We start from the raw sequence: 60,948 nt of genomic DNA, 5'->3' as shown, positions 1-60,948 counted from the left end.
GGCAATATCGGTGGTCCAGTCGGTAAGACATCTGCTTGGCAAAGGTCGTGGGTCCGAATCCCACCAGAGTAATATGCCTGTGATTTTGTTTCCACATAACTCGGGAGAGCACTGAGTATACAGTGCTGACACATATCGGTGTAAGGGTTAAGCCAAATAATGTTGTTCTTGTTTTATAAATCCTGTGTTTATTTGTGATATTTTTACAGATTTATTCTAATGAGATGAAACCATGCAAGTTCCCTGTTATACTTCATGTGTTGTTAAAACCAACGGTGTAACCAGCTAGCTGCGTATAGACCCCCTTTCCGTACACTACTACTAGTCACGTATAGGAGGTGTAGGTGACATGCGTAGATGATTAAGACTAAACCAACACGTCACTGCTCATGCGGGGGTTTAAAAACCGATGTGCGAACGCGATCGGCCGTCAGTGCTGTAACTCGGCATGGTGAGGGTGGACCGTGTGAACACAAGACAGTATATACGCGCTGTAAATAGTGAGTTTGCGTGACAACTAGTCTGTGGCCTTCATATAGTCGCTTGGGATAAAACCACTTCTCCAGAAATACTACACTACTAGCAGCTTACCGTAGAGAACAAAGGCGGGGAAAATCGCGCCAATACAAAAGTCTTGCAACATTTTCTGCAGTTACAGGTATGTTTTTTTTCTAATGATCTAATGTGACTTATATGCTCCTTTGTAAACACAACACTCACGAGGGCATATTTTATGTCAAATAACTTATACGTCAAGCTTGACATGTGTATGTATATCATTATATCATCTAAAAGTTGTCGTATGTTCTAAAAACAATTTCGGTTGCACGTGTTTTACCCATTCGCATTCGCATTCGTTAAAATTTGTGTATTTTTTTTAAACGCGAATATTGTCTCTTGTAAAGTACATGTACATATGATTGCCTTTTTGTTTGTTTGTGAAAATGTTTATGGGGGTATAGGTTAACCGCTCCATCCCCCTTGAAGGTGTGGGAGCAAACAAGACATTACCACACCTCTACCTATATCTATTTACAGGACTACATTTAAGAGGCACTTATAACCCGAAAATATAGCCACAAAGAAAATAAAATCGATTGTGTGTCTTTAAATAGCACAGCCAGGGTCGTTTATTTACACTCTTGCGGCCTTGTGTAGTAGTTTAACTTTTGCGAACTTCAAATGAGAAATCATGCAATCGAGTTGGGAAAATAGTTTCTGTGCTGCTTTTTTGATACACCTGTTTTTTGTGCAAGAGCTATCAGATCACAAGTGAACATCATTGGTGTTTTAATGACAATTTTTATCCACGTGGTTTACACAAACAAAAACATCTTGCAACAAAGAGGTTTGTAGATACCATTGAATTAAAAAAAAAAACTTTTGGAGGTCCCGTTTGGGGCAAAAAAGTGGGTAATGTTGTTTTGTTTTGACTGTTTTGTTTAGACTGTTTTAATTGTATTAGGCAAATAAAAACAAGAAATGAGTGTTGATGTGCCCGGGGCAGTGTTCAAAACAAATGTCTTAATCTAGTAAGACCGATGTTTTTTTTAATGATTTCACTGTAAACTAAATAAGTATGAATATTCAAATGGAGATGAACAACAATATAACCTTTTTTTTTGCGGACTGTACAGTTATCGGATGGGATATTTCCAGCCACAAGTTTCAGGAAATTTAAGAGGGTATAATGACCCGATTTGCAAAAAGTATAGACATGGGACCGGATAAAGAACGTCTGTGCGGATTTTAAAACAAACATGATATGTTTGTTGTTCTTTGCATGTTGTTTGCGAACGGGTTAAAACATTAAGCATTTATTGCTTCGTTGTTAAAGTCAGTTACTGTATACCGTTTAAAAGGTTTTTGGTAACTCTTTAAGTTTTGTTTTGATGATGGGATAAATATCAATAAACACGAACACGTGACTGAGCTGGTGGGTCGGCGTGGGTTCAAAGAGGGACAGGGTGCTATAATCTATAATCTATAATCTATAACGTGTACATGAGATAAACACCCCACAACGCAGGTATTTCCAACAATCAAGTTTTATTGTGAGGGGTGTGAATTCATGGCCTTGGATGTTGAGGGAAAAGAATGAAAATAATGTACTATGGAGTGCAACCCAATAAATATCAAAGGCACTAGACACTTTCGGTAAGTATCAAAAATAGTTGTTAGCATTAAAACTCACTTGTTAACGAGCAATGTAGAGCTGTTGAAGAAACATAGTTTTTGAGAAAGAGGAAATTTCTCACTCAAATATTAAAAGCCTTCAGCTGGAGCCCTTTATTATGAATATGAAAGCACACAAAGCTGTGCAAGAAGGATGTTTTTCTTTCATATGTTCTTTTGCAACTTCGATGGTCAATTATTGAGCCAAACTTATCTCAGTTTGTTTAATATTGCATGTTGGGAATACTGGTCTTTGACAATTACCAAACGTGTCCAGGGGTGGATTTCACAAAGAGTTAAGACTAGTCTTATCTCGAGTTAGGTCGAGTAACTCGTCCTAACTTAGGACTAGTCATACGTTTGTTATATCTCCTAAGACTAGTCCTATAAGTTAGGACTAGTCCCAACTCCACGGAAATCGACCCAGTGCCTTTAAAGCCATTGGACCCTTTCGGTACAGAACACAAAAAAAGTTCACAGATTTACAAATAATTTACAGGGTTTACAGAAGGTAATGGTGAAAGACTTCTCTTGAAATATTAGTCCATGAAATGCTTTATTTTTTGAGAAAACGGCAAAACAATATAAATTCTCGTTGGCGAGAATTACGAAATTATTTTAAACACATGTCATGACACGGCGAAACGCGCGGAAACAAGAGTGGGTTTTCCCGTTATTTTCTCCCGACTCCGATGACCGATTGAGCCTAAATTTTCACAGGTTTGTTGTTTTATATATAAGTTGTGATACACTAAGTGTGGGACTTGGACAATACTGTTTACCGAAAGTTTATAATGGCTTTAATGCACCAATAACAACATACAGTGGCAAATGTATTCAAACATAGTTTTGTAACACTTATGCCTATAGAAGTCTCACAGCTTTTCCCACTGTTTCCCGGTTGTCAGTTCTCGTCGGCATTTCAAAGATACTTGGTTTGATTAGTGCTTACTCAGTGGAGCTGTTATCAGTGCCTTTTGGCCCAGACCCGGGCTGCGAATTTTGCACGATTTTTTTTCTCCTGCCGCTGCGATTGGCTCTTTCCGTCAGATTACGTCATCATGAAATTGGCCTGCTCTTTCACCAAATCATTGCAATGTCGTTTGGAAAAGAAGAAAAAAAAAAAGATTCGCACCCGGGCTGTCTGTCTGGTCCTTGGTCTATGGTTTGACCAACGACACAACCTAGGGAAGATAAAATTATTAATTTTGATATGGGGAGTCCCGGGCCCGTCGAGTTATTCCTCCTTCGAGCCAAAACACCCCTACACAAGTGAAGTTTTCCAAACGTTCGAGCATCAATCTTTAAAAATGTCCCTACACCTCTCGGCAAATGAAGACCATTTTTCCAGGGCCTATGTCATCCAAGATACCTCATGTTGGAAGTTAGCAACCCCCAGGTCACAATTATTGGGCAACATTTGTTCCATTATACCCCTTTTATTTGGATGTCATATCTGTCTATAAAAAGAGGACTTTTTGACCTACCAAATATTAACGAGGCCGACGCTCTGTTTCCTCCTTAAAGTGAGGTCGTTGGTTTTCAGTTCTCATGTCAAAGGGGATATAGGCCAAGACCAAAAATAGTAACCGTTGCCTCCAAAAAGAGTAACCTGGCACATTCCACAGCCATTCTGGTGGGCAAAATGCTGCACTCGTCATATGGGAAACATCACATTTGCTGTCCACATCAATTCAAGAGTTATTAACAAACAGCTGGACAAGTTTTAAGATGGGAGGGCCATGCATGTGAGAAAAATATACAATAGAAGATTTGTTTGTACAGTGATGTGAAAACAGTTAACGCAAAAGGTGTGCTTTGTTGTTATTTCACAGGCTCGACTGATCATTCCTAGGTTTCAGCGAGAGAGGTTATTCACCGTATCATCCTTATCTCCGAATCTAACATGGCGCCCATCCTCACCGCCTTCGCAATCATGCAGTACTTTATTTGCATTCTCGTTGTTTGCAGGATAACCACAGTCATCGGCATTCCAGGTAACTTTGTATTATTGTCCACAGTAATATCAGATAATAATGTTTAGTCAGTAGTTTATTGTATAAGGACAATTTGTACGCAGACGGGAGTGTTATTCGGCTTTGTGTAATGGATCCGTGGTGTATTGCGGGAACCAAAACAAGTGAGCACTTGGCTTTCCAAAACACCGTGTTCGGCTATGGCTGTAGCAAATTACCCTACGGCTTTGGCTCTGTTATTGGCTTCGGCTATGTCTTTGGTTCCAAAGGCTTTGGTTCTGGCAAAGGTTTCGGCTTTGGTTGTGGCAAAGGTTTCGGCTTTGGTTCTGGCAAAGGTTTCAGCTTTGGTTCTGGCAAAGGTTTCGGCTTTGGTTCTGGCAAAGGCTTTGGCTGTGGCTTTGCAACATTAACATTTTATATTTCAGCTTCACGACTCTTTGAAGAAATTTGCCACCAACGACTCTCTTTGTCCCATGCAATAGTTCATGTTAATCAAACTAATAGGCTTTGCTTTGATAATACAATCGAGATGTGTTGACATGCCCCATTAATCAACCTGATACAGATATTTCGAGCGATCACAAGGTTTTTGACATTCCAGGAAATATTGATACTCAACAGCAATAATTGTTGTATTTGGAGTTGATGGGAAATGATGAAAACAGGGGCAGGGGAAAATATTAACAAAAAGAGAAGCGGGAATGTTTTCGAAACACGAAGGTTATCGAACTTGTTTTTGGTTTATGTGTTTTGATCCATGAAGTATCTGATTTGCTTGACTTTCAACAGATGTGTTATATATCCGTTCTTTTGTTGTTGTTCATAAAAATACTTTTTTATTTTGTACTCACAGCTTCAATAAAACCCATGGATCCTACAGTGACTGCTGGTTCTGATATTACACTGCGATGCGTGCTCAACACATCGGCCACTGCACAGACCGCTAAAGATATCGTCTGGTACTTCAAATCATACAGGTACGCTCTACAGATATTGCAGGAGTGCGACCAGACTATGACGTTAACGTCATCTACCGGTGATGAATGGATTCTGTAAAAAAGTTGTAGGAGTAGCAGTTTTAGAAAAAGAGGTCATTTTCACCCGAACAGTTTTTATCTTAGGAAGGCTAGAGGCAGGAAGCAGTTCTCTGGCATTCCAAAGCACACTTTCATTATTTTCTTGCAACGTCGAACAAAAATTGAGCCAACATTTTTACAGGTCTGTTATTTTATGAATATGTTGTGATCCACCAAGTGAGGATGCTTGTCCTCGACAATAACACAAGTATACCTTGCGTTTAATGTACAGTTACAAATGTGTCTTTTATGCTTCGTGCTTTGGATGGGATGTAAAGCCGTTGGTACCGTGTGTTGTGTAATGCATGCACGTAAAATAACCAAGTGCATTTATAGAAAAGCGAAAGGGCTCACCACAGTGTTTCTGTTATGATTGGCTGCATATTGTGCCACACTTGTATAAAACCCTCATATATGGTACTATGTAAAAGGAGTATACTATAGATCTCTTTATTTAAAGATGCTATGTCAGATTTTTGGCCGATTTGACCCCAAAATTTTGATTTAAAATTCAATAGGTATTTTGACGGGGGTCGAGAAAGTTACAAGCTTTCATTTGAGCCATTGCTCGAAAAAGTCCGCCAATTATTAGTAGCAGTGAAATAAAGTGCTCAACATTAGTTTTTGTCGGGATCCCGACAATATATCACGTGACCAATTCTTATGTGTTTTATAAGAAACGTTTTAAATTGTTGTCATGGTTCCTGACCATTAAGAGTAAAATTTTAACTTGTTTGCATTAGAGCGGGTGATACTCTTTGAAATACCATTTACTCAAAAAAATCTGACATAGCATCTTTAAACGTATAGTCCCATCATAAACCTTGCAGGAAAATACTGAAGTTTAAGCGCCTTGAGCGTCACTGAATGACAGATGCGCACTACATAAGAAGCCATTATTAAAAGAGTTATTTTTATGATTACAGGCACACGATTCCACGGGAAAGGTATGAGGTAATTGATAATATATCAAGGCTTAGACTGCGCAATCTTACATTCGCCGATTCTGGAACCTACTTCTGCGCATTCGAGAGCGACGGTTTCAATCTAATGCAGTTCCAAGGCACCATGCTATATGTTGGAGGTAGGTCATTGCATTAAGAATAACGGTGGTTTTATAATTAATTCAAGGGGAACTGTGGTCTTATGCCTTTAAAGGCGTTGCTCTAGAAGGTCGGGTTTTCGATTAGGCCATGAGTATTAGACTTGTGACCAAGTCGTTCGAATTTGTAACGAGGTTACGGCTCTCACGTGATTCTCAAGGGCCCAATTGTTCTGCTTGAAGGCAGTGGACACTATTGGTAATTACTCAAAATAATTATTATCACAAAACCTTTCTTGGTGACGAGTAATGGGGAAAGGTTGATGGTATAAAACTTTGAGAGAAACGGCTCCCTCTGAAGTGACATACTTTTCGAGAAAGAAGTAATTTTCCACTAATTTGATTTCGAGACCTCATATTTAGAATTTGAGGTCTCGAAATCAACCATCTAAACGCACACAACTTCGTGTGACAAGGGTATTTTTCTTTTATTATTATCTCGCAACTTCGACAACCAATTGAGCTCAAATTTTCGAAGGTTTGTTATTTTATGCATCTGTTAAAATACACTAAGTGAGAAGACTGGTATTTGACAATTACCAATAGTGTCCAGTGTCTTAAAAAGCACAAAAAATAACTAAGCACAACAAAATCATGCTAAACAGAACATGGTTATCAGCCACAATACCATCCCACACATACTAACTGGCTGGTATCATGTATATGCTTGATTTTGCTAAGCAGAAATAATTTAAGCAGTATAAGGTCTGCATCTGTGGCTGGTATTGCAGGCTTAATTTTGCGAAGCGGAAATAGTTTAAGCAGAGCAAGGTCTGCTTAAGCAGCTCTATGAATGTTGGCTCTGCTCTGTGATGATAATTACCATGGAGGTAGAATTAGTGGATCCCGACTACTGCATTACACACTCGTGGGCTATAATTGACCTGGATTCACTACTAAAAATACCTAACATATTATAGCCCAGGTTGTAACCCAGAAAGTGGTTTCAAAAATGGAATTTGTACTTGGATCTTTCGCAATGTTTGAACAGATTTCATGTCATATTCACTGAGAAATGCGTCAGGCATAATAGCACCCGGAATTTAGAGTGTGCCACATGAATGGGGCCGTGTAGTCGGCAGGATTTGCGGGCGCAGGGTAAGAGTATTTCGCAAGAGAGCTGTTAAACGCTATGACAGCGACAACAATTTTACGACTCTGTATAACAGAGTACCATGGTGATGGTGAATTATTTTCCTATGACTAGTCACTCTGTGGGGTCTTTGGATTTGAAACATAAAACGGCAAATAGCTTTATCCCGGGTTTGTTACGATTTCCCTTAATTGTCATAAATCACAGATCGATTCGGCAAATGAACAAATTGCGTTTTTCTCCGGCATGGTTTGAACCACTTGTACCGATCTTTATGCAGGGTTAAAACCGCTTACCGTTGAATTTATTATTATTTACAACTTAAGAATAACAATCAATGGTTAGAAATAAGGGTTTTTGTGTCGACTCAATGTTAATGGAGTTGTATCGAGCCCATTCCAGACTTAATAATGCGCCATCTTTGATGAAACGTGAACGCGTGAAAGGCTATCACTAGCAAGGTTTAGCTGCAAGTTACGCGAGCAAACGTGAACGTGAACGTGAACGTCATACAATTTTGTGTCATTTCTGGGTGACGTCGCCACTTTGGGTTTATTGTACGCTCACGTATGACGTCTGTGCGTACGTACGTACCTCACTCCACGTATGCTTAAAACGTGAGATTTTAACGACACAATTTTCTGACGTTCACGTTCACGCGGAACGTGCAGCTAAACCTCCGTATTGACCGAGAGTCGTGCCCAGCGCGTTTAAGCGTGCACATTTCCATTGCTTTACATCAAAGATAGCGGTCAGTGACGTCATGTGCAAAGCATCTTACAACGAGCTCCAGGGAGACCAGTGGAGTGCAAAGATACCCTGATAGGAATCGAACCCATGATCTATAGCATTGAAGGATAAGTCTTAAACGCCCGGTCACCGAACTTGCCCCTTTCGTAATCAGTAAAAATGGGTAGGTACGGTAACCACATACAACTCCTGTTTTTGTGGTGAAATTCTAAACTGTGAATACGTTTCCGAAACCGCACTACTTCTCGGAAACGAAACCAGTAAACTTTATCCTACTTATTAAATGACTGTAATATAAAAACACTCTTCCGTTGAAATCCATACGAACGTTATAAAAAAAAGTTTAAATCGTGCAAAGCAATCACCACACCTTTATTGTATTCGTCTCCTACACATAAATAAAGGGTTATACTCTGTAAAAAGAACCAAACTACTATGTGAGCATCTATCCTTTAAAGACTCCATAAGAATATGAGAGGGTCACATTTATGCCTAAATGCAAATTAACATTTCCCATTGTCATTTATCCATTAGTGGCTCCCTCACCACCCATGGGCCTCCGATGTCATAGTACCAACCTGTTGGACTTTTGGTGTGAATGGAAAGATGGAGTCATGAACAACATTAAGACACACTACAAGTTCAGCTACCGCCCAGCGTAAGAAATAAAGCTAACATTAATTTATATTTTAATAATTTTTCGTCATATTTCAGGGTGCTAAAAAAATCATTTCCAGGTTTGAATTAGCCCCTCCCACAAAATATAGTAATTAGAACAAATCCACGCATGCATACAGACTGGTTGGCAAACACTATTAGCCGTTTTTCAGAACCAATTACACTAAATATATTTACCCATGTGCTAGCGCAAACCTCAGCTCTGGCTTGTAGACTGGGCAATAAGCAGCCAGCCAAACGCACAACCAAACACATGTTCAACGTTCCTGCTTTTTCACCAACAAGTATAAGTGCGCACGCGCGATATGTTATTTACATCTTTTTGGGAAAGGATCTATTCAAATTTCTTCCTGCCTTGATACACAGATATGGTCGCAACGATTGGCGAGACTGCCCGAAGCTGGACGGACGAGGGAGCCAGACTTGCATGGTGCCCCGTAATCAGAACAACGGTTTCTCGCAACTGGTTCGCGTCACAGCCTCCAACCTGCTGGGGTCCTCCACTTCGGAAATACGCTTTAACCCAGAAACATCAAGTGAGTATAGAGCAACGAATTCATTACCGATGTCTAATAGGCCCTTTGCAAAACCAAGGTTTCTATTTGTAGAATCCGGCTCGGGCTCCGCCGGCAATTTTGAAAGCGTGCACTTTAGGTACGGGACCGCCTAAGCCGGAGCAAAAGAGACCAAGCCATGGTTTCGAAATGGCCCAAGGCATTTTCAGAACTGCAATTTTGAAATCTTCTGCAACACGGAATGAGACTTTAGAAAATCAGACCTGGCCATCCTACTGGACTGTATAGACTGTGCAAGTTTCGCGCGTTTGCGAACATTTCTTTGAGACCACTTTGGTCCCACCTGCATTTGTAACTTAGGGAAACAAACTCGCTCAAATAAGCGCGAGACTTGCACAGTCTATCATTTTTAAATATTTAGCATAACTTTCTGCATTTCTGTGTACTTTTTAAAACACTGGAGGTAGTGTATCTAGCACTGCCTCTACTTTTCCCTATTACTGCTGCTTTATAAGTGAAGAAAGACATATAACTTTAACATGATGTTTGTTCTGTCTTCCCTCCCTGTTCGATACAGCTATTCCCAACCCTCCGACCAACGTGCAGATTGAGACGCTAGGCCCAGAGGAACTACGCATCTCTTGGGCTCTACCCAAGGAGTGGGATGATCAGATGTTTGCGTCTTTCTTGGAATACCGTCTGGAGATTTCTACAGACACTGGCTCTATGTCACGTATGGTGGGTAAAATAATTGAATCAGACAGTCTATTAATAGATGTTTCCGCAGTTACGACATGCGTAAACCGAAAGGGGGAAAAGTTGTCACTGTTGACACCTACACGCAAGCAACCTTGCCCTCCCGAATTAAACTGCACCCAGCCCCCGACCCACATTGGGTGTGGGAAGTGGGTGACTGAGTGCGGTGAGAGTTGGTAAGGGTCGGTCTTCCGGGGAACTCGGGCGGGTGAGGGTGTTGCTAGTGACTGTGTGGCAGGCGATTCTGCCCCCGGAGATTCTGACCACCCACACGACCAACTGTTGGGACATAATCTCCGGGGACAGATTTCCCTAGGGTGGGGGACTTAGGGAGGGGGGGGGGATGAAATAAACGCAAGGGTTATTGTGCTGCTTATACAGGGGAAATCCCTTTTGAAACTGTTTTCATATTGGATTGTTAACAGCTTGACTAATATTCTTATTTTAAAGAAGTTTTGTATGTTTTGAGATGTACATGTTTACATTTCACTGTGAACAATAAGGACCTATTGACTTATAAAGGTCACTTCAAGGTTCGGGCTACAAACCAACTATTTTTCCCAGGGACCGTTGCCACCTACTCCATGGGGCTGAAACAGGGTTATCCTTTACAGTCCATATGGATGTAGGGTTAGATGAAGAATACGGGAAATGTTTTGGAACTGAAAAACCTACGATTTTGACACAATTTCCTTGTCTCTCGTTAAGATTCCTGATCTGAATCATGGAGAAAGCTATCTTCAGACTCGTCGATACACAGTGAACAATCTCACCCCACACACGACATACAGAGTGTGGGTATCATGCCGGACTCTGGTGAGCTACGGTGACGAGCAGTGGAGTGACTGGTCCGTTGTCGTCAGCGGACTGACGGCAGAAGCAGGTAAGAGCCAACCTCGTCCCCAGGGTATGTCGAGCGGTTACAAGGTTGACCGCTCTCTCACCCTGGTATTGAATCATTTGCATATCCAAAATTTTGGATACGTATGCAAAATTCAATTAGTCTGGCTACTTTTCGAAATTCACATCTTATTCATAATCTCGTATGTACTAGTAAGGTACCAGATTGTATAGCTTGTTTGTACATTGTTATTGGCCGGCAACAGGGTGTTCCTATGAATATGGAAAATATACTAATATTGTAAAGTCGTTGTCCAATCAGGGTCCAAGTAAGGAGTTTCCATCCCAGGGTTTACTATTGTAAACATGGTTGAAAATAAAGTAAACCATGGGGACGAGGTTGGGTAAGGGCTATTTCAAAGGCTAAATAAGGGCGTGTCTGAATAATGGCGGCTACGGCTATAAGGATCGCTACATCACCATGTTTTGAATAGGCTATACTTAGCCACACCCTTAGCAACAGTCGTAGCAGTATCCATCGATTCGGATACTGGCTACTTGCAGGTCAAACAGAAGCGTGCATTTACGTACTAGTCAACCATAACCAAATACAATGAAGCTGCTATAGCATAAAATACTGCTTGACCTATTTTTTGGCTTAGCAAACGTTTCCGTGCTAAGCAAGTTATTGTGATTACAGCGTTAGAATGGCTACGAGACGTTTGAAAAGAAGGAGAGAAAACCAAACGAAAATGTCATTTCGTCTGCTCACTGGCACAATTTGTATGGATTGTGGAGCTCCTGGAGTTTATATTGATCAAGAGTGGTCTTCAAAATATTTGTTTGGCAAAAAGAAACGTTAATTTAATGAGTAAAACATTGATCTAGGTTCGACCATAGAGAATCTCGGTTCGACAAACTTTGTGAATTCTTTCACCAACATTTTGTTTCTCTTATTCCTCATTCCTGGCAGCTCCGAATGCAGCAGTACAAGACATCCAAGGCCAAGAGTATGATAATACAGTCGACCCCGCGTACAGACGAGACGTATTTCTGCAATGGAGGGTATGTATTCATGTAGATTGAGTGGGAAGATGTAGGCCGATTGCATGCAAAGGGAAAAATAATTATTCTTTCACCTCGATCCCACTTGACAATTTGAGAACCCCACCCCGATTGAAGTGGCAGCACGCCGTGGTGTTACCGTGATTACGAATTTATGTTTCCATTTTGAAATAAAAATATCCTACTTTTTGTATTATTGAAAGTGTTTCCAAGGGTTGAATGGAGATATCGATTTCTGAACAAGAGGCCTGAAAATAGCAAGTTTTTGCGAATCTGTTTTGTAAAAAATGCTCCCAGGGTTTGGACGTGGGAACGTCAGAATGCAATAAATCCTTAATGTTTGTTTGTTTGTTTGTTTTTTCGTCACAAGGATCTTCCAGAGGAGAATCGACGGGGAGTAATAAATGGATATGACGTATCACTCCGGCTGGAGCAACTAGACGGCTCCTCTGACGTAGTTAGATCGGTTCGAGCGAACGGCACCATGGTTTTATTGCAAGGTAGGTCCAATACACCGATCGAATAGGCCCTGCCTCATTTTTCATTGACCAATCACATCCGGAAAATCTGCCAGCACTGATAAATAAACAATTTTGCGTATATATATTGTATGGTACAATGACGTGCTTGATCACAGTTCCCGCTCAAAGTTGAGTTCATCAGCATATTTCAATTTGATGCCCGATTAATGTGTGGTAATTATCTTTTCAGACTTTGATAAATTCCGAGGTTACTATGTGGACATTGCTGCTTGTAACAGTGCAGGATGCGGCCCCATTGCAAGTTACTTCCTGGCAGATAAAACTTCAGGTACGATTCTACATTAAAGGAGGATACCAGGACCCAGTTTGATAGAGATGCTGTAGCATGAAGTAGCATAACGTGCAATCTTTTACTGGTATCCTGCAAAGAAGAAGCGATTTGGGTCAGAAAATATACATTTAGCGGGACAAGGTTTTTGATCCATGATAAACCAAATAATATTCTAAACACTTGACAAGCGTTAACCTATTGGTAATTGATTTGTAGGTAAAGGATACAAAAATGTGTCACCCTTTTGTTAAACAAAATTGCCTCGCTGTTCCGGGTTTCTATTAAAAGAGGATAACATTTAATCAACGGATTTCAAGTTAAATAGAACAAGACCAATACAGGAAACACTCTATAGCCTACGTGTATCCGGTTTTTTTTATACGCGGGCGCTTCGTCCCACGGGGTCGATCTCAGGGTCCCTGTTCATATCCCGAAATTACGAGTGCCTTTGGAAGAAGGATGACAGACGTTAGGATACGGGGATGGGAAAGTTTGTTGACCTATATATAATGGTTAAAGGGGAACTTTAATAGAAATTTCAATTGTCTACGTGCGCGCAGTTTATGTTGTCGTTGTCGTTGTCGTTGTCGTTGTCGTTGTCGTTGTCGTTGCCGTTGCCGTTGCCGTTGTCGTTGTCGTTGTCATTGTCGTTGTCATTGTCGTTGTCGTTATGAAATTTCACTTCATTTTTTTATATTATACTTCCCTACAGAGCCAGGCGCACCAGAGAATGTACGTGTCCAAAATGCATCTGATACGTCAGTCATGATCACGTGGCAACAGCCAACAAGGCCGAATGGTTTTATTGAAGGATATTACGTAGATTGGAGCAAGGGATTGTCCGAAGATGCAAACAGGTAAAACTGCTGCCCTCTCAATCGGAGTCTTATTTTGTGAAGTAATTGTGCAAAATATAAAAATATGTTGTCTCATAGTAATTTGTTTTTCAATGAAACAGCCCTTTCGGTTTGTAGGCCCTGTATTATTTTAAGAATGTTTTTAGGCAAGTTCCAGAGTTGAAAAGTCAAAAGTCTTCTTTTTTTTGCGTCCAACAGTTTCGCAGAAGTGAACGGTTCCGAGACGTCTTACACCATACAAGGAGTAGAACCCAACAAATTGTACCAGTTCAGAGTGAAAGCACGGAACTCTCGGGGCTACAGTGGTTGGTCGAACGCCCCAATCCAGCACACAGGCACCGGGTCCCGAATGGAGCTACTGCGCACCCTGATCAAAGTGCTTCACACCCTGCTGGTCGACATGCAAGAACCGGGTGATGACGGCAATGGTAACCAAGTCACGCTCGAGACCATCTCGACCTTTTTGTGAGAGTCAATCTCGACCTAATTGAGAGAGCCCATCTCGACCTTTTTGTGAGCGCCCATCTCGACCATTGTGAGAGCCCATCTCGACCCGTTGTGAGAGACCATCTTGACATTTTTGTGAGAGCCATTAATCTCGACCTCTTTTTTGAGAGCCCATCTTGACTTTTTTTGCGAGTGCCCTTTAGAGGTGGCTGTGGATGTAGATACGTTATGAGATGATTCTATTGACCCTACACCTTGAAATGTTGTGGTGACGTCACTTGTTTCTAACTATTATTAACGAAAGCGACACTCAAAGAGAGACGTGTACCATCTGTTCACAAACGTTTATAGCAAGATGGTTTGCAAGGGCGAGACCTCAGATGAGTTAATCTTGTCGAGTCTGATGCTCTATTGTTGACAATCAATAAAATCTTGCTTCACATTGTAAACAAAATATAAACTTACGGTGAAATCCATGAGCAGACGAGTTCTGCTGGGGGTCAACGTGTTTTTGCAATTTCGGTTTTAGAACTTTTCAGTTCCCATGTAGAAAGATCATTGTGTTGCATTGTCTCACACTGACCACATTATTTTTATTTTGGGCGTTTTAACACAAAGTGGTGATGATGTCCTAAATGTGTAAACTTGATGTAAAAGCACCGAAGAAAACTTCTCCTGACTAATCCAAGTGATATTTATTTTATTTCAGCAGTGAAGATGTCAACACATCCTTCTGTGATGTTTCAATAGACACTTAATTGACCATTGGTTTTGTTTTGTTTTGTGAGTGAATTTTGCACACATTCTTGCGTGGACTTATTATACTTTTGCACATTCAAGTACGAACGAGTTTTGATTGGCAAATTCTTTGCATGCGGTATTGCAGTATTTCAGCTAGAGGTATCTCTCAGGAATATTGGTACACTAGTAACAATGAACACAATGAATGGCTTCTAGATAAATCTGTCCTTGTTCATTACAATTAGAATCATGGTACGTGAGTTTCATAAAAAGCAAAACAGGCTAATGAACGATTCTTTTTAGTGTGACATGAATAATATATTCTTGCATTATACTTTGCTCAACTTTATCGAGTAAAATATCAGTTAATATTTTTGATATACATGTTTTATTAATTTGTAACCTGTTCAATATGGTAATCAATCAGTAATCTACGACGGTAATCACTTTATTTTTAAATATTGTACAGTTATACTCTTAAATAATAATTATAGGGAAGAAAGTCTTTCATGCGTTGCGACAATAAATTCTAAAATATTTTTTGAAGATTTATTATTGTGTATAGATACTGAACAATTACCATTTCCTATTTTTGTTGTATTTAAAGTTAAATATCTATTTTCGGCTTGTTTGGTTAGGATTTGTATGAATTTTAAGCATACCTCAATTTGAATTCCTGGTGATAATAAATCCGAAAATTCCTTTACCTCAAAAAACAAGTCTCACGATTCTTCTCTTGTCTTTATCACACTATAAGACAGACTTTCTGTTTTAATGTAATTGATTGAACATATGTACATGTTAGTTATGTTAAATTTGCATCGGGGACAAAGAATATTATTTGTTTTTTACCCAAACACCGATGTTAAAGGAACACGTTGCATTGGATCGGTCGAGTTGGTCTTTGAAAAACGTTTGTAACCGTTTGTTGTAAAATACATATGATTAAAAAGATATTTTCAAAAGTAGAATTTATGGGAGTCAAATGTTTGACTCCCATAAATGGCCGACCGTGTTAGTTCGCAAAGTAAAAAGAAAACCACGCAATTTCCAGGCAAATGTGTGTGGATCATTGCAGTCTATTGAAACATCTTTCTACCCATTATGCATTTTATAACAAACGGTTACAAACGCTTTTCAAAGACCAACTCGACCGATCCGAGGCAACGTGTTCCTGTAAAGCACCGTTACTTTCCAAAGCTCTGAAAACATTTCACAGACATACTCGGGTGGGATTTGAACCAACGACCTTTGCCATTCCAGAGAGGATGACTTGGTAATAATTGTAAGGGGCATTAATAAAGAAAAAAAGTACATATGTATTCTGAAACAATGTTATTATTATGTGGTTTAAGGTTGTGTGTTGGGTCTTTATTCGAGGGGGTGGGGGGGGGGGGGGGCTTGTTGGTTTGATTGTTGTTGTTTTGTGGTTTTCATTCATCTGGTACCCCCATCCTTTCAGTCACATCCTGATAACTTTTGGGTCAGATTTGACCTGGATACAGGTCCGTTGGGGGCCTGATCCATTGATGGGTCAGTTATGCTCTGGTATCTCTGTCAAAATTGCACAGAATTGGGTCAAACTGACGCGGCTATAATCTTGGTTGAAATCCCTTTAACCACTTTTCGGAAAGGCTCGGGCCCCAATGACCCAGAATCCGGATCAAGTTTTGAGCGACATGTGAGTTTTGGGAAAGTTTTCCTTTCACCTGTTCCGGGTTACTGTGAATGAACTGCCCTACCAAATATGGGCAATGATATTGGGAAGACTCGGGCACACCAAGAAGAATGGGTACTAGGGCATTGGACAGAGCAGAGAGAAATAATTACACCCTATACCTGACACTAAAAATTATGTTTGTGTCTGTAAAAAAAAACTCACCAATGCCCTTTACCAAGGAGTGTATACTATCTACGGCCCAATACCCCATGATTTTATAACATGTTCTTTTTCACGTTTCAAGTCGACGACTATCCTGGAATTTACCGTTTTTTACAACTTCTCCTCCACACCTGCCAGTTGACCGCTCGGTCACGAAAGCAAAGAATACCACAAGGTGGCGCTCTACCTGATTGTGTGGCCTAGTTTCTAGATCCCCCGGCGGCCGTTGCATGAGCATTCATTTTTTGGTCGGAGTGTTGAGCAAATTTTCATGTAAATGCATTTATGTGCATCATGTCAATGCAGCAGGACTAGACACACACAGACATAAATCGTGAGACGAAACCTTGGGAAAGGGGATACAAAAAACGCGATCGGAAACGCTTTCTCTAATGGCAATCTAATTGATTGAGTTACATGCATGTATTATATTTTTTTACAAAGTTCATCTAATGGAACGCAATATTTTATTATTTCGCTTTTTGTATATATATTTTTTTAAATCGTATTTTTAGCTAAAATTATAGATTTCGCGTTATGATATAGGCTTTAACTTGACCTGTTTAGCTATTAATGTCCCTTTATCCAACTTACTAACAAAATTAAAATGCAAGTGTATCAAAATTTTAATATATTTATCGCTTCAATTTTACGCTGGTTCACTACCTAGCACGCCGTTGCTAACTAACGCACTTGAATAGATACCAGTGAATTACTGACGTGTCTTGCCCAGTGCTCATGTGACATCTAACACCGCCATGTTGTCTGCACAGAAAAATACCCAGTGCATACGGTCTGCACCAGTAACGTTAAACTGAAATGGAGCAGTAATTTTCTCCAGAAATTCGCACAATTCGTGCTTGTTTTGCAAGGAATTTAACCTTCTCAGATTCTCTGGTGTAGTGGGGTATTGCATTAGGTAGTCATCATGGCTCTGAAGAAGGTAAAGGGAAGTTTGGAGCGTGTTTTCGACAAGAATCTGCAAGATTTGGTGAGGGGCATACGGAACAACAAGGAAAATGAGGTGGGTGGATCGAAAGAGACAGATGTTATTTTTAAAAATTTCATTGTAAACAAGAATGACATAAAATCATATTCGGTCATGAATTGAGTATTTAATGAGTTGCTTTTTAAAGGACATGGTACGTTGGTTTAAGAAGCCGTCTGGTGATGAAAACACTGATTTGAGGATACATTTGTTGGAAGCAGGGCCAGATTTCAATAGCACAGCACAGTTAAACAATTTCGCGTACCAGTCAAAAATTGTACTTATCAAATGGTAGTTTGGCAGCTTATTTTGGTAGACCTAAGTATAACTTATATTCCATTTTGTTGGGCTTTGCTATTATTAGGTCATGTGTAGGTGTAGCCCCATAAATCGGTCCAACCACTCCGTATCCTTGGCCCCAGCACCACTGGTATCAAAACCTTTCGCTTCCTTGAAAAACCATCTGCAACGTTCTGCATCATGAAACTTACCGATCTAATGCTTCAGAAGTTGCAGATAGCACTACACTTGGAATCGTTTAAATAGGTATCACAGATTTTGAGTAAAAATCAAGTGAACTTTGCGTGTGAATTTTCTCAACTAACGCTCTTTTACCGCTAATGCCGATATGCCGATTGTCCCCTTGGTGCTGGGGCTGGGGCCAAGGATACGGAGTGGATTGGACCGATTAATGGGGCTAGTGTAGGTGCTATTTAAGAAGTAAATTAAAAGCAGCTCATGAAATTGGGCCAAGGGGTGGATTTCACAAAGGTAGTCCTAACTTAGCATGCTTAGGACTAGTCCTAGGCAAAGCTGAGTAAGATAAGAGATAGGACTACCTGTAACCTGTAACCATAAGGTTTATCGCATTCAGAAACGCAATGCATTGTGGGAAGGAATATGGGGCGTATCTATGCAGTTTCTACGACTCGCGCACGCAACGCCTACGTGTATACCTTTGTGTGGGTTCAACAGCGCCCTCTCTTGGTATTTTGCTATTCACGATAAACCTTATGACTGGACCAATGAACTACTACTGTTCGATCCTGAACACACTAAACACAGAATTGATTATGCGTAAAGGTAAGCAGGCATGACGGGGAAACAAACAACATGTCCCTTCCCAAATTTAGGCAAAATCAAGGTTTCTGTGGATCCTTAAAATGTATTAAAACATCTTAAATTGAGCTTCCCAAGTTTAATTAAGGTCTTTTAAAACCATTCAAAGTTATTAAATTCAGTTTGGGATCATTATATTGCCCGAGCTGTAACCTGTGCAAGTTTTAAAATCATGCAAAAGGAAGTAAAGTTTGGCAAAACAATGTCCATTTCCAAAAATTGGTCCCAACAACTACTAAGTACGCATTTTAATGTGTAAAAAGTCTGGTTCTGTGCCAACAATGTCGTTGTGTCTTTATATAGACGATATGGGAATCACACCTTTTTACACAAGTTTCGGACTTCCCTTTAAAAGCACCTTGGGGGAGCCACAATCAAAACGGTACTACAGTACTGCCCATTTAAATGTACATTGTCAATTTTTGTAATAGAGAATATTCTTAATTTTGGGAGTGAAAAAAGAAAAGGCTTTTAGGCTTACTGAGGCTCGTTCAGAGAATCGTTAAGCCAGGCAGGAACATATCCAATCTATGCGTTAGTGGTCACTTTAGTTTGTGTATTTATTGTTGGCTACTCGATCACTGTCAAAGTAGGCGCTATACGATCATCCTGTAATATAGCATTTGTTACTTTAGCGGGTAAAAAAATGATGAATGAGAAGCCGTTTTAGGTCCAAAACATTCATTTACGCACACAGGGTACCAGAGTAGACTGCACGTTGGGTTGTGCTACATTTGGACCGAAATTGGTGTCCAGCAACCACTTGACCAAAGAAAACTCGTCCATCCATTTCGCAGTTTTCTTAATTTGTATAATAATTAACTCTGACGACAGTATGGCTTTAAAAATTCATCCTCTTTTCCTATGTCACTCCATACCAAATTGTTTGGACTTGGAAGATAAGATGGGAATGCCTGACTCCTTCGATAACAATTGTTGTCGTCTCAGCCTACCTGTACCTGTAACACCATTCCTGAATCCTTCACTTTGGCATGTCGTGGTCTACGTAGCCTTCTGGCAGGACTAATACATCTATTAATTATAGGCCCTACTATGGTCATATTTGAAACACTTCATTTTGTGTCATTCTTCCACATAAATTCAAGATTTCTAAAAAATAACAGCTGAACAAGTATGTTTATGTTGCCCCCCCCTTTCTTCATATCAAGAGATTATCAAAATCAGATGGTACAATCGCCATGTAAGTAACATTATCTTCAAGTACGCGCTAATCCTCCAATCAGATTCGCAGAATGGAGTGGTGATAAAAACCTATATTGCACGGCTGATATCACTACCATGCGTATTGTGTGTTCACATGGCGCTCGTGGAAATACGGAAAAATATAGCGCGTCTGCGTCCCATATCCAACTCGGCCTTCGGCCTCGTTGAATATGGGACGCAGAAGCGCTATATTTTTCCGTATTCCACTCGCGATTGTGTAATAACTTATTTTATATAACACCCAAGCAGATCCTTGCCATTTGATTGGAGGATTGTCCGTCACGTGATAGCAAATAAAAGTACCATTACACGCTGAGTCACTCACCGTGCTTTTTCGTTCCATCCGAAAAGTACCATTGCACGCTGCCAGCGTGCAATGGTTCTTTTCGGATGGAACGAAAAAGCTGAGTAAAAACATCACTGCGTGCGCGTGTCTTTGGTAACGCAGCAGTGTTACTGCAAGGCATATTAGTAAAATTACTAGCATTCGGCTTCTACAATTAAAAATTGTAGGCCTACGCTTTGTTTGTTTTGAAAGTTGTATCTTTCAATCAAAATGACAAAGATCTACTTGGATGTTATATAAAACAAATAATGAATGTTTTTCATTCGTGCAATGGTGCGAAAATGTTCATTCGTTGAAAGCTGGAATGTTCCATTCAACTCGGCTCCGCCTCGTTGAATAGAACATTCCATCTTTCAACTCATGAACATATTCGCACCATTGCACTCATAAACATTCATTATGTGTATAATATTGCACGGCTAATATCACTACCATGCGTATTGTGTGTTTTTTTTTACGCGCCAAGTTTGCTTTAAGATAAATACGTTATCACACGCGCGCTCGTGGAAATACGGAAAAATATAGCGCGTCTGCGTCCCATATCCAACTCGGCCTTCGGCCCCGTTGAATATGGGACGCAGAAGCGCTATATTTTTCCGTATTCCACTCGCGATTGTGTGATAACTTATTTTATATAACACCCAAGCAGATCCTTGCCATTTGATTGGAGGATTGTCCGTCACGTGATAGCAAATAAAAGTACCATTGCACGCTGAGTCACTCACCGTGCTTTTTCGTTCCATCCGAAAAGTACCATTGCACGCTGGCAGCGTGCAATGGTACTTTTCGGATGGAACGAAAAAGCTGAGTAAAAACATCACTGCGTGCGCGTGTCTTTGGTAACGCAGCAGGTGTTACTGCAAGAAGGCACTCACCGTGCTTTTTCGTTCCATCCGAAAAGTACCATTGCACGCTGGCAGCGTGCAATGGTACTTTTCGGATGGAACGAAAAAGCTGAGTAAAAACATCACTGCGTGCGCGTGTCTTTGGTAACGCAGCAGGTGTTACTGCAAGAAGGCATAGTAAAATTACTAGCATTCGGCTTCTACAGTTGAAATTGTTTGTTTTGAAAGTTGTATCTTTCAATCAAAATGACAAAGATCTACTTGGATGTTATATAAAACAAATAATCAATGTTTTTCATTCGTGCAATGGTGCGAATATGTTCATTCGTTGAAAGCTGGAATGTTCCATTCAACTCGGCTCCGCCTCGTTGAATAGAACATTCCATCTTTCAACTCATGAACATATTCGCACCATTGCACGCATAAACATTCATTATGTGTATAATATAAGATTTTTATACCATGCAGGAAGTATAGTATAGGCTCTGCAGCTCTTTGTAATCATGTGTGACGGTGATGTCATCTGGTTACTTGGTATATCAAGGGTTTCTATAAAAAAAAAACAGAGGCCAGAAACTCTTGGTTCTGTGTTGTCTTTAATAGAAATAACAGGTAAAAAAGGATCAGGCCTTTGCTTCTTTTTTGAAAGGGTAAGGGCACCAAGGCATTTTCTTCTTTGTAAAGGGCACCCACTCTATGAGGAAATTGTAAATTTCTAGTGAAATTTTTAGTGGAGACAATCACCTTCGTTGCCTCCGTGAAATATCAGGCTTTTAGGATTATCAATGTTATTCTGGAATAACTTTGATACTCTGATTGTACTGAAATTATCAAGAAATCTAATTTGTAGATTTGTCTCGTGGACAGAAACTGATGTAATTTTGTGTAGCCCGCAAAGTCATAAGATTTAACATATTATAACTCTCTTTCTCTCTACAGGCCAAGTACATAGCATCTTGTATTGATGACATCAAGCAGGAGTTGAGACAAGACAACATTGCAGTCAAAGCCAATGCTGTCGCAAAATTGAATTACGTAAGTTGTACATCATGTGTAAGATAGCAGAGCTAACAAGATTTACTTGTGTTTCGCAAAAATGGAATTTGTGCACAGCAACAATGATGGGTAATAACCTTTTTTTGTGTACAAAGACACCAAATAAACAGCAGATAAATATTGAGTAACTCTTTGCAGATCTTATATTGACAAACTCAATCACTTTTTACTAATCATTGACACAGTGATTGTTAATTGATAAATGACAATCAGATTCATGTGAAACTGCTACATTTTGGTTTACAAACTGTTATTTTAATGGACATGGACAAAATGTTTACCCATTGTTGTGGCTGTGCACACTGATTATAGAAGGAGTTGTTGTTTTAAAAACATGTTTCCCAATTCCTTTTCTGCAATTTATGTACATTGTACCTATCACACATTCATATAAATTCATCAACAAAAGATCATAAATTTATGAACAGCTAAATATTGCAATTTAAAATATGTGTTGGTTCAGGTTAGCAGTCATCACGTTCTGGCATAAAGTGACAGATTTAGACCAATTTATTGCCTGCTATCTGCTCAAGAGGCTCAGAATTCCATTTGGAAAGTGCAGCTGCATTCCTCCATGGTTAAGGCTGCTTAATAGCTTCCCATTAGCTAATTCTATTGTAAATATGAGACAGTGTGAAACCCTACACTAGTATTTAGTCCATGTCTGAGTTTGAAGAAACACAGAGCCGACCAAAGTGCATCTGTTATGCAGGCATTATGCCTCCTAATAAGAGACCTTAAAAATACAATGTGCATACAAATATGTACGTGTCCAGTGCCTTTAAAGGCAGTGGACACTATTGGTAATTACTCAAAATATTTATTAGCATAAAACCTTTCTTGGTGACGAGTAATGGGGAGAGGTTGATGGTATAAAGCATTGTGAGAAACAGCTCCCTCTGAAGTGCCATAGTTTTCGAGAAAGAAGTAATTTTCCACGAATTTGATTTCGAGACCAAGTTAGAACTTGAGGTCTCGAAATCAACCGTCTAAATGTACACAACTTCGTGTGACAAGGGTGTTTTTTTCTTTCATTATTATCTCACAAGTTCAATGACCAATTGAGCTCAAATTTTCACAGGTTTGTTATTTTATGCCTATGTTGAGATACACCAACTGTGAAGGCTAGTCTTTGACAATTACCAATAGTGTCCACTGCCTTTAAATAATCCGGCATGAACTTTTCAACTGGTCAGCTGATTCCTCTGTTTTGAAATACATATTATAATGCTGCAAAGAAATTTAAAAGCTATTAGAAAAGGAGACAAATATTCCTTTGTTGCATGTACATGTTAACTCACAGTAGATTCAGGTTGGAGAAATTCAATTAGCAGTTGACATATTGAATTATGCACATGGTAGGACTGCGTTTGATGTTTAACTATTGATTTTAAACTACAAGGGTCTGTTGGGATACGTGTGCATGTACATGTACATGTACCATCGCATGTATAATGATACAGTAGTGAATGCATGGTACTTCCCCCCCCCCATACAAAAATGTTTAATGAATATGTTGATTGTAGTGTGCCAGTACACTTTACTTATAAAAATAATTATATGCGCCATCTATCTAGTGTACGAGACCCTATTCCAAGGCGCAGGACAAAAAAACAAAACATATACAACAAAAGAGAAATATAGAATACAATGAAAACTATACAATAAATAATCTAAGTCAAGACATGTAACGAGCTACATGTAAGTGTGTGTGGATTTAAATAAATGAGTTTGGCATGAGTCACTTGTGTATGAACATATTGATACAAAACAAGAACAGACATTGCGTTTCATTTCATTATAAAAGCATGTCATTTTTTTAATTATCCTGTTTCATCTACTTTATTTAAACACAGGGCTCCATTTTTACGCTGGAACGCTGGCCCAAGGCCAGTGATATTATCCCCGGGGGGTAGTTTCATAACCTCATGACTTGACAAGTCTTGTGTTTTTCCATTGAATGATTATACCTAATATACATGTACATGTAACTGAGTAATACCTTTACAGAAAGAAATTATTTCCAAATGTTGACTTTGAGTTTGGTATACAATTCTATGAGTATCAATATTTCACATACCAATTTAACAAATGAGAAAAATGTTCGCCTCGCGCTTGTTCAAATATGTAGTTTTTGAGAAATGAGTAATGTCACGTATTTTCATGACATTGTTTTACTCATTTCTCAAAAACTACAGCACCTCAGCAACTAATATTTTAAGGTATGCTTTCTACCGTCGTTATCTTCAAACGGTGTAAGTTTAATGTAAATCTGTGGACATTGTGTTTACAAAAAGTACCCAAATCCTTTAAACAAAACGATTATCCCACATTCAAATTTTCTCCTTGTCACTCTCCGACTGCAGTTACAAATGTTGGGCTACGACATCAGCTGGGCAGCTTTTAACATCATCGAAGTAATGAGCTCGTCCAAGTTCACCTTTAAGAGAATCGGATATCTGGCTTCCTCACAGAGTTTCCATGAAGGAACTGATGTCCTCATGCTCACCACTAACATGATCAGAAAGGTTAGTCTCGTTCAAATTTCATTTAATTTTGAAAACAGGCAGCACAATTAGCCTTTTTTAATTATGGTGGACACTCTAGGAGTCCACTGTTTGGTTTGGGTGTACTACAGACAAGTTTAAACCTAAAGCCCGTTTCATGGATTCGTACTTCAGTTGTGAACGCAAATCCAATGTGAATTTTTGCGTCACATGGCTGTTTTCGCAGTAAATGTTTCGGAGGAGTTGAGCACAAGTTATCTCAATGTGAAATTTGTTGCGAGTTTGTGACGTCAAAATTTGTATAGCAAATCGCATTCCAGGCTTTACAGTGTCATAGTATTATGTGCACCATAACTCAGAATGGCTCATGAGATTGAAATCTTACACCTGGGCCTAATTCCACAAAATCTGGCTAAGCACAGAATAGTATTGCTTACTCAGAAACGGGTTACCAGCCAAAATAACATTAGGCCTAAAAAAAAATATGTTGGATTGCCCTATCCCGACCGACCGTAAAAGTAGCAAAATCTTGGTCGCGTTTAAAAAAAAAATTATTTTCATTTTTTTTCCCCCCTTTTTTTACTTCCGAATTTTGATTTCGAGGATATTTTATGCTTTCAAAATGGTAGATTTTACACAAATATTAGTTTTTTGGCCGACTACTTACGGTCGACAGTAATAATTATCCAGTGCAACAGTCGTGGTTTCAACGTTCAGACAAAAACGCAACGTACAAAATGTAGATCGATTTCCCTCACACGCACGGATAGGGTGAGCCTGTGTCACATATCACACCACACGCCTGTTTATCTGACGTCATGTTTTTACAGGGAACTAGTCGAACACTCCATTGAACAACAGAGGGCGCTGTTGCCAGTAATGCCCATATATGGTATCGCCTGTTTATTGAACGGACGAAAAACACGGTGAATGATATGACTCTTGGAAATTGTTTCTAAAGGAATTTGCCAAAATCTTTGATTGAAAAGGAGGTTTCTCAACAAACATTCATTTAGTCTGCATGTTTCAGATCTAAGATTAGTTCATGTGTATTTTCAAGCATTAAAGGACTCTTCAAGTAATTTCCATTTAATCAACTGTTTTACAGGCCATCAAATATGAACATTTGTATTTCCTTCTTTAAAAAAGGATTATTTTTCTCTTTGGCCCAATCTGTTCCATTTTGTGCAACTTCCTTACGAGTAATTTTCACAGGATTTGGGCAGCAAACAAATGTACGATACCGGCTGTGCACTGAGCAGTCTATCCTGTTTCTTGACCTCCGACATGGCCAGTGATCTGGCCAATGACATTATGGGGCTGGTAAGTGCAAAGGTCATGTCAAAGGTCACATTGTGTTGGTTTGTAGACACACAGATTTCTTTCCTTGCGATGTGTATTTAAGAATCGCTAACGTGTATCGGTAGAGTTTTGTTTTGTGGGTAGAGGTATGGCATAGGAAGAGTAGAAGCAAAACATGATCACAAACAGTGTATACGTATGGCAAGAATCTTAAACAAAATTGTTCAGCTCCCAAACTGATTCACAAACACACTTTCAGGGTTTACTCGTAGAAATAATAAAAAGTTGGCAAAATTTGCATTGTTTTTTTTCCTGATTGTTATGAACTATAATTGTGCTTGAACAACAACAAAATATTAAATTTTATTTATTTTAACTCTTAAAGAAACACAAGTTGACTGGGGCTTTCAAGGCTTTACAAAAGTACAAAAACTGTGAACAACCAGACACCTGCCAAAGATAAAACATATCCTTATAACCAAACAAAGTTCTCACAAAATCCTAAACTTCTTTGCTTCTACTCCTCATGCGTCATCCCTTTAGCACTTTCATCAGTGGTCAGTGGTCACTCTTGTGATTCGTACATTGTACCTTGTTGATTCTTTGTAGTACATGGCTTAGTAGCCTTTTTGTTTTTCCTTTTTTCGTTTTAATTTCTCTCTCCAACAACTTCATGGTCACGTATCCCCTCCGTCCGATCCCAACTTCAACCCTGTTGTCAACCTCCTCATCGCCATCACAACCACTACCCCGATGGTGATTTGTTTACGGTGTGTCTTGGGGTTATATGACACTGAGTAGGACATTAACAGTACCAACCAGTATGATGCCAGCGTGGCCATGAATGGTCTTGCATGTTTCACATCCCCCGATATCGCCAGAGATCTGGCTAACGACCTCATGTGTTTGGTAAGTTCAGTGGTTTTTTTTTTGTTCCATCATAGACTTTTTCGCAAATACCCATTGCACAAGGGCTACATGTTGCAGGCCTGATACTGCTCAGAGACAACGAAGGCAAGAGGCAACGAAGGCAATTGCCTCCATGCCCCCTGATCATTGCCTTGGTGCCCTTTTAAATGCTACAGTAGAAATAAAATAAAAAATTCATTGGGTGTCCTTTACCAACTTGGTGCCTATGCTCTGTAAAAACAAAGCATACAGGCCTGCTGTTGAATGAGGTCTAGCTAGTGATCAAACGTGATGGCTAGCTTGATAAGTTTGCACTTCATTCCATGCCTAACGAGTGTGTACCGAGTATTTGCGATAAAGTCTTGTTTTGATGTATTTTGTTTTGGAAATTTATTGCATCCAGCCAGGAATAATGCATGGGGGAGGTTTTTATAAAAAAAATGTTGGCTTCTCCGTCTAAAAAAAGACCCCTCCCCTGAAACCTCCCAAAAGACAATGTCTTTGCGGTAAGTTATGACTTTATTTGGAAGGTTTCAGTGGTTTGTTTTGATCTCAATTTTTTGCAAGTACCCTGCAAACTTTACAAAAAAAGATTGTCCTTTTATGAAGAGATTTAGCTCATTATACTGCACAATGGTACCCTGCAATTATGTGATATCAAGTATTAATTGCTATACCTTCAACATGGTTCATTTGCTGGATACCAGGCACTGTTGTAACGATCACTGTTTGCCATGTTGCTCATATAATTCATAATGATATGTCATTGTGCAAGTGTACCTATTCATTTTTTTTGTTTTAGTTTCTAAATACAAATGAATGTAATTGAGTAGAGAATGTTTAAAATTAGAATGTGTGCAATAGTACACTAACAATTAAGATCTCACAATAAGTTGTGTTCATGTAATGTGTTAAATTTGTTGTTGTTTTTTAGGCTGTAAAATCATCCATTAAAGACTAACTTGAACAAAAGTAATATTGGTTTGTTAAATAGAAGGGTTGGTGTTTAATGGTTAAAAACTTAACAAAATGATTTCATTGTGTGAAAAAAACACATCAATGTCATTTGGGGCATAAATGCCACTAAACACCTTGAATCAAAACAGCAATGTGACATCACACTACAGACTTGATCCAAACTAGACAAATACCTCCTGGGGAACAAATTGGTCAGCCACTATTAAAAGATTCAATAAAAACAAGCAAGTGAAGAATAAAAATGAAACAGATATTCCTGTTTGAGCATGAAATAGTTAGTCATAATACATTAACCATAATTTTATTTGAATTCCAAACAGATGGCTTCGACAAGACCGTATATACGGAAGAAGGCAGTTCTTCTTATGTACAAAATCTTTCTCAAGGTGAGTCAAGACTTCTTAAAAGTAAAGCATCGCCCAAAGTTTTGTTGAGTGGGCTTCTCACAAATGGGTAGTGAAAGCGAGGAGGTGGTGTGGGGGCACGGGTGGGGGGGGGGGGGGGAGGTTCAGTTATGGTTCCCATTAATGGTTGACCTTGGAGAGGTTTGTATCAGGCAGTAGACATGCAGCATTCATAATGCACTTTTAGTTTCATGCTTTGAGAGAAATGCAATTCTAAGCCTCCCTGATAAAGATTTGATAGATGGAAGTTTTTCATCAACACTCTTGGTTTATTAATCTTCCATGTTTTTTGTTGTCTTCCTTTTTAGTTCCCTGAAGCTTTGAGACCAGCCTTCCCAAGGTTGAAGGAGAAACTAGAGGACCCAGATCCAGGTACGCTTAGGAATAGATGCCGATGTTTAGAATTTGATGCAAAGTTGTTTTTTGAAGAAACAATTACTGGAGATAACAACCTCCAGCCAAATGTTGATAATATCTTTGTTCGGGGGTGCCATTCCGAAGCCATATAACCGTTGTGTAGCCAGAGATCATACCCAAGTTTACGTGATGGCCTGTTAAGTGGCAGCCAGGGGATCACCTTAAGGGGATGCAACTGTTCAAAACTTACCCATTCCGCATCCCTTATGGTTTATAACTTATTACTCTTTATTTTGATAGATTTTCTTTACTCAGTTCTCAGTTTTATGAAAATAGTCAATAACATAGAATTTACGTGGGAATTAATATCCAACACTTTCTTTTTGTATGTTATCGCAGGTGTTCAGTCAGCTGCAGTTAACGTCATCTGTGAACTGGCTCGTAAAAACCCTAAGAATTACCTATCACTAGCTCCATTGTTCTTCAAATTGATGACCAGCTCAACCAATAACTGGATGCTGATTAAGATCATTAAACTGGTAAGAAATTAGAAAGGCTGGAAGTATGTCTTAAGCCTGGTCCATACTTCCTGCGAATGAGAATTTGAAGGGGATTTTGGTTCTGGTTGGTTAGAGGGATCTTTTCCTGCCTTTCGTTCGCGTGGACCCTAGTTCGAATCCCATCTGAGACAGGAGATTTGCCTTTGGATCAGGTTTTCATCAGTCTACTTGATCGCCTGGGTTTTTCCTTTTGGGGGTTTTCCTCCAACCTATTAAATTGTAAAAATCATCATTACCTATTGGTCCTGTTATTGGTGCTTTGAAGTTTTGGCTACTTCAGGCTCTAAAACTGTGTAATTTTACCAAGGAATCTTTTGGTAGTCATTGTTTAAAGGAATTTCTTATGACAGAATCTAATATTTACAAAGCCGCCAAATGTCCCTGATATTACAGGACTCGCCAAAAGTATTGACAAATTTATTATGATTTCTTTAAATGTATGACTTATTATGTAGAAATTGTATCTTAGTAAACTGTTAAATTTATTATTTCTTTTGTAGTTTGGAGCTTTGACACCATTGGAGCCAAGATTAGGCAAGAAGCTTCTAGAACCATTAACTAACCTCATTCACAGGCAAGTAATTCGATTGGAACATTTACAAAACTTTGTCATTATATGAGTACTGTTTTAATCTGATCTTTTTACTTTTGTGCTTTTAGAAAATCAATAAGAATATCATTATGTAGCCTCAAAAACAGCCTTTCAAACCATATTAAGATGTAGTCTGAATATGTGACGTGGCACTCGGAGGCTCTTGAATAATACCAGAGAGTGACCTCTAGCCTAGGTCAATCCCTGTCCATAATCACCCTTCACCTGCATTCTTATGCAGACGACCAAAATGCAGCTGCCAAACGTCACCTCGGACCAATCAAAACACATCCAATTAAATCATTGTATCCAATTAAATCACTGTCCGAAAAGCAGGTACTTGTAGGGCCACTGATTTTCCGCGATCGCGGAAAACGGACGGAATTCGCGGAATCCGCCCTTTGAAACGGAAAACGGGATTTCAGAAAATTTGATTTTTTTTTTTTTTTTTTGACGCCAATACTACTGAAATTGCATTCTTTGTTAAGATTCTTTTTGTTTAACTAAAAAAGCATCAGAAATCAGACCATTAAAAAGTACGAGATCGTAACCGTGGATCATTTTGTTCTACTTCACACAATCCTCCATGTTTACACACATGATGTACACACGTTGTTAACATGGTTAAGCGAAGGGCATTATTCGCGGCACGTTTTTAACATTTTTTGTTCACCCAAATTGCATTTTCTCCCTCTCTTTTACCAACAATAATACACAAACTAGCTTACCTATGATCTATAAGAACACATACAATGTTTTTTTCATCTCGGAAAGGTCTAAAATAAAACCGTAAACTGTCAACATTCTGTCGCCAAAGCGAAAACAAAATGGCTGACATTTTGTTTGTGGATGGAGAACGGTCACGTCCATAGACTTGTTCCCAAGTCTTTGATCATGCTGAAACAGCGCCCTCTTGTGGATACACTCCTGTCATTAGCCTACAATGTGGCTGATGCAGAGAATCAACTGCAGTTTTAGACTTGGAATCAAGTCTATCACATCATGTGTATTGATACTGCAGTCACAGTGCAACCTTTTTACCCTGACTACATGTTTTTGTTTCATCGAACAGCAGTATACAAAATAATCCACATTACAATTATAATTATAAAAAAATTCAAGTATTTTTTTGAAATTTAGTATTTTTTTGAAATTTGTCAGTTCAAATGAACATTTTACGAAGTCAGTAGTGCAACTTATCTCAAATTGAATTTTATAAGTGTGTCCCTGGGTATTAAACAACCTTTTATCTAATTAAAAAAACATGAAACGGAATTTTTGTGCCTGAAACGGAATTCATGTTTTTGCCAAACGGAATTTGCACTTTTCTGAAACGGAAAATCAGTGGCCCTATACTTGTCTTTATCCTTATGCATTTCCAGGTTGCATTAGATGCAGTTTAATAGGACAAATCTTGACAAAATCTCACTTATGTCCGATTTACATTTGATGTTCTGTTTGTATGTTTACAGTACATCAGCGATGTCATTACTCTATGAATGCATCAACACAGTCATCTCAGGTAAGTCTTGAAGCTTGTACTTACTGTCAGTAAACGCAGAGCACCACCTAGAGTTTAGCCCTGGAGAGGTTATTTTCTAAGAATACAACCATCATTCAGTAATCACAATACACAAGTTGCTTTTGTGTTGAGAAAAACGCCTAAAGCCCGGTTCATACTTCCTGCGAATGCGATACAAATTTTGACGTCACAGGGCTGTTTTCGCCGCGAATGTTTTTGCTGGACTTGAGCACATCTCATCTGACGCCAATTATTTCAAGCAAATTTGTGACGTCAAAATTCGTTTCGCATTCGCAGGAAGTATAAACCGGCTTTAGAGTTTTTTAAACAAGTACCACAGAATGCCCGCTGAGAATTCTAAATATTTTGAAAGGGTTTCTAAAGATTAGTTTGAAAAATGTGAAAAGTTGTAGTTGTGCTGGTTGAAGACTTCTCTCCCTTGATCCATTGAGAAATCTGGCCTCTCCATGTCAAACACCAAGTGTTTCCAAGGTTTCCTATTTTGGTAGAGTGGTTTGAAGGTGGGTCTTTGATGCATAGAATCATCCAGTGCATTGTTAATGTTCTTAATTTGGCATGCAGTGTGTTGTGACGATGTTACACTGTTATGTTGTTGGACATAGACATTCATTTTTGTTTTCACATGTGGTTACTTGAGTAAAGACCCTTCTTAGGTGTCATCTTTTATTCACGTTTTAAAGACACTGGACACAGTAACTTCTTTCTCGAAAACTACGTTACTTCAGAGGAAGCTGTTTCTCACACTGTTTTATGCTATCAACCTCTCCCCATTACTCGTTACTAAGTAAGGTTTTATGCAAAAAATTATTTTGAGTAATTACCAATAGTGTCCACTGGCTTTAGAGACCAAGTATATGAATGTGAAGAATGTTATGATCTTGTGACTCGTGTCGTCATCAACACAAATAAAGAAACAAATTTACTCTTGAATGTACTTAGTACAGAGGAAACTTTCATTTTCAGGGTAAATTGCTGCACAAAATGGATCAGTGGCTACTAAAACAAGTCATCATTGCTACTCAATGTTAGTGTCCAGTGTGCACAAAACTTGTTCAGTCAAAATATTTTGTTGTTCGAAATCCTTGGAAAATCTTTCCCTTATAAACTTAGTTAAGCCATAGCTTTCATTGGTTTGATCTATGTCTACCTTATCTATTATTGCATGCATTTATGTCAAACTGAAATATTACCCTTGGTGTATACCCTTGGTTTATTACTTAATACAAAGGATGTTCATAGTGAAGTGCCATACAGCTACATGTAGATTGAATGCATTTCGTGTTGTGCACTGTCACAGAATATATCCATTCAGTATAATCTGGTCATTGTGTCACTCAGCTTGGCCTCATGAAAAGAAATAGTTCAGATTTTATCATGTGACTATATTTTGCGACAATGCACTCAAATGCATCCAATACTTGTACAATAGACTAGAGTACTTACTGAGACTGCATTGAAGCCATGTGGGCGCTTACAATATTATGTTGATTGTGAACAAACCTCCAAAATTTAAATTTTCAGTTTGTATGTTCTTGTGAGCAAGTCATGCAAACCCTCGCATGAACATGTGTCAGTTACAGGCATGATACAAATCCCCACTTCTGCCTAACTTCCTATTTGTTTGGCCCTTGAAAAATCAGAAAAATTGTAGTTAAATAACCTGAAAAGTCAACTAAAGCCTATTACATATTGGTCAACCCTTTGCACTTGATCAAAACTGTTCACTACATTCTTCAAAGGGCCAAATGTCATGCCTGTTAGTTTCAACATGATTGCATGTTCTGTGAGAACTAATTTATTTCCCTCAGTCACCCACAAGTCTCAAACATGTCTATGCCAAGTGTCTCCCATGTTGAATCAAGAGAGATCTGGCTCTAGTAAGCTTGGGCGATATCGCTTTATTTTATTCACGATATATCGCCGACAATATATCGCGATATTCGATATAATCGCGATTAATGAAATTTGACATCATCAGTCTTAAAACTCCAAGTGAAAGTTGTAGAAGAGACAGTCCTAGCATAAGAGAGGTGTTCTAATGACATATTCTTCTGGTTTTACTCCAAACCTATGGGGTGCAAGATGTCTCAGCTAGCAAATACATCGCAATATTTAATATCGCGATATATCGCGATATATCGCGATATATCGATATTTCGATTAAAACCAAATCCATCCGATATCGAAATCGTGTCCAAATTAATATCGCGATATTCGATAATATCGTGATATCGCCCAAGCTTAGGCCCTAGTCAATGTATACATGCATGATAGTTATATGTTTAGTATTAGTACGTTGAAAATGTGAAATTCTCTGTGTCCTTTGCAATTATGCCTCTTTAGCGGCCAGCTTGCGCATTCACTTTGGATTTGCATTGTTACAGAATTACAGTGAATGATTTCCCTTGTATAGCACAGAAAAATGATACCCAAAATGTATCTGTTGCCAGTCAGATATCATGTGCAACACAGTGTTAGCATTCAGTGTACAAAAAAACTTGTTTATTACAAATATTTTGCTATGAAAAATGTTGGATGAAGTTGAAAAATGTTGGATGAAGTTGAAAAATGTTGGATGAAGTTGAAAAATGTTGGATGAAGTTGAAAAATGTTGGATGTAGTTGAAAAATGTTGGATAAAGTTGAAAAATGTTGGATGAAGTTGAAAAATGTTGGAAGAAATTGAAAAATAAATACTTTTTCTTTGTCACCTACAAGGGAAATTCTCTATATTCCTACCATCTCTTGGGCTTCATTTGATCATCCGACTGAACGCTGCTCTTTTTTTCTCTCCCTGTTTTTTCTCTCCCCTCTTCTCCCGTTTCATTTTCTCTCTCTTTTATAACTTACAGTTTTGATTTCGTTATCTTCAGGAATGCCCGACCACTCAGCATCAATACAGGTATATACTCTCTCACCGACCTTGTGTCAACTCTGACCCATGACCCTTGTTCTCTTCCTGGAGGCGGGAATTTAATCAAGGAACGAGCTCAGGCCCAGGCCGTGACAGAGTTTGGTAGCTGGTTATTTGTCATTTTGTTTTTGTAGTGGTGTTGCAATAAGGTCTTTTTAACTTTAAAGGCTTGTTCATACTTCATGCAAATGCGAATGTGGATGATGCTTACGGCAAAATTACATTCGCTTCGGGGGCAAGTAGAGTTTGAACTGGTATAACTGGTCACACCCGGTGTTTCGCCAAAGTTGCATGGCAATAGTAAACTTACCTTAAAAATATGTAGACACTCTCTCATTTACATTCTGCATTGATCATATCATCTGAGAGACAGCTTTAGAGAGACTAGGTGCTAGTCAGTGTTTACATTGTTCTTAATGTTCAGAAGTTTGTAAACAATGGCAAATCTGGTGGGAGTTTGTAGGATTTTAAACTGTGCATGGTGTGAGTATATTCAGGTGAAGTTTGCAGTAGCACCATGTGAATATCTATTTTGAGTAGTGTAAGTTCTGAGAAGAACCGGTGGTTGACAACTCAACATCTTGATCAGTATGCTCTGATCGTCTGCAGAAGATGATCAGAGCATACTGATAAAAACGTCCAGTTCCACGATCAAGTCAAAACATTCAGTTGTCAACCACAGTTCTTTTCAATACCAACACTACTCAAAGAAATTAACGTATGTTGCTACCTCAAACTTTACCTGTTTATAGAGTTGCTTAAACAACAAATAATACTGAACAGTTTTCTGCTTAAGCAAAGATAAGCTTGATACCGTCTCAGATTGTACATGTTGAATTGTATTTTGGCTGGTTACCTTATTTTGGTAAGCATAATTTTTGCTTAAGCAGATCTATGAAACTGGGCCCTGGTATGTCTGCTGCCACCTAGTGTCTCTCTGTCTCCAATCAACTCATTCATTTAATTCTTAACATATTCACTTTAAGATTGTGTTGAACTGATCATTTCATGATGAATTCTTTGCTCATTCGCTCATTCTTAAAGATTCACCTCATTATCTAACAATTGCGACAATAATTTGTACCTTGGAGTTGATTCACAATTAACAGTTATTCCTCACTATTATTGCTAATACATTTTGTGGATTTCCAATGATCATTGGACCAATTTTTCTAACAAAAACTAGGTTTTGGTTTCTTTTGAAACTTTCTTATAGTTATACGAATGTTTGGAGCTCTAGGAGTGCCATAACATTTCTAATAATAATAATATATAAAACGGACATTTATATTGCGCAGTTACTCTACTGTGCATTACAAGGAATACAAAAAATGCTGAGAAAGAATGAAAAAAACAAAATACACAAACAGAGCAAGAATGAATTAAATGGGTGAAGTAAACAAATGTGTTTTTAACTTAGATTTAAATAAATTAAGTGAAGAAGACTGTCTAATGCAAGGTGTGAGATTGTTCCAAAGGTTTGGAGCGGTGTATAGAATTCAGATAAGAGGATAATTTATCGCACAATTTTAAAAAACAATGAAAGGTATCTTTTTGTTTATGTGCGAATGACTTCACACTTTTGTATGGAGCTGAAGGATTGCGAATGTAACTTATCCAGATAACAAAATGATTTATCTCGCATTTAAAAAAAAACGCGTTTTGGTTTATGTGGCTTCACACTTTTGTAATGGAGCTCTGGGAGTGCCATACAGTTTATCCAGATAACAAGTTAATTCATCTTGCATGAAAGCATGATGTTCCCTAAAGGACTATTAAGATCAGCTGGTTTCCTCAGAGTCTTGGTTTGTTTTATCAGGGAGCAGGAATGCCGCAGGTTGAATGACTCTTCCATGTCAGCCTCGCTACCATGGTCAGCCGTTGTTGTAGCCATGGTGGGAGGTGCCGGACGGGCCTGCCCAGAACTTACACATCTCGCCCAGCACTCTGAGCAAATTACACTTTTCTTTCAGCACAGATTTCCCCAAGATTGCACTTCAGCAATGATGGCCTATATCTAATCATGAATAATTTTGTAGCACCGCTCGCCCTTGGTGGACTAAATTGGATTTAGAGCCCACCACTTAAATTGGTCTAACTACAACACTAGTCAGCGTGCCGTGTATCAAAACCTCTCGTCACTTACTCATGGGAGGGTAACACTAATAATTAAACGCTGATTGGCTAACCAAAAGTGATTGATTGCGTGCTTGCTTGTTAAAAACTATCCAGCGCATGTAAAAATGCATGTATTTCAACACAATACATTTCAAATGAATCATGTTTGTATGTTGTCACCCTAAATTGCATACAGATGCACGTATGAGGGGGGGCCAGTTGCTCTATGACTTGATGTGTCTTTTGACAGCGCGTTCTATATACATGTAGTCTCTAACATAGAAATGATCAACCAAAGTATTAATTAAAATTTCATAAATATTTTGATATTTTAAGGTCATACTTCCAGGGGGTTATGATCGAGTCATACATTCTGGAAAAGAAAGAAAAATGGCGCGGCGAGATTGTACACTACTAGGAACAAGGTTGTGGGTAACCAAACCGAGGCTGGATGAGTCAATTAGTCTGGCTCCTTTTGGTTGTAATAAGAATTATTCATCATTGCTTTAGGTAGACGGGGAACGTGACAAAGGTGTTGGTTGCATGATACAGTTCTGTTTAGGACTCAGAGGTGATGGGTGCACCAAATAATGCATGAGTCATTCCCTTAGCAGAATTCAAAAACATACTGCAAAGTAGATGTTACAAAAGTAAATGACAGCACTTGACAAACTAATTTACTATTGAAATAGTTTGGAACAACTCAAAGAACAAGCGGTGGATTGCATCATTCTCCATTGTTTAGTATCTCTGAGAATTGCAGACTTTTGAAGCTGTATAATACATTTGCAAGGCAACCACAGGCTTGGTAATTCATCTTTAAATGGGCAAGGCCATTTTTCATTTTGCAATGGACACTTCCACTGGAAAACCTTGAAGGGGCACCAAGGCCAAGTCCAGGGGCAATGTAGGCCTTGGCCTGGGTAAAAACAGGGATGAGAATTTTCAGACTTCTATCTGAATCCAGACGGTTCATAGTTCACTGGTAAAAACAATCAAAAACTGTAATTTTCTTCAAATTTTACAAGAAATCCTGATGTTTGATCTACACGAACTTCCCTCGTGCTCTGGATACCGGTCCCAAAAGCTCACTGAAATCTATAACAACAGGGTCAGGGGTTACTAAAGGTCATCCTTTCAATGTACATGTGTACCTCCTAAGATCTGGATCCAAGTTGTACATTTTCATGTACACAGTGATAAACTGCACTTTCTCAATAAAGCCATTTGACCCTTTCGGTACAGAAAAAAAACCCAAAAAAGTTCACAGACTTACAAATAACTTACAGGGTTTACAGAAGGTAATGGTGAAAGACTTCTCTTGAAATATTATTCCATGAAATGCTTTACTTTTTGAAAAACATTAAAACAATATCAATTCTAAATATCGAAAATTACGAATTTGGTTCAAACACATGTCATGACACGGCGAAACATGCGGAAACAAGGGTGGGTTTTCCCGTTATTTTCTCCCGACTCCGATGACCGATTGAGCCTAAATTTTCACAGGTTTGTTATTTAATATAGAAGTTGTGATACACAAAGTGTGGGCTTTGGACATTACTGTTTACCGAAAGTGTCCAATAGCTTTAAATCGGTTTCCTTTTTGAGGAGTGACTAACACTTATGCCAATATATTTCAAGATGGCACACCAGATTCATGTTTTTTGTTTTTCCCTCTCTCTTTTTGCAATGTCTCTTTGTTTACAGCTGTGTGTTCAAAAGCTGCGCATTCTCATTGAAGACACAGATCAGAACCGTAAGTTGACAAGCTTTTTCTTGAGTCTATCCTATAATTTAGTTGCTTATTATATGGCACCCATAGCCTTCACTCAGTGCACTCAAGGTGCTCCAACATTCAGTATTTTCTTGCAAGATATGTGGGACTACTTTGAGATATGAGACTTGCTCCTTTAAAATAGTACCATGTAATGGTCTACAAATTGCTGTGGTGCAATATGCAGCCAATCAAACCAGGGCGAGCCCTTCTCTTTTCTTTTACGTGCATTACACACCACACGGGACCTACGGCTTTTTGTCCCATCTGCAGGATGAAGCAAGTATCACAACCGGGACTTGAACCCATACTCGGCTAATTAGAAACACCAGGTGCTCTTATCCTATGCTTTGAAGTTCCTCTGTTTTGAAGTTCCAGTGCTTTACCAACAGATAAGGACTGTTGACAGTCTCCATACTATGTCGGTTAGAAAAATTTTGGCATAGAATGTAGCATAGGATGTAAAGTTGTTTTTTTAAAGAGTGTAATTTTTCCAAGAAAGACTGCATTTATGTTATGTTTTTACATTTGCTATCCTCTTTTTTAGTTAAGTACCTGGGTCTACTAGCAATGGGTAAAATCTTGAAGACTCATCCTAAGTCTGTTCAGAGTCACAAGGATCTTATCTTAGACTGTCTGGATGATAAAGATGAATCCATCAGGCTCAGGGCGTTGGATCTGCTCTACGGCATGGTATGTAACAGGTTTCATTTTTACAGCTTAAAACCTTTTAAATTTAGGTGTGGCATTCTACCTACTCGCATCTGATTGCAGTTTTTTTTAGACAGTTTGGATGATTTTGTCGCCCCCAAAACATTTGAGTTTGAGAAACAAATCATGCATGAATCAATTCTCAGATATCTTGGGGTTGGTGCCTGTTTGTGAATGCTGCGACCAGAGATTTTGGTAGTACTCGCTGTCACCTCTCTCTCTAATTCCATATTTTTTTTAAATACAGTTTGTTGCAATTTTCTAAATAAGACATTTTATTCAGACAAAACTTTGATATGATTTTAGCTGTTGCAAACTGCTTACCAACCCAAAAGAACTGGTATAAATTTTAAAACTAGTTATTGGCATGTTGTTTCGACCCTAGCAGAGTCTCTCTCGATGACTAAAAGAATTATTTTACATGTGACTTTTACTGTATCTTTCTTTATAACTTTGCCTATAAATAAAGCATGACATTGACAACAAACAATCTATGACCCTATCTTAAATAAAGAAAGGGACAAGTAAAATCCTTTTGATCATTGAATTCAGTCTAAAACCCAGTTCATACTTCCTGTGAATGTGAATGCTATATGAAATATGACGTCACAAATTCGCAAAGACTCAACTCGCAGCAAAAGCAGCCATGGGATGTTAAAATTCGCTTTGAATTGGCTTTGCATTCGCAGGAAATAATATGCACCAGGTCTCAGGGGCCGAGTTTAACTTTGTTTTCCTTTCTTGATTTTCTTTAATGTGAAACATATCTACAGGTATCCAAGAAGAACTTGATGGAGATTGTGAAGAAGTTGATGATCCATGTGGATAGAGCAGAGGGATCTCAATACAGAGACGAGCTACTGGCTAAGATCATTCAGATCTGTAGTCAAAATAACTATCAGTACATTGTCAACTTTGAATGGTAGGTACTAGGGTTGGGACATTAAATGTCAATCATAATCCCCCCCCTAAAAAAAAAAAAAAAAAATTATATCTGTTTAAAGAGAGGTATAAGCACAAACTTAAGTTTCTACATCCAGGGCCTAATTTCTTAGAGTCGCTTAAGCACAAGAACTAGCTAAGCATAACAAAATTGTTACCAGCTAAAATACTATTTTAAATGTAGCATCAGTGAATGGTATCCTGCTTATTGTTGCTGAGCAGAAATTTGTTAAGTAATATTTTCTGCTTTTTAAAATTGGGCCTTGGTAAATCTTCTTCTTGGAAAATCAATCATGCATCAAACCTCAAAGTCTGTTCCTTCTTTTGACCCATTCATTTTGTTGTGTAGGTATGTGAGCATTCTAGTGGAGTTAACTAAGATTGAAGGAACAAAACATGGCCATCTTATTGCATCTCAGATGTTGGATGTAGCTATCCGAGTCAAGGCGATACGTTCCTTTGGAGTGCAACAAATGGTAAGTGTTCATGATGGAGTCACAAACTTATTATGAAACAATTTACTGATCCAATAAGCCCTATGTTACACAGCAATTACTAAGCGACCTCTCTTTGTCGCTCTGGGATCATTGTGGTACAGGTTTTGGGGTTGGCGTAGTTGTATCTTTCCTCTCCTTCCACGTCTGGGACCTGGTTCGAATCTCACTGAGGGCACTATGTGGATTGGGTTTTCAGTCCCTACCTGACTGCAGGGGTTTTTCCCTGAAATATTTCTCTCGGGTTTTCCTTTGGGGGAGTGCTGGTACGTTAATCTAGAGGTGGCTCTAGTCAATTTTTCTTTGTTTAATCCAAAATCATTAAAATTCTACCGAGTCAATTTATCTTGTGGTTTATTATTTGATTTTTCCTTTGCATCCACCCAGGCCTTACTTCTTGAGAACTCCAGTCTCTTAGTGGGTTCGTCAGCCCAGAATAATGGCATCTGTGAGGTGCTCTACGCAGCAGCTTGGATTGTTGGAGAGTTCTCAGAGTTCTTACTAGAGCCTCGGGTAACGTTGGAGGCTATGTTGAGGCAGAGGGTTACTAGTCTACCTGGTCATATACAGGTCAGTAGTAAATACATTATTGGTTTATTAAAGGATTTGGGTACTGTTTGTAACACAAAACACAATGTCCACAGGAAAACAAACATAAACCCCAGAAGGAAAGATTTTGTTTTAAATTGGTAACATAAAACATTAAAATAAAAATACATTCAGTGTTAAAAACTGGAGAACAATCATTAAAATAAAAAAACATTCAGTGTTAAAAACTGGAGAACAATCATTAATAATAATAAAGGTCACTAAGACATTAAAAACAGCATCAATTATTTACTTAAAAAAGGAAATATTAACACAGGTTGCACTTAAATCAAATATGTTTGCTAAATGACAGCTCAACATAAACAGGTATTATAAAGTAAATCAATATTTCATTTACTGCGTCTCTTTGGTACTCCTTGCCTGGTGAATGTACAATTGTATCTCTCCATGTTACAAATTCCTCTGTGTTATTAGAGGAAATTAATACTTTGAGATATTTTCATCTTTAATGCTTTTCTTCTTGTGGCTTTATAAAAACCATTAAAACCTACATTGTCTGTTGCTTCCTTACTCTTTTGCACTAAGCAAAGTCACACATACTTTTAAGTATTTGTCACTTTCAGGACTTTTCCTGGGTTCCAGAGTCTTCCTGGTTTCAGGAATGTGTCACCTTGCTTAGTGCGACTCAATGTTCTTGTTTGAGAAAATCAACTATGTAGAGATCAGGTTCAGAATTTGTTTACTAAAAATGCTTGTTATTAGAAATCAGTTACTTATAGAAACTCAATTGCTTTGCAGAGCATTTACGTTCACAACATCATCAAGCTGTACAGTGCAATACTGGTGAAGATGGAACCTGAGGGTGAACGGGAAGCAATCCAAGAGGTAACACAGCTCATCACGGAGAAGCTCCCTGTGTTTGCTGAGAGTGCTAATCTTGAAGTACAAGAGAGGGTAAGATAAGATCAATGTCTTGGTTTTCCTGGTTGGTTTTCCTGGTTTTAAGGCTTTTTCTAGTTTAAGGACTTATCCTGGTGTCAGGACTTGTCCCTGTCTTTGCTAAAGAGTGCTAATCCAGAATTCCAACAGAAGGTAAGATTAAATGAACAATTTGTATCAGAGATGGGATATGTCAGGACGTTTCCTGGTTTTAGGGTTTGTCATGTTTTCAGAAATTTTCCTCTTTTCAAGATGTTTCCTGGTTTTCATGAAATCTTCAAGATATCTGTATTTTTCAGGACTTTCCATGGTTTGAAGATTTTCATTTATTTCTATTTGGGTGGGGGAAGGATTAAGATTTCATCAAAACAGAGAAACACACAGCCTTGTTTTGACCAAACCTCTAGATTTCAATTTGTGGTGATGTGAGAAACTTACATGCTCTGAAATGTAACACCCGTTATTCATTTTTCTATAATCACATCATTGATGTTGATGCTGTGAGCTACAAAAAGAAGAGATTCACAGCAAATGTAGGGCTGTAGAGTATTTGATTTTATAGCCTTGGGATAAAATGTCCATAAAATGAAGTCCTGTGACCCAGTTTTGGATATATCCAAAACTGAAACCTAGTGCAGTCGGTCCCCATCATAAATATGTTGTGCAACCCTACTCCAAGAAACACTTATCTAAGAACACTTTTCATCAACCTCTATCTCAGGCATGCTGCATCCTTCAGATGTTGAAGTACATCACTAAGTTACAGGAGAAGGACATTGATGTCGCGGAGGAGGTTGCTGCTCTTTTTGCTGGAGAGCTCAACCCAGTGGCACCCAAGGCCCAGAAGAAGGTCCCTGTACCAGAGGGGTAAGTACCTCGTGTTTAGAGAGTCGCATCCAGCCTTGATTACGAATTCAGGATGATAGGTGTAGCAGGCTTATAACACATCCTTAAGAAGAGGGTCTGTATATGTTTGGCGATGACTTTGAAAATAAATGGCAATAAACACTAACGTCGTAGAAGTGCAGCAGCTTTGGATAGTTGAATGCATTTTGAGAAACTTTTCACTTCGAACTGCTGTGGTTTGGGAAAGAGATATTGCTTTTTATCCCCCAAAATTTAAATCTGAGAAGCATTAGACTGTGTGTTCTAATGGCAGACTATTTTTCCTGCGAGGACACAACCGCTCCGGGTTTTCTGCAATATTTAAAAATTCCTACCATTTTTTTTAGACGAAATTTTCACAGGTTAGTTTTATGGTATATATCTACAACTTTTTAGGATTAAAACGAACAGTGCATTTTAAAGAAATAATTGGTATCATACTTCAAAAGTAACTCCACATACCTTGCAGGAAAAAACACTGGGCACTTTGATACGCCCCTAGGGGTGTGATAAAGCACTATATAAGAAGCTAGTATTATTATTGAAAGTTCAGGGTATCAGGTCTGATACTTCATGGAAGCAACGGAGGCAATTGCCTCCGTTGCCCCTTGGTGCCAGTGATATGCTCCAGTAGAAATTAACAATTTCCTCATAGGGTGCCCTTTGCCAAAGAGAAAATGCCTTGGTGCCCTTGCCCTTTCAAGAATGAAGCATACAGGCCTGGGGTATAGAGTGGTATGGCCAACAAGTTTTCACAGTCAGCACACCTACATTACGGAACAATCTACCTCTTAACATCCATCAGGCATCATCTCTTGAATCTTTTAAAGTCATCGTAGATATGTACAGTGCTTTATTTATTATTTGTTATAATTAATGTTATTTGGTTTCTATCAGGTTGGACCTTGACAAATGGATTAACGAGCCGCCTTCAGAAAGCTCTGATGATGAAGTGACCATAGATACCATGTTTGTACATGATGCTCATAGGTATGTATACATTCTTTCTTGAAAAGCTTGTAGAATTCATCAGGATTTTTACCATGGCAAGACATCACCTCAGTCTTTCTTCAAATGATGATTAGTTCATGCCTTCCAAGAAAGTTTGAAGGCAAAAGGAGTCCAGCATTTTACAAAACTGTGGGGTAGGCAATCTGGACTAGTTTGACCAAAGCACGGCGAATTGAAACCAGGTCTTTGGAATGTTTTCTACTTGGTTATCTTAGTTTTAAAAAATCCCTACTATACAACCTGGAGCATTATGTATGGTTTTATGTTGATGTGTATTTTTTGCTTATCTGCCGAATTGTGCTTGAATTGGCTTGAAAATCCTGAGTATCTAGGACACTGGCACTTTGTAATTCTTTATCTTTGTGGTGTCCTCTCTAGGGTTAGCCAGAAGGTGAAGTACGAGGAGCTAGATGAAGGTGAACTGAAGAAACGTCGGGAGGCTCGTAAGGTAGAGCAAGCAAGCAACCCGCACTACCTCAAAGACAGTCGCAAGAAGAAGCTTAAAGATCTAGCTGCTGAGAATGAAGCCATGGTGGATGGCATCCCAGTAGCTAAGATTGATCTCAATGTGCCTCTGCATATTCCAGGTTAGTTCTCTACCTATCAAAGTGATGTACGTGTAAGGTATCGTAGCCGAGCGGTCTAGGGTGGACTCGAGCTCTGTAATTTACAGAATGTGGGTTAGAATCCTGGCCTGGTCAAATGTGACTCTTGTGTCACTAAATCAATATTGGTGAGAGCTGGGGAGTAACCTGCGATGGACTGACATCCTGTCAAGGGGGGAATAGAAATATTCTCAGTTGTTTAATGCCAAGGAAACCGGATATAAACACAAGCCATATTGGCTTGGTACAAACTTTTTTTGGCTATGATAGTGACAGTTATCGGCCCAATTGATTGTGGCCAATATTATGCTGGCCTGATTGCTATTAACTGTTAACCCAAGTAAAGATGGCCTAATTGAAGTTGGCATACGTGTACGACTTTTGCCAAGGATGTTGCTAAAAGTACCTCCTTCAACGTATGATAAGCGAAAATCTGACAATTCGAACCTGACATTGGCCAGATTGATTTAAGCCAAAAGACTCCTTGCATAATGTAATACGCGTCAGTGACGCTGAGGTCTTGCACACAATTTTACGCGCAAAGAACAGCTATCGTCCAATGACTTTAACTCCAGTGAGGGTGTTTTTTGGCATCGGTGAGGGTGCTTTCCTGAGCAAGAACCATCATATGCAAGGGGTCTATATGATATTGCCCCTTTTGGTTTTGGTGGCCCTTTCATTTGTTCATTGGGATTATAATGAGCTGAGGCATGATGAATTAATTTCCCTTTGCACTTCAAACCTTCCTTTGTGTTATTCAATTTCCATTTTTTTACGATCCATGTCTTCCCACGCTTCATTTCAATATTCAAGCTTGAAGAATTTAACTCCTCATGAATAACTAGCTACATGTAGACAAATCCAGGTTTCTTTTTTCACTTTTGCTCATGAATAATATTTAACACCCCTTCATGAATATCCAATGCTTCATGAATAAACATAAGTCTGGGTAGTTGTCTTTTTGTGGGGGTCATGAATATTAATGCACTCGGCCTGTCTTCTCTTTTGGCTCTCTCTGTACCTGTGCATGCCTTTTTGAATCCCTCGTCCAGGCGTGAACAAAGATGGGCAACTGATACACAAGAGTTATCGTGACATTCCAGGTGACTGACAAATACCAAATTTCCATGTTTTGTTCCGAACGCTTGCATGTTCTCGGTGGATGGGGCTCTATTTTTTTTTTTAAGAAAAAAAATACATGTTTTTACAAAATTGTTGGAAAATCGCTGAGGCTGTATTCACTTTTTGCTGATCAAAATGTTTCCACCACTGGAACGGTCTCCAGTTTAAGAGAAAGTTTGGCGAAGTTTTGTGCTTCAGATAATAAAATTTATGATGGGATTACTTTGGGGTTATAGACTACGGGTCAACACTAAACAAATTATGTATGAGAAATATGCTGGATTCTTGTCATTTCTATTACTCACAAGATATTTAGGTGAGGTTTGCAGGCCAGCCATCACTGTTTGAAAAAAAAAAATTATGATAATAGAAATCGAATTTTTGATATGTACACCCTGTGTCCGTGAACTCTGTGGTATTTGATAACGTTTGCTGATAGTTGATTTCACTGCCTGCACCAGGGTCTCACAAAGGGAAGCACATAACAGTGATGTACAATATGTACTGTTTAAACTGGCCATTGTTATTAGAACCACCTTTCAGTGTCTTCAAGGTCTCTTGAGATCCGTTGGTTTTGTTGCTGATTAGAAAATTGTATATTCTTAGATACCGCTATGTCGTAACAATAAGTTGTATTCCCTTTGAAGGAACCGTAAGAAGTGTGTGGCAAAGATTGTCTAGCAAGAATTCAAAAAGCGTTTGCCAGGACAAGGCAAACAAAATTACCTGAACTGACCTTGTGTTAAGGTCAAAGGTCACTTCTACATAGGAGCAAAAAGCAATAAAAACCCCACACCCTGCTAATTTCCAACAGTTTTGTTTTGGGTGGGAGCCCATGCTTGCTTGTAAATATACATTGCACGGCAAATAATAACGAGAGAGAACGGTACAGGGCACGTTGGACTCCCCCCCCCCCCCCCCATTCCCTCTCCCTCCCTCCCCCCCCCCATTCCCTCTCCCTCCCTCCCCCTGCGTTGTATCATGGCATGAATTGTTGAGTCTGAGAAAAGAAAGAAGAGATTAAGAAAGTGCTCTCGGATGTTTAAGGAAAATGTGGCCAGAGTTGCATGTTGGAGTATGTTTTAAGTTGACGTGTTCAAAGAATTTGAATTGGTTTTGTTCTGCATGTAAACAACCTTGAAATGTGAATAGGTTCTTGCGTACTTGTTTTTTTTTAAGTTAGGCATGTGAGACCTTTACATTATTGGGATTTCCCCCTTTTAAAATGTTCATTCTTTGCATTTTTGTATGTGATTCTATGTCCAATGTATCTGTCTGATGTTGCTAGTAAAATACCAGTTCCGCATGGTGCATTCAGCGTCGTTTGATTGCAGGGACATTTGCAAATGACTCTTGCGATCCTAGTGCATTTAATATAAGGCATGAGTTGAGTAAACTGGTTGCCAAACACTGTGGGAGTCACACTGCTGATTTCTGGGAGGTTGTCTTTGCCTTGCCTTGCCTTCCAGCTAAAGTTCCCTGGTTCGAATCCTACAGGGGGCGCTAGGTGGATTTGGTTTTCAAAATGTCAATTTTTTCTTTAACCTCTTGCTGTTGCTCTTGTTTGAATGTTAGTAAAAATCTTTCAGACATTTGTGGCCACTCTGGGCATTCCGATGCAAGAAGTTTGTGGTCGCTTTTTACGGCATTTCGATACAAGCTGTTTGTGGCCACTATGGTCTCTAATGGGTTATTGGTCAATGTGTAATGTTTGTGACTCTTGTTTTTCTTTTTTTATTGTATGCTTCTGTGCTTTAGTCTGTAGTGGAGTTTTTATCCCCAACTTACTATGTGTAAGATTTGATGTTTATGTTTTGGGAGGGTGTATAAGTAAGTTTGAGTGGCGTACTAGTTGACTCCACGTATTTGAAATTACAAATTTCTTTTTTTAGATTCAATACTGAGTTGGGTGCATAAAGGTTTGTGTTTTATCCTCAGGGCTCCAAAGGTATATATGTGTTTTTTCAGCAGCAGGTACGTAGTTGGTATGAAAGACATCCGGGCCCATTTCATAAAGCCTTTAAGCACAAGAACTTGCTAAGCACAGAAAAGTTGCTTAAAAGAAACAGGTTACCCAAAAATCACATTTTAAAAGTTTACATTGTTGTGACTGGTGCCCCACTCAATTGTTGCTTAGCAGAGAAATTTGCTGAGCAATTATCTTCTGCTAAACAGGGCTCTGTTCTAGAATGGCAAAGGTATGGGGTTCGAATCCTACCCAAGTAATATACCTGTGAATTTGTATACAGTGCTTGCACACATCGATGTAAGTATAAAACAATGTAACATTCTTTATTTTGATGCAAATTTAACATCATTCATGTAGGTACGGAGGAAACAACCGGGTTCCCTCTAACAACCAAAGGAGAATCTAGCACTGGGGGTTCACAAGGAATCACTCGTTGTCAAAAACTTATGCTGAGTTTTTGTCTTTCACTGTTGTCACTATATAGCAGGTTTCAATGTTACGGATGAATACATAAAGAAGTCCAAGTCGTCTAAGAAGAACAAGAAAAAGCGCAAGAAGGGCAAGCGAGGGCGCCATGTCTCGGAGTCCAGCGATGACGTTCAGGTTGCCCACAAAGTGGACATTGTCGGAGAGGAAATGCCTGAGGTTAGTATTTAAGATTTTAATTAAGGAATTGTATAACTTTTTAAAGCGTTTGGGTACTTTTTGTACGACACAAAACTTCCACAGAATGAATATTCTTTAGGTGCTAGCGCTCTCAAGGAATACAGAAGAGATCCTATTCTTAAAGTGCCTTTCTGAACTTCCAGCTGTGTTAGTTTATCCGTCATATGGTTTTGTTTTTCAATCACTTATTTGCTTATTTTTTCTTCTTCAGGGGGCAACATATTCTGATGGTGAGGATGATGATAGAGCTATGGATGATCCACACCGAGCCTTGGATATTGATTTAGACAGGTAAACTTGGCAGGTTTCCTTGTCTTAGTACCTAGAACACTGAACTTATAAGAATAGTGTACAATACATGCCAGTGTCTGCCTAAACAGTGGTCTGCTGGCCAACTTCTAATTAAAAAAACCTGAGAACCACTTTTTGTAAGGGGCTTCTTATTACAAAACCTGAGGACCACTTTTGGTAAAGGGATACAATAAGAAAGCCTATAAGACGAAAATAACTCGGGGGAAGTGGAATTGATATTCCTCTAAAAACAGTCAAATTAAAGTAGGATGGAGAGAAACATGTACCAGGCAAGTAGCTTCAAAAGATGCAGTATGTGGAAAAAGCAGTTTTCACATGGAAACCAAACAAGCGCAATAAAAGTCACAAATTGGACAAAGAAGGAGTAACTGGATTTAAAAAAGAGATGACAGTCAGTATCCAAAGAGATTTCCACATTATTGTACCTGCAAGCTTACTAATTATATATACTCCCTTATTGTAAGTGGTATGCTCAAAAGAACGAGGGGCTGAAAGGGTTAACGTCTTAACATCTTCTCTTATAGACCCTTGGGTGACGAAGATAAGATCCCAATTCGAGGCCACCACATCGTCCCAGAGGGCAGCAAGACCGAGGTCGGTCTGGAAGCCACGGAGGTTATCCATGGTGAGAAGCCTAAGAGGAAACATCACCACCATCGGAAAGAGAAGGAGACCAAGGAGAAGAAATCAAAGAAAGAGAAAAAGGTGAGGGGATTCAAAGACAAAAATCCATGAGATTGTGGATGAAATGTCTTGATACTTTCAAGTAGTAATAATAGTAATAGTGACCAGAGTCATGCCAAACCAAATAGATTAGGAGTGACTCAAGGTCGACTTAACTTTATTTTGGTTTCAGACAGGCAAACTTAACATAACATTTACACTGGGTTCGGTTAATGATAAGATCAATGTCTGGAACCAAGGCACTCCAGAGTCGTTCCGTACGACTACAACAGTAGATCTATCTACTTCTAAAATTTGGTTCAGTGCGACTCTGGACATGCTGGAGCGCCTGTCAGAAACAGGTGTAAGAAAGCTTTGTATGTCACATACATGCACCTGGTGACACTTGATTTGGGTTGACAGCCCAAATGAGTTAAAGTGAAGCCTTCACCTTGAAATTGCCATCCGGCCTTGTAATGCTGGGCGATTTCTCATAAATAGCTACCAGGCAATCTCGGTAGTCTAGTTGATAAGACACTGCTCTAGAATTGCAAGGGTCTTGGGTTCGAATCCCACCCGAGTAATATGCCTGTGATATTTGTTCACAGGACTCGGGGGAAAGTGCATTAGTATACAGTGCTTACACACATCGGTGTATGGGTAAAAAAACAAAAATCAATACCATTGGTTTGTGACATTTCTATGCTGATTATGTGTATTACAATTTTGTGACCTTTTATAGCATAAAAAGAAGTCCAGTAGTGCAGTGGATGACGTAGCAGCACCAGCTGAGAATGAGGTGGACCTCATGGCTGGGATGGGGGAAGCTGAATCCCCAAGGCCCAATGGTCAAGTGGCTGCAGCGGAGACTACCAGTCCTGAAGTCAAGGCTAGCAATCCACCTCAAGAAACCAAGGTAAGTTCACACCAGATAAATAGCATAAACATGGGTGATGCAAAACCTGTTTTGGTAAAACGATGCAAGCCTATTTTGTTGTTGAAATTTTGAGATAAAGCCATTTCCCAGTGAGGATGCTTTTTCTGGTTCTTAAAATCTTAACGTCAACGAATGAATGGTTTGGAAGATGCACTTTGTATGTTGGCCTGTTGAACTCGATGTTTGTGACTTATATATACAAAACACTGCATCTCACACCTACTTTTGTTGAAAAAGCTGGAAATATAGAGAAGGGGTGTACTTCTGACTTCCACCACTCAAGCAAATTAATCAATCATGGCTTTCTAAATAGTAAAAAAACATAAACAATTATTCTCTCATATATAAAATGATAAAGGTAGTCGATCAAACTTGAAATCCATTTATCTTGAAATCCATTTATCTTGAAATGGAAATAAAGAGAAGAGGTGTACTTCTGACTTCCACCACTCAAGCAAATTAATCAATCATGGCTTTCTAAATACTAAAAAAAACACAAACTATTCTCTCATATATAAAATGAAAAAAGTAGTTGATCAAACTTGAAATCCATTCATCTTGAAATCCATTTATCTTGAAATGGTTAATTTTAAGATATTTTGACTTTTATTGTATCTTTCTAAATAATTTTGCCTAAACATCAGCATTACATTAACAAAATGATGACCCTTCCTTTTAAGGTTTATTTAACATGCCTCAATTTTCCTTCTTTACTAGAATGAGGACATTAATTTCTGGTTGACTAAAGACAATGCAGCTGCTTCTTCATCAGCGACAGCTGGAGAGGATGTCCAAGTAGATGAACCAATGGATGCCAGCGAAGAACCCACGGGAGAGGTTAGTGTCTAGATACTACTGTCTTAGGCTTTAAACACTAAGATAGGCCCGTAGACTCTGTTGTCCCCCCCCCCTCATACGGTGAACAAACTTTTTCTGGTAGCGCCCTCTTTTAAATCTCCCTCTTTCATCATCCTTGTTAATTTTTGGAGGCGTTGAAAGACGGGAAATCTGTTTGTTAGGAAGACTGTAGAGAAGAGCATTGCCGATGTCAAGACGAATGAGTAATCTTACAGCACAGAGTGGTTAACCACTTAATCCCCAGATGATACAAACCAAGACGCCACAGCAATGTCGTTGCTGGTTTGCCGTTCTGAAATGTAACAAAGGATCTCTGAATCATTTTGCAGAAACACAAGAAGCATAAAAAGGAGAAGAAAGCCAAGAAAGAGAAGAAGGATAAAAAGAAGAAGCATTCCCACAAGAGCCACGCCCATGAGGAGGCTGAGGAGGTAGAAAGGACTGAGGAGCCGATGGAAAATGGTACAGCCCAGGCTGAAGCAACAACACCAGATGTAGTCATACCGGTCAGTACTAACTCGGATAACATTTAGTTTGAGAAAATATTTAGTGAACCTGGTCTTGGATGAGAAATGTCAGACTTTTTCCTGAATTCAGACTTTCTTATGTCTGCCTTGTCAAAAAGTAGCAGTTAATCTGTCAGAAATCCTGCTCTTTGATCTACTTCCCTAGTTTTTAGGATACTGCTCCTTAAAGGCTCTGTGAAATCTTCACCCCCATGAGTTATTAAAAGTTGGAAATGCTAATGTTTCAGATCTTCGTTTCAGATTTGTTTGTTTTCAGCAATGACTGAGATCCCTGTCGGGGTGTTTCTGTTCATTGTGCATTTTAGGTGATTAACCCTGTCTTTACATACAAAGGCTATCTACGGCACAGGGTGCATTGTAACCAATACAAATGTCTTCTAGATAAAGTTGATTTAATCTGGCGTACTTATACACAGTCCAAAAATTGGTGCTGAGTTAATCCACCCCCATACTCTATAAACTACATTGGCTTCCTGTCAATCAGCGTATTCAATTCAAAATCATCATACTCACATTTAAGGCACTACATGGTTCAGCTCCACCCTACATACACGATCTTTTGACACCCCGTACAACTAGACCAGGTCTAAGATCTATCAGAAATACGCTCCATGTTCCTCGAACTCGACTGGTCAGTTATGGGGACAGGGCTTATACCAACATAGCACCAAGACTCTGGAACTCACTTCCGGATTACCTCAGACAAATACACAACATCACTCTCTTCCAGCAGAAACTCAAAACACACTTATTCTTGCTTGCTTTCCAACATCTTGACAAAACTTGACCGGCGCCTTTGAATGTTTCTCCTTTTCAGTAAAGTGCGCCTTATAAATGCTGTAGTTTATTATTATTATACTGCTACATGAAGGTCTAAGCGAGTATCCCTGAACTTTCTGTGCTCTTTAAAATAATTGATTTTGTTTGTACTTTATTGTTTCTTTCCATCAGTCAATGTCAAGCTACAGGCTTTTAGCGGAGAATGAATCAATTAAAATGGTAAGTTAAAGAAATCTAAATTTCCTGCTTTTTCTGTTATAGCCAGGTTGATATTTGTTGGTACAAGCTTTGGGAAGTCAAACCTACAACCTTGTGATTGCAAGTTCTGCAGTCTAACCACTTGACCACAGAGACATGGTACCACCATAACAAATGTCCTTTGTCTTTTTTTTAAAAATGACCTAGATGTATGAAACGAGAGTAGAAGCTAAAATGTCCAAACAAGTAGTAGTATCCGTTATCTTCAGCAATCTGACATCGTCCCAAGTCAAGTCACTGGACTTCAATGTTCGAGACACACTCAATACGAGGCTCATACGAGGGGTAAGTATTGGGATCTTGGTTGTGGGTGTTTCTATTAAAACAATGATATTTTACATTTATACCACACTTAAAACTACATTTCTAAGCGCTGGTACTGTATTTATCTTGCCTGCAAGGTATGCTGAGGTCGATTTTGAAATATGATACCTATTCCTTAACATAGCACCATGTAATGGTTTACACGGTGCTGTGGTGCAATATGCTGCCGATCAAACCAGGAACAAACTTATTTCTTCCAAGTCCAACAAACATCTGCTATGTCTTAATGGCATTCAGGTCTTCAATTTTGTTCTTGAAGGGGCACAGCAATTTTCCTCTGGTAAGGGGCACTTAATGTAGGAAAATTTTTATTTTTATTTGAACTTTGCAAAGGGCATTTCAGCCAAAGCACATGGCACCATGGCAATTGCTGTGGATGCCTTGGGTTATTTCAAGGACTGATTGCTTATTTTTGTTTTTCGTTTGTTTTTCTTCGTCTCAACTAAAGGACGGACAGAGTCAGCATGAAGGAATCCAGGTACCATTCCAACTCCCACCTAGTATGACCAATGAAGGGCAGTTTGCCTTCACAGTCGAGAGTATTACCATGGTTCAGAAACTACGTGGGACATTAACGTACATGCTTAAGGTAAGAGATAAGACAACTTTTTGGAGCACCCTCAATTTTTGGCTTGTATCCCTATGGCTGTCCACTGACTGAAATATCCACCCGAACGAACTCTTCACACCAACAAGAAACAGTTTACAAATTCCCAGGATTTTAGGTTTTCATACATTCCCATCCCTGGATATTCTGTTTTCATTGTGGGAATGATCCATTAAAGGAAGATGCTAAAAAGATGCATCCTTTTTGTCTGACATTTTACACCTGTTATTATCTCCATGCTTTTTCAGTGGATTTAAAGGCAGTGGACACTATTGGTAATTACTGAAAGTAATTGTTAGCATAAATACTTACTTGGTAACGAGCAACGGAGAGCTGTTAATAGTATAAAATATTGTGAGAAACGGCTCTCTCTGAAGTAACATAGTTTTTGATAACTTCGACTACCAATTGAGTTCAAATTTTCACAGGTTAGTTATGTTATGCATAATATTGAGATACGCCAAGTGAAAGACTGGCCTTTGACAATTACCAAAGGTGTCCAGTGCCTTTAATTGGATCATGCACAAACCAGTAGGGGCTTCTGAATGCCCAAGGCATATAAACTGCTAATACAAGTTTGTGTGCCCAAGTCAATCATTGTAAACACACCCACTCACTGAAACGGATGTATACCTTACAAGTTTTTCTGGCCAAACTGGGAAATTCTTAATGGAGCTTACCGTAATATTTTCTCTTTTTTTCTTGCCTTTTATTAACAGGATGATAATGGATCAACTAGTGAGAAGATAGATTTCAAAGTGCACCTTCCAGTTTCTGCGTACTTTGTTGCCAAGCAATGCACCAGGTACAAAACTCCTGTAATTTTTTGTTCTAGTAATTGATCATGTTTTCTCCAACGGGTTAATAAATCATGCCTTTTTACAAGGACTTTAGGGTCTTGTTATCCAGGTAATTAATTCTTGTCAGGGCATGGTAGTTTTTCATTGGTAAGGGCATTACTATGAGAGCAAGGGTGACCAAGAACAATTTTAATTTCTACTAGAACATTTCAAGGATCACCAAGGCATTTGCCTCCATTGCCTCCATGAAGTATCAGGGGCATTTCTCAAACCTCGGCTTGGGCTCCGTCTCCAGGCGCAGTCAGATGTTCAATACACACTGCTCCAAAAAGGTAATGGTCTGAAGGCTGGTTCATACCCGCTGGGTTTCCACTGCGTACACAGCTTGCAGGGACCAAGCCGGAGACTGAGCCCAAGCTGGAGACTAAGCCCAAGCCGGGGTTTGAGAAAGGCCCAAGGCCATCCCTTTTATTAAACCCTACATCCCTCATTCATTACCATCTTTGATTCTGATCTGCATTTCAGTGCGGAATACTCTGAGCTCCTAAGTGGAGGAGACCTGACAAGCAAACAGTCCTTGACCATTCCTAGCGTAGATGTTGACTTCTCTATCGTGCTAGCCAGAACCTGCTTCTATGGCCATCTGTCTCTAGTTGAGAGAGTCCAGACGACGGCATCTCTCTACAGTCGCTCAATACAAGGACATCATGTTTGTTTACTTCTTAAAGTCATGGTAAGTGCCAGATTGTTGGTATTGTGAAAGGATGTAATCGGAATGGGTACTGATGTTCCACTGCACACTCCATCAGTTCCAGGTCAAAGGTTGTGGCCAAGAGCTCTGGTGTTTTTGTTCAGCAGGGTGAGTTCGAGTCCTGGTTGTGACACTTGTGTCCTTGAGCAAGACACTTTATTATTTTTGTGCCTTCCAATGGGATGTAGAGCCGTAGGTGTAAAATAACCAAGTTCACTTATCAAAAACAGAAGGGGTTTGCCCAGGAGTTCCTGAAGCGCCTTGAGCGTCACTGAGTGATGATATCAATGCTTCATAAGAAGCAGCTATTACTACTAGTGACTGAACTGCTGAACATGTTTAGTTGTAATTAGGGAGTAGAAGTGTGGGCAAGAGGTTTAAAACTAGGTGAGGCCTAGATAGAGCTGATTAAGCACAAAAAGTAGCTAAGCACATCAACTATATGCTTACCGAAACAAGGTTACCAGCCAAAATAGCAGGTCACATGTACAATATGTGACTGGTATCCTGCTTTCTTTTGCTTAGCAGACAATTTTAATTTTGTGTGTGTTTGTTTCTTTTCAGCCCAACAAGAGCATTTCAGTGGATGGTAAGAGCTCAGATCCAACAGTTCTATCATCGCTGCTCGATGAGGTCAAGACATTCCTAACGGAAGCGTAAAAGTAACTATAATATGTGTAGGATATATATATATTCAAAGTAAAGCCATGCGATTCAATTTTCTCTGCTGAGTGCTGCCACGGGGAGAGAAACAAACGTCGCCATTCAAGTGAGCTTGGGGTTGATATCACTAAGTGAGGTTTGTCATGATGTGCTTCCGATGCAATTTCATCGTCACCGCAGTGATTTGTAGTGTCGAGCCTGGAGTTAAGTGCAGGCAACGGAGGCGATGGCCCCCTTCAAAAGTTCTCCATTTTCCAATGGTAGTGCCCTTTGCAAAATTAAAATGGACTTGTCATTTCAAGATAAAAGAAATATTTTGGGGATTTGTGACTTTGATAATACAAGCATGGCACACTAATATGAGAAAGGTATTAGGCTAAAGGGCTGTCGCAGTTTTAAATTAAAAAAAAATTATAGGTAGAACAATGAGCAAATATCAAGTTTTTCTGCCATGATTGTTATGCTACCTATATTTTGTCAAAGGACATCTGCGATGGCCCTATTTTGTTTGTTTGTTTGTTTGTTTGTTTATTAGACAATCTCCACAGAATTCTATAAAATACAACAATTGGACAAAAACAGATAAAAAATACAAGGGAAAAGACATTTGAATCTGAGGAATTGTCGAGGATAACACAAAAAAGCTAAAATAAGCTTATTTCCATTGTGGTCCTCTATACAAAATAAAAATGCAGAAACACTGAAGACACATTAAAATACAAGAATAAAACTATGACTAGAAAATTGCACATGAAATAAAACAAATGGAATAGGCGACCAAGACACCCAACAACAAACAAATTGATTCGTGTCACCTGGCCCGGCCACTGTGTCACCACGAGTACTGTTCTAATGAAAAAAATAATAAATTAACCGACTACAAACAATGCATCCTCCTAGCCAATTATCTTTCTTGTAACATACTCCGACTGTGTGTCAAATTCCATTCTTGCATCATCAAAGACACAATCCTAACACCAAACCTCCAAAAATGTGGATCCTAGTTTTGGGTTTTTATGTCGGCAATTGCTCTCCACTGGGTTTAATTTCATAGAGCTGCTTAATGGCCGATTTGCTGGAGTTTCTATTTTGTAGCGTTGCTAACCAGAAACATACAAAAATGGCATGCTAACCTTCTAGTGCTTACTGTATGAAAATGAATGAGGTACATGTGTTACAATGCAATTCCATAGTGAACGGGCTAGCTTGACGCCTAATCCTGCTAACCTGTGAAACATATGGTGCTTTACCCAAAGCATAATAGTTTCATATTGTGTTTTTTTTGTGAACACTAGACGAATAATAAACCAATGTTGTACCTTTTTTGAGGGTTGCCCAAAATAAGGAACCAGCTATCCATCAAGCATGAAACCATATCTTTTGAAAATGAAAACATGTACTTTTTAACATGACTAATAAAATATTGAAATTGGATTGAAATTGAAACATCGTTTGGCCCTTGTGCTGCAGCACTCAACAGATAAAATTGATCGCATTATAAAAATAACCACACTTCCTTGAGTGTATAATTGTGACTTATGTATCTGAATTGCTATCAAACTATTATTGAACCATACAGGCCTTTAATTTCATTCTTGATGGGGCACAGCAATAGACCCTTCCCATGAAATATGTAAATTGCACATAGCGCTTGCGCACTAACGTTTGGTTGGCAAAATGAGGGAACATTGCGCTGTTTTGTACACGGCTAATGGGTGCATGATGCAGACGCGCAATTGACGCAGACGCGATTGCGCGTCTGCTTAGTGCACAACTCTATGGTGTTTGCCAACCAACAGGGTCTGTACGCATGCGTGAATGTAATTAGCATATTTCATGGGAAGGGTCCATTGTCCTCCTTCGGTTTGTGGAAAATTTATGATGGTATTGGAAATCACAGGGCACAATGGCAATAGCTGTGGGTGCTGTCGAAGCCTGCTAGATCCAGTATACAATTGTTGTATGCTGTGACGTGGTCCTTGGTGTACAAAAACTCATAGATGTCATCATAGAGCGTGCAGTAATTTTGTTTTATACCATGATTATAGTTTTCAGAAAAATCACAAAAGTTTGGTAAGGAGAGGGCTAAAGATATTACATAATCTTAAGACGTCAAGCAGTATTATTAATCAGAGGCTAAAGCAGCAAGTCTTAAGCCCTGTTCCCATTGGACTTTGTCCGACCCTGCTACGCGGAGAGTAACCGTCACTGGCTTTGGTGGATTTCTACCGTGCGTTCCCACCTGAACTTATATTCCGCAACGTTTGTATAGCGTTTTAAAGCGAGGTCGTTGTAGGTTTACAGAGCTGTTTCCACTGCAGTTTTTAGGTCAGTTTACCATCCGTCACCATTGGATTTAATTTTCATTCTACAGGAAAAATGCTGTACTTTGAAAAAAAAAAGGCCAATGGGAACCTGGCTTTAGAACTTCAGAACTGATCAACTTCAAATTTTTGTATGAACTTGAGGAAGATTGATGCAAAGGGATGACAAAGTCGGAATAGATGAAACAAAATCTTGGTCAGTTTGATAGCATGAAGAAACCCCTAATGTATGGCTGTTTATACGTTCCTGTGTATACAATGATAATTATTCCAAAGATATGTTTTTTTATATTGACTTATAATATGGATTATAAATGGTTATAAGTTCAGGAATCTTGTTGTGAAAAAAAGGAGAAGATATTTCGTTTTGGAAAAGGGCCGAGATTTGGGAGGTTAAGATTTGCAGGGCAGCGTCTTATAAAGTCTTTCTCATCTTAACTTTGGTATTATTTCATGGGGCTGTTCACATTTGTTTGCACTAACAGTCACAATATTTTCCCCTATGATACAAGGTTAGGGCAAAATTACTGCACTAGCCATGTAAGTGAAAATGCTTTAGAAACTTGAAAAAGTCTTGCACACAAACAAATGAACATTCCTCTCTAAACTGTAAAATCAATTAAATATAAGAGGCAAATTGTTGGCTACCTTACAAATCATTTTTTTGTTTGCATATGGTAAGCATGGCCATTTGCACAAAACAAAACAAATAAGGACAGGAAAAATGCTTAGCAGAAATAACTTACCAACCAAAAAGTCATTGAGTATGAGCTGATGCGACTGGTACCTCACTCATTTTTTGGTTAGCGGTATTTTCCGCTTACCAGCTTTATGTAACTGGGTCCAGGGCCCAATTTCATTAATCCTTTAAGCACAAAAACATGCTAAGCACAGATAAGTTTTGCTTAACAGAAACAGGTTACCAAACAAACTTACATCAAGTTTACATTGTTGTGACTGGTGCCCCACTCAATTTTTGCTTATCAAAAAAAAAAAAAACAATTCAAGCAGAGTTTTCTGCTCAACAGCTTTATGAAATTGGGCCCTGATGCTGTATAATTACTTCTATTTGAGTTATCCATACTTGACCACACTGGTGAACTTTACATGGCCACTCAGGAAAAAACTGTTTTTATTTGTCGGCGTTCTAGAAAGAAGAAGAATGAATCTTTCGGACTTTGTCCTGTTTTCGATCTTTCACTTCAAAGTCTTAATGTGGCAGGAGTTATATTTTTCAGTAGGCCTATGCGGTCACTGTCTTACAACTGTCTAAAGATAATGTGAATATTTCATAATAATTGAAAACTAATATATTACATTGATGTAAGTTGCCCTAGGCATTCCCATGTTGTAACCCCATTATGCATTCCTTGATAATTAAACGTGTCAGGTGAACTTTGTGAATACTGTAAAACTGTCAATAGAGAAAGTTGTATAACATGAACGTTTTGTGGATTTTAAACGAGCAGCCCTAGGTCTCAAAGAAGGGTGTTTCTCAGATTAGTGGTTCTTCCCAAAAAATTATTTATTTATCATGTAATTGCTCGCTTCGTAGGTTATGGCAGGTTTAGTTTCTGTATATGCAGTCAATGTTAACAAGTACCTGGAAATTTATTGTCTCGAGTGCGAAGCCTTGACGTCTTCAAATTGGGTAGGAAAGTAAAGACGATGAACTTAGAGTGACAATGGTGAAGACATGATTATTTGAAAGTAGTAGTGACTTGCAACCATTATAATGGGTGTTTGTCACATATAAATATTAAAAAATAATCACAATAAACACTATTACACTAACTTCTGCAAAAGCAATAGAAGTGGTGTTATGTTAACACCCTAATAACACCCTAAGATATAAATTCATTCTTCGGTATCTATGTGAAAACACCCATGGTGTCAATTTTAACACTAAGTGATTTTGCATTTTAGTGATTGTTGTGTCAAGACGTCACACTCTGCTCTAATAACAACGATTAGCTCGATAACCCCACTTATGATCAATCTGAGCTCTTTGTGAAATCTGTGCCAAATTTCAGGGCCAAATTTCAAAGAGTTGCTTCAGCAGAAAAGTTAACTCAGCACAACAAAATTATGCTTACCGGAATATTGTTACCGGTCAAAATACCATATCGCATATACATGTAGCATATTTGGCTGGTATCCTGCTTTTATTTTGCTAAGCAAAAGCAAATTTCTTGCTTTAAGCAGCTCTAGGACATTGGGCCCAGGTGTTGAAGTCCTTGAAACTGCAAGTTAGACGTGTGATGGTTTCCAGCAAGTCATTATCGCAAAGCAAGATTTATACACAAAGTAGACATTCCCAATCCATAACAATGAACTATCATTTTCCACTAATAAACTCACATTATCATTGCATCCATGATAAAGATTATAGTCGTTGTGTTCCAAGCATAATAGACCTTTATCACAGTGTGGCCATCTTGATTTTACTCCATTCCAACTCATTGTAACCAAACTGAGGCTGGACGAAATAATAGTCTGGTGCCATGCGCAATGAATGTAAGCATTCATTACTTTTATTGGAAACAGGGAACATGAACAAGATGGTGACAGCGTGATGAAGGTCTATTGCAATCAGACATGATTTCCCTTTTACTCTACTACCATATTGCAGCATTACAAAACACTGCATGTTTTCAAGTTCCTTGTCAAAAAGTATAATCCAAACACTAGTCGCAGTTTCATGCTTTAAAGCGCTACCTTGCCTCAGTCCCACTAAAACACCACCACCACTGCTGTTTAATACACCACTTGACAAATTGAGCATTTATTACTATTTTCGAACTTTACAATAAAACAAATTGTGTGATTTTCATAGCCCCAAGATTCTAAGTAAGAATAAGTTGTACTTCTATTTTGGTACTGAACGAAATTTATGTAAGAGCCCATGTTTTTACAACTTCCTCTGCCAAAAGAGAACACAAATGTA

The 60,948-nt window shown here is 38.9% G+C and overlaps 2 protein-coding genes across 5 annotated transcripts; both read left to right on the top strand.

The window, feature by feature from the left end:
• Nucleotides 1-279: 279 nt before the first annotated feature.
• On the top strand, nt 280-15,585 carry LOC117298039 (protein sidekick-1-like). Its single transcript, XM_033781266.1, has 13 exons — nt 280-658; nt 4,011-4,172; nt 5,005-5,128; nt 6,154-6,311; nt 8,707-8,830; nt 9,217-9,386; nt 9,943-10,103; nt 10,830-11,004; nt 11,935-12,026; nt 12,397-12,526; nt 12,738-12,836; nt 13,552-13,696; nt 13,895-15,585. Exons 2-13 carry the CDS (start codon nt 4,082-4,084, stop codon nt 14,163-14,165), a joined length of 1,740 nt encoding a protein of 579 aa, XP_033637157.1. The 5' UTR covers nt 280-658; nt 4,011-4,081; the 3' UTR covers nt 14,166-15,585.
• A 1,939-nt stretch (nt 15,586-17,524) lies between these two features.
• Nucleotides 17,525-56,252, top strand: LOC117297445 (AP-3 complex subunit delta-1-like). 4 transcript variants are annotated; one of them, XM_033780482.1, is made up of 32 exons: nt 17,525-17,790; nt 22,228-22,323; nt 24,711-24,872; nt 26,955-27,062; nt 28,361-28,426; nt 28,753-28,816; nt 29,201-29,340; nt 29,862-29,935; nt 31,426-31,475; nt 34,369-34,397; nt 38,238-38,286; nt 38,852-38,997; nt 39,789-39,937; nt 40,307-40,433; nt 40,839-41,021; nt 41,799-41,954; nt 42,661-42,806; nt 43,722-43,814; nt 44,214-44,422; nt 45,493-45,543; nt 48,016-48,176; nt 48,409-48,488; nt 49,034-49,214; nt 49,915-50,088; nt 50,827-50,946; nt 51,297-51,473; nt 52,446-52,493; nt 52,680-52,817; nt 53,305-53,445; nt 54,183-54,268; nt 54,789-54,996; nt 55,579-56,252. In XM_033780482.1, the coding sequence occupies exons 1-32, from the start codon at nt 17,695-17,697 to the stop codon at nt 55,672-55,674; spliced, it is 3,804 nt and encodes a 1,267-aa protein (XP_033636373.1). In that variant the 5' UTR covers nt 17,525-17,694; the 3' UTR covers nt 55,675-56,252. The 4 variants fall into 4 exon arrangements, with proteins under 4 accessions (XP_033636373.1, XP_033636371.1, XP_033636372.1 ...); XM_033780480.1 differs by having other exon boundaries at nt 34,348-34,397; XM_033780481.1 differs by lacking the exon at nt 26,955-27,062 and adding an exon at nt 26,067-26,174 and having other exon boundaries at nt 34,348-34,397.
• The last annotated feature ends 4,696 nt before the right edge of the window (nt 56,253-60,948 follow it).

Source organism: Asterias rubens, chromosome 12, assembly GCF_902459465.1.
Source record: "Asterias rubens chromosome 12, eAstRub1.3, whole genome shotgun sequence".
NCBI lineage: Eukaryota > Metazoa > Echinodermata > Asteroidea > Forcipulatida > Asteriidae > Asterias > Asterias rubens.
This window is presented reverse-complemented; position numbering and strand designations above follow the sequence as displayed.

What these genes read in the sequence shown, in the direction of transcription:
- LOC117297445 (XM_033780480.1), top strand. Translation starts at nt 17,695, where the DNA reads ATGGCTCTGAAGAAGGTAAAGGGAAGTTTGGAGCGTGTTTTCGACAAG. An exon ending in TTGGATATTGATTTAGACAG is followed by an intron (nt 48,489 to 49,033) that starts GTAAACTTGGCA and finishes CTTCTCTTATAG; the next exon opens with ACCCTTGGGTGACGAAGATA. An exon ending in ATACGAGGCTCATACGAGGG is followed by an intron (nt 52,818 to 53,304) that starts GTAAGTATTGGG and finishes TCTCAACTAAAG; the next exon opens with GACGGACAGAGTCAGCATGA.
- LOC117298039 (XM_033781266.1), top strand. Translation starts at nt 4,082, where the DNA reads ATGGCGCCCATCCTCACCGCCTTCGCAATCATGCAGTACTTTATTTGC. An exon ending in ACGTATTTCTGCAATGGAGG is followed by an intron (nt 12,027 to 12,396) that starts GTATGTATTCAT and finishes TTTCGTCACAAG; the next exon opens with GATCTTCCAGAGGAGAATCG. An exon ending in CACCATGGTTTTATTGCAAG is followed by an intron (nt 12,527 to 12,737) that starts GTAGGTCCAATA and finishes TTATCTTTTCAG; the next exon opens with ACTTTGATAAATTCCGAGGT.